The 63876-nt window shown below is 39.3% G+C and overlaps 2 protein-coding genes and 1 long non-coding RNA gene across 6 annotated transcripts; 1 reads left to right on the plus strand and 2 right to left on the minus strand.

The window, feature by feature from the left end:
- Window positions 1-5293: 5293 nt before the first annotated feature.
- On the plus strand, window positions 5294-23645 carry LOC308664566 (haloacid dehalogenase-like hydrolase domain-containing 5). 4 transcript variants are annotated; one of them, XM_081321933.1, is made up of 8 exons: window positions 5294-5545; window positions 11838-12047; window positions 13094-13206; window positions 13853-13946; window positions 16233-16266; window positions 17105-17276; window positions 20101-20289; window positions 22362-23645. In XM_081321933.1, exons 1-8 carry the CDS (start codon window positions 5414-5416, stop codon window positions 22771-22773), a joined length of 1356 nt encoding a protein of 451 aa, XP_081178059.1. In that variant the 5' UTR covers window positions 5294-5413; the 3' UTR covers window positions 22774-23645. The 4 variants fall into 4 exon arrangements, with proteins under 4 accessions (XP_081178059.1, XP_081178060.1, XP_081178061.1 ...); XM_081321934.1 differs by having other exon boundaries at window positions 17108-17276; XM_081321935.1 differs by having other exon boundaries at window positions 17129-17276.
- An 11708-nt stretch (window positions 23646-35353) lies between these two features.
- Window positions 35354-40853, minus strand: LOC308662357. Its single transcript, XR_014025173.1, has 2 exons — window positions 40136-40853; window positions 35354-39806 (listed from the first exon to the last, which is right to left on the minus strand). It is a non-coding gene; the product is annotated as an uncharacterized lncRNA (long non-coding RNA).
- Window positions 40854-40984: 131 nt separating this feature from the next.
- RAB43 (RAB43, member RAS oncogene family) lies at window positions 40985-47472 on the minus strand. Its single transcript, XM_081315526.1, has 3 exons — window positions 47114-47472; window positions 43370-43553; window positions 40985-42342 (listed from the first exon to the last, which is right to left on the minus strand). Exons 1-3 carry the CDS (start codon window positions 47321-47323, stop codon window positions 42092-42094), a joined length of 645 nt encoding a protein of 214 aa, XP_081171652.1. The 5' UTR covers window positions 47324-47472; the 3' UTR covers window positions 40985-42091.
- Between the last annotated feature and the right edge of the window lie 16404 nt (window positions 47473-63876).

Here is a 63876-nt window from a genome sequence, read left to right on the forward strand (position 1 = left end):
CCATAGGCACCATTGATGCGAACGATGTAGAGCTGGCCATGCCCACCCAGTAAGCCATACGCACTCTAGCCACGCCCACCCAGTAGGCCATACCCACCCGGCCCCCTGGGGGCAACTGCAATGCTGATGCGGCCCTCAATGAAATTGAGTTTGACACCTCTGGTTTAGAGGTTTATGAGTGTTTTTATCATAGGCTTTTTACAATGATATCCAAATACAGTACATTATTATATAATTAGTCCAAGTCATACAGCAATATGCAGTTTATATAATGTGACCCATTTTTCTACTATCAAACCAAGTATGGATGCTAATGTTTAGCAATTGTAAGACAAAACAAAACATTTTTAAATACCAGTCAAATCTGTCTTCACATACTTTATATTATGTTTACGTTTACGTTTACGTTTTATTTAATTTGTATACCGCCCTTCTCCCTAGGGACTCAGGGCGGTTCACGACAAGAATGGAATTTTAAAATACACTTTATACAGTCAGCATAGTATCCAGCTATATATAAACTTGAAGCAAAATTTCAATACTTGGAATAAGAGAAAAATAATATAAGATTATAGGTTTTATGCAAATGCACATATTACTGGCAAAGCAGACATTATTGGTAAAGCTAATTTTTTAAAGTTTAAACTCTTCACACCATAGTGAGATTGGTTCTAGAGAATTGGATATACCGTATTTTCCAGCGTATAAGACGACTGGGCGTATAAGACGACCCCCGACTTTTGAGAAGATTTTCAAGATTTTTCGTCTTATACGCTGGAAAATACTTACATGCCAGTTGCCAAGTGTCCGACACAAGCCCGATTCAGACCCCTCTGATGCAGATGGTGCAAAGCCCTGCCGGTTCCCGCCTGATGCCGGACGGCTCTGCCGATGCCGCCTCGAGAGGGAAGGGCATGAGGCGCCTGCTATGGCTCCCCGAGCACTCCTTAGCAGCCGGGGAGCGTGCGCATGCGCAGGACTGCCCTGCCGGCTCCTGCCCAACGCCGGACGGCTCCGCCGGTGCCGCCTCGAGAGGGAAGGGCGTGAGGCGCCTGCCACAGCTCCCCGAGGACTCCTTAGCAGCCGGGGAGCGCGCGCGTGCGCAGGACCGCCCTGCCGGCTCCCGCCCAACGCTGGCCTGCCCTGCTTCCTCCACAGTGAGAGGGGAGGACATGCCTTCCCGGGCTCGTCAACTTGCAGCCACGCCGGAGCCGAAAGGGGCTTTTCCTTCCACCCACCCTTTGGAATAAACGCAAGAGCTCCCGGGGTCTGGCATTTGCAAGGGGGAAGGGAAGGGGCTTAGAGGCTCTTGGGGGTGGGAAGGGAGAGTCACGTTGGAGGGGGGACTGGACTAAGGAGGCTTGAAGTTGCTTTGCAAGAACGGGGGCACTCGATTGATTTATGTACTATTTTCCGGCGTATAAGACGACTGGGCGTATAAGACAACCCCCCAACTTTTGAGAAGATTTTCATGGGTTAAAAAGTTGTCTTATACACCGTAAAATACGGTACTTGAGCAGACATGTCAAACTCAAGGCCTGTGGGCCAGATCTGGGCCAGGGGGACGGCGAAGGACCAGCTCCGGCCCACCCCGGCCAGGGTGGGCGCACGCACAAGAGGCGGTGAACATGCGATGCCCGGAAGCAGCAGCAGCCTGTCAGCCCCTCAGCCAGTGCACCCCGTGGCTGCGTAGCCCGTGCAGCACAGGTGGGTCTGAGTGCTGCGGCTGCTGGGCCAACCTTCCAAGCAACAGGCAAAGGCAGATGCGCAGGAGGGGAGGCCCACCATTTGGTCTGCTGGATGCGCTGGGCAGCCGCCCAGGGAAGCAGGGCTGAGCAGGGCCACAGGCTTTGGGAACTTGAGGGCCGGGCCAGGGGCCTGGGCCCCAAGGCCCCAGGCAGTCCGTGCCATTTGGGGGGCCCCTATGTGGCCCGAGAGGGACGGTGAAGCTTAGACCCGGCACCCACCTTGGTCTCACCCCCTCCTACATTGCAAGAATATTGGAAAAGCTCAGGAGGATCTTCAGCCAACACAACATATGTGCACACTTCAAACCCAAGAATACACTAAGACAGAACCTTGTCCACTCCAAGGATAAAGCATCCAGACACAAACTGAGCAACATGGTATATGCAGTACAATGCAGTGAGCCATGTGCAGATCTGTACATTGGGGAAAGAAAACAACAACTTCGTAAACATGGCACAACACAGGAAAACAAACCCATCAAGACAAGATTCAGCAGCCCATCTGCATTTAAAAGACACAAGGCCACTCTTTCGAAGACAGCAAAGTCCACTTTTTAGACAGAGAGGACCGTTGGTTTGAAAGAGGGGTCAAAAAGGCCATCTATGTCAAAATTGAACAGCCCTGTCTCAACAGGGGGAGGGATACAACATCGTCTATCTCCAGCAGTTTCAAGCAGGCTCCACACCCATTTGCACTACTTGGGTGACTCTGATGACACAGATAAAGCTCCAGGTGGTCTCAACCACTCTAAAAGTGTGCAAATGACCAGTTGTCTGCAAGGAATAAAAATCCTTCCATTCTCCACCATCCAGTGAGAGCTGAAGAAGCTTCTTGGATGAGAAGTGAAATGTCTTCAATGAAAAACAAAGTCCAGTTGCCGAATGAAAACAGCATCTTTGGATTTACTTTCTAGTGTGAATGGTGATAATGGGAGAACCCGATATGAGTTTTGGGGAAAACTGCAGTATTCTAAATAAATGCAATTCAGAGAAACATTATATTGCTAGTTGAAATGAATGGGTAGGTGTGGGTGAAACAGGTACAAAAGAAATTGATTATTTAGAGACTGAAAAATGAAAGAAAATGTAGTTATGTTGATTTTGCAGAGTTATGAGATGAGCGGAGTTTGTGATTATTTGCTAAATATAATAACAGTACATGATGGAAGTATGTCAGGAGTGGGGGGAAAAAACAGATCTACACATGAAGGTACAATTTATGCAGAAGAGTCTTCCCAACTAACAGTCAACACTTGGTGAGAGCTAGGTAAGGTTCAATAGCAATCAAGGTGGGGTGGGACTTAGTTCACTTATGAACTATAGAATTAATCTAAACGGATCCCTCTTTTTACCCCTCCCCCGGTCTGCCAATCCTACATCATATATGTAAATAAATAAAATGGTTAATGACTCGTTCAACACAAGGGAATAAGACCATGTGCACTTTGTATGCAGATAATGCCAGGTTGTTGACTGAGAAACTGAACATATATTAGTATTGTATGATATAATGAGCATAAATTTCAAAATTAATTAATACAATATAAAGAGAGATGAGAGAAAAACAGTGATTACCAGTTTTATATAAATGATAAAAATAGTAAATGAAATTGTATAACTTGGGAAGATGGGCAACAGACTAGCAAGGTGTCAAAAACTTGATGACCAAAAAAAGAAAAAGAAAAAAGTAATGAAGTACAAGTAGTCCTCGACTTACAACAGTTCACTTAGTGACTGTTCAAAGTTACAATGGCACTGGAAAAAGTGCCCCCCAAGCCACAGCCGAGCAAGACACCTTTCTGCCCGGCGGCACTCTTCCTCCTGTCCGAGGTTTTCATTGTTGTGAGCATTTCTGTTGAGGATTGGCAACGGGTGGGGTGGGGGGGTGTTTGGTTTTTATTTCCCCCCCCCTCTGCAGGGTGGTTGCAGCAGGTTTTGGTCACTTCACATGACCCTGGGACACTGACCATCATAAATATGAATCAGTTGCCAAGCATCTGAATGTAAATCATAAGACCCTGGAGATGCTGCAACATTCCAGCTGATCAGTGCTTCTGGGCTCAGAAGTGCCAGGATCAGCGCTGAGCTCCAACTGGAGCCTGGAGCTAATTCTGGAGCTTCCACTGAACCCTGACAGCCCCGAAGAAGTGCTGATCCTGGCACTTCCGCTGAGCCCTGACAGCCCTGCAGCTCCAGCCATCTCTCGCTCAGGCTTGTGCAGTGCTGCCACCGGTTCAGCTCAATCCCCTCCCCCACTACCTTTTCTAGGATGGTCAAGTACCACCTGCCAGGTGCCAATGTACCACAGGTGGTACCCGTAGCACTGGTTGAAAAGCCCTGCTTTAAAGGGTCGCTAAATGACTAGTTATAAGGTGAGGATAATCAGTATTACTAGGAAAAACAAAACTAAATTGAATTCTGTAAGATTAAGATGATTTTGAAGTGTGTGTGTGTGTGTGTGGGAAAGCAAGAAGAGATGGATATTGATATATGAGTGCTGAAGGAATGTGGCTTGAATACAAAAATGAGTGACCTCTGTACTAAAGAAATACACTGAGTTTGTTACATGCAGAGAATGAATGAAGATTAAGTCACAAAACAAATGTATGAAGGAAGAATGTGTGAACTGAGAGGAGGAAAAGACTGAGGAAGTTGGGGCTGGATGAAATTTATCAGAACTTCAGAAAAAAGTGCGAAGAACAAAAAGTGGTGGAACTCAGAATGCACTGCAAAAACAATGTTATGGAGGTATAGTAAATGGTATTCGTACAATCTAGACTTAGCTGAATTTCTATTTCATATTTATTTAGTTTATTGGGTTTAATATTTCTTCCAGGTATGTGTATAAAAACACCAGGCATTCAAAATTACGGTCCAATTTTTCCCAAGCCAGTGGTGATATATATATAAAATCAATTGGTGTTAATTAATTTGATTGAGGTTCTAAAATGGATTCAACACAAGTATTTATTTTTGTGAAGAATCTCTGATTGTTTCTGATATAAAAATCGTTTGGCCAATTGGAAATTAAGTTAGGAGCATCTTTCTTTTCTACTTTCAGGTAGTGAGTCAGATTTCAATTTACTTATTTTATTAATAATTTTATCTAATTTAGGTAAAATAAGTCTTGCGTGTATCTTACAGGCTCTCTACCTGTTTAGCCCAAATCCAGGATTCCTTCTTTTGCTTTTCCGACCAACGGGGGCAAAATTGCAAAGAGGAGAAAATGACGAGCCCCTATAGGGCAGGGGTAGGCAACCTCGGCTCTTTTATGACTCATGGACTTCAACTCCCAGAATTCCTGAGTCAGCGGGCTCAGGAATTCTGGGAGTTGAAGTCCATGAGTCATAAAAGAGCCGAGGTTGCCTAACCCTGCCCTATAGGCAATCTGTCCACCACCACCCCCTCCCGAAAAAGAAAGGCGACTAGTTGCCTAACCATCTGCAAAGCGAAGCGCTCTCTCTCTCGCTCTCTCTCTCTCTCTGGCAGGCTCCACCTCTTGGGTGACGTAGACAAAAGGGGCGGGCCCGGAGAAAAGCATTAGGTAGGAGAAGCCGGCGCCGGCTCTCTGGCCGCGATGCTGATCAGGCGGTCGTTGCTCTTCTGAGCCCTGGGCAAGGAGGGCTGCCTGGGTCCTCGGCGAGCCCGCGCCAGGAACGGGCGCTATGCGAGGCCTGCTGCCCCTCCTCTGCGGGCGTCTTCAGAAAGCCCTGGCTGCGGGAGCTCCGGGGAGGGTCAGGCTTTGCCACGAGGCTCCGGCTCCCGCAGCTTCCGGAAGGAGCAAAGGCAGCGCCCAGGTAAGAGGAGCTGCTCGCTTTTCTCGCCCCGGGATGCGGTGATGGGGAGCCTTGCGAAGCCCCTTCCCCTGTGGCTCTCTTGAGCCCCAGCATCCCCAACCCAAGCAAGCCCCGAGAGTTACTGTAACGTGTGCAGGGGTCTTCAAACTTGGCCCTTTTGTGACTTGTGGACTTCAACTCCCAGAATTCCTCAGCCAGCCATGGCTGGCTGAGGAATTCTGGGAGTTGAAGTCCACAAGTCACAAAAGGGCCAAGTTTGAAGACCCCTGGTGTAGCGGGAGCTCTTTCGCTCCGTGCTGGGGTTTCTTTCAAACCCGAGGGGGAGGGTGGCAGGAGAAAACCCTGGCGCCATCTGCTTTCAGAAGACCCCGCCGTGCGCGGGGAGTACTGCTTTGATGAGCGCTTGGCGCGCTTTCATCTAAATGCCGGGTATGGAGGGTGGGGGGGGGAAACACCGAAGGTCTTCCCGTTGGAGCACTTTTCTTGTCATGTTCATTTCCCCGCTTACTGCCACCCCACTTTGGAGGAAACGGGTCAGCGAGGGAAGGCCGAATTTGTTACTTTCCAGCTGTGGCTTTCTCAGAAAAGGGGCTTCACGCCTTTTACAAACAGCCAGCAATGGGTTTGGGGGACCCTGTTCTTTACCTTTTGGCTCAGGAGCAGCCACTGTGTTCCTGTCAAATGGGTTAGGGATGATTGTTTCTGCTGTCAGTTTTCGTAAACTGTTCGTTCAACATCAGCTGGCTTGACTTTTGCTGCAGAAAAAAAAAAGTCTTAACTTCCTGGCCGAATACATGAGGTTGTACTCGTGGGTAGTGTAAAACCTGTATTTAATAAGTTATTTAGAAGTTACACCTAACTGTTAACACACTTATTCAGATTTGAGTGATCAAGAATTTGCATTCCAAAATATTTGCTGTACATTGTCAAGTTCATTTTAAACCTGGTTATCTTGTTTTAAACAATTCATACAGAGAAGAGTTTGTTTTAAATGATAAAGATTGCTAATGTTTTCTTTCTAAACACTCTGGTTTTCAAACATGTGCTATCTTTTTAGTCATCACTGAGTTAACCAAACATAGGAATTATATGTTGTTTGTTAGCTGGAGAAAGCCTTTAGGCTAGGAGTTGTATATAAAGCTTCTTAACATTTCAAGTTGAAGCATAGTTTTTTGGGCTCAAGTAACCTGTCTGAACTAGTAGCACTCTTTATAATCATCACTACTGCTGTAGCTCCTTAAATGAGGAACTGTGTACTGGGTGCCACATAGGTGTGGGAAAGATTACATAAATTAGTATTATCTTTAAGTTTAGAGGAGAATCATATTCAGAGTCAGCTAAATATTAAGATTCACAAACTAGCATTAATCTTATCAATATCCATATACAAGAAGGAATAAGCTGAAAATGATCAGTTGATAAATATTTGCTGCAAAAGTAGGATAAAGACAAAATCAGAAGAATATGCAAAATGTGGAACTCATTTAAGCCCTTTTAGAGGCAAGGATCATTGGAAACATCTGTTTTAACCTCTAAGTAACAAACTAATAAATTGCACCTCTGTGTTTCTACTCTCCATGTATAGGAACATGGAAAGCTACATATGCTGCACTTTGAGTCACATGATATGGGGATTAGAAGGGAACAGCTGTCAACATTAGAAGCTACTGTCCTGCTTCTTTCATAGGGAAGCACTATTTGTTCTGCGGCCCTGATCCTGCCCATTTTTTAATTTTCTTTTCTTTTTGTTTTCCAACTGTACTATCACACCAAATTTGGTATCATTGTATCTTTATGGAAGTATCAAGCTGACAATCAGAGGATCCTGGTTCCTTTACATATTTTTTCCTAGATTATTTTAATCCCAGGGATGTTTATGTTTCTGTAGAGAAGGTCAGCATACATCAGGGGTCTTCAAACTTGGCCCTTTTATGACTTGTGGACTTCAACTCCCAGAATTCCTCAGACTTGGAGTTGAAGTCCACAAGTCATAAAAGAGCCAAGTTTGAAGACCCCTGGCATACTTGCAAAATACAGTAATGTTTGAAACTAGACACTCTTGTTGAAAAGGCAGGCACAAATAAGAGCAAATCAACTTGGGCTGCAAATTTGATATTAATGAAGATGATGGGTTGCAATATTGCAAAAGGCGTGAACTTTCAGTTTTTTTTCAGAAACATTGAATTATAAGTCATAATGAGCTATATCAGATGTCTAAATGGTTTCCTTTTGCAATGGGTTTATTTTACAATAGCTATTTATTCATTTAGTTTGTTTTCATGTACAAAGATAATCCCAAAGATAAAATTTGGGATTGTGTTTATACTTGCAGCCATTTACAAATTTGAGCCAACACTACTAGCACATTCAAGATGATCATTTAAAAAAATGATTGCTGGGATTTTTCTATTTTTTTTAGGTTCCTGTTTTTGGTTTTACTTATTTTAGCAATAGGTTTCTACCTTTCAAAAGATCAAAACTCTGCTGGAAGTTGGTTTTTTTTCTGATACACTGTACAGTAGTTGAAGCAGGATAGAAAGAGTACTGACTCTTTTCAAGTTTGGTGTTGGAGTAGATCTGAGAATACCAAGACAACAAACAAATAGGTCATCAAACAAATCAAAGCAGAGATCTAATGGCACAAATGACCAGACTGAAATTATCATACTATGGACACATGCTCAGACCTACTTATCTGGACAAGTCAGTAATGCTGGGAAAGGTGGAAGGTAATAGATTCATTGATAGCAGTAATAGGTGTGTCATTGAAAGCCTGAAGAACCAGGTTGGGGACATATTCTTCTGGAGATTATCTACAGTACATGGTTTTGTTAAAAATTGATACCATCTTGATACATAATCTATTCTACCTTTCAAACTGCTGTTGATTTTTTTCCATCAGTGCTATGGCAAATGGAATGCAGACATTATGCCAACAATTTATTTCTGATTTCTGGACAAAGATGAACTAAAATGACTAATATGTTATTATGATCTCCATACACCTTGTGGGCAAATGTATAGTGAAATTATACCGTAATTGGGCATATAAGTACCAGTATCTAACTTGGCATAAATAAACTTTTAAATCTCTAAGCTAACTACTTAAATATCTAATCATAAAAAATACGGTTGTGGGATCTCATAATACAGTGGGAAGATTTGGCCTTTATATGTAAACACAAATATTGTACACTTAAAATTATGATTTTAATGATCCTCTTGACCACGTGCATGCATGCATGGAGAGGTTTGTCCAGTAGAAGTTTCTAATTGTTTATGCTTGATCAATTTTGGTAATTGTACAAGTATATTATAAAACAATTACAGTAACATCTTCTAGTAAAAATGGCAAAATGAACAAGTGCTGTCCTTCCTAGAGGTGAAAGGGCACTTATAATAGGAAAACTACATTCCTTTAAATGGATTCATCATATATTTAATAGCAATGCTTATTCTATTGTCATGACTTAATTCCCACTTATGCTTTCCTAGCATCTAGTATTTGTGGATATAGTTAACACTTAAACAGATTAAAAAGCAATATAAGAAAACCTGCAAGCTGCTAACGGAATCCTCAATAAAAATGTGAAATATGTGCTTTATTGGATCCAGTTTTTGAACCAAAACAGAAGGCATTTACAGAGAACTACTGGAATTCTTTTATTTCATTTTTTGTTTCAACTAATTCAAACACTGAAAAACATAAACTGTTGTGTACTTTTACTTGTTTTATATGCTTAGTATAGGCTCAAATTAAATCAGTGTGTGAACTATTGTTATACACTGAAAAATCTGATTCTTCTCTTAGGTATACCGTTAGCTTCCAGTTGGAATATTTGATCCCTTTTTCTAATTCATTTATTTAGTTAATATCTCATAATTCATGTTCTCTGGAATATGTATTTTCAGATGTTTCAAATGTTTTTATTTTTCTCTGAGAGAGTATATTTCTTTTTAGTAAAATAAGAGTTTTGTAAATTAAAACAGGCCAAAATATTAATATAATCCACTCCCTAATAAGATTTACTGTATAGAAATAATGATTTATCAAGCATATCTGAGTCAAAAAAATGACACTACTTTTTCCAGTAGTTAAAATTTCTCTCTATCTGATCCCTTTTTCTAATTCAGTTATTTAGTTAATATCTTATGTCTCATAATGGACAAAGTCTTGGGACGGATAGTTGGAGATAACACTGTCATTATTTATCTTTTTTGCCAAGTTGTATTAAATAGATCAGGGGTGTCAAACTGCCGGCCCACAGGCCGGATGTATAACGACAAAACTGCACCCACCGCATTGCCGGCAATGGGAAAAAAGTCGCAATACACCATGCCACGTGACGTTGCGAGTTTGACACCCGTGAAATAGATCAATACAGGTAAAATTATGCTTTTCGAATTTGAAGAGCTTCGTCCCTATTGCTTTCTACAAGTCTGCTGTCTGGGGCTTACAACAAATTAATGACTTTGGCACCTTACATTTTTATAGCCTTGAGTTCATTGACATTGTATTACTAGATACCCAACAAAAGAATGTGGGAAATTTTCTGTCCAATACATTGTTCCTCTCTTTCCACAAGCATTTTCTTCACTTCAACTGACTTCTTTGTAGAGTTCATGTATTCGATTCATCAGTAATTTTTCCAAATAAGATGGTTCTTCCTTTTTCACTCTTGGTTTGACAAATAAGCTGCAGTTAGCTGGCTTTGCATACCACATTAAACCAAACAACCCACATTATTATCGAGCAATATGTGAAGCCAGTCATTAGAGTTCTTTGTACTTACAAACAAGAAACTACATATAGGGCAGTAATTTTTTGTAGGTTGTGTTTCCAACTGCTGGGCAAGAATCATTCTTCAAGTGACATCACACCTTTGAGCTGGTAGGTACATGTGGGATTGGAGAATAAGTTACCAACTTGCCTACCAAAGGCTGAATGTGGTCAGTCCCTAAACACACATATGCCTGAAAGCAAAGAAAGTGCTGAGCTGCAGCCACTCATTATTTTCTAAGGGTCCCTTTGGTGGGAAAGGGAGCTGGGAGATGCCACACTTAATTTGTAATAATAATTTGTAATATGCCAATGTGTTGGTGATCTTGCTTGAGTATAGAAGGTACAAGTGCCAAAAAGAGTTTCCTGGAATAGAACTAAAATCCCAGTTCTGTTATAAAGTTCACTATATAGCCTTGAGCTGAGCATACTCCTTGGTGTAAACACTTTCACAGGTCTCAAACCTCGTCCGGAGAGCAGGAAAAACAAGCAACCGAGACGAGTGCTGAGTTCTCAGGAATGGTTTATTGAGCAAAGCAAACAAACTCCAAAAGGAACAAAGCCAGCGTTGGCTGCTACCTGCACCCAACGCTGTTAAATACATGCTGCTTGTACACACCCACGGCCCACCCGGCCGCGCCCACATCCGCCCCTCCTCTACTTAAGACCCGTTCCTCCCAAGCACCTCCCTTTGTGATGCGTCCCGACACCCGGCACCCTCCACCCCCCAGGTGAGCTCCCTCGCGTTCATCCGCCCCGTCGCCGCCAGACGCCACCCCCACACCCGTCCCCAGAACCGGCATCCCTCTCCCTGACGCTTCTAGCGTTGCCCCACCCTGCTTCTCACCCTCCCCTTTGCAGGCCCAGCGAGCCCCGGCCGGGCTTCTCTTCCCTGACCTAACAGCTTCGCTCCCCTGTTCCGGCCCAGTTCGCTGTTTTAGGTCCGCCGGCGGCCCAGGAGTCGAAGGCACAGCTGTTGCGGGCCCAAGGCCCTGCGAGGCCACCGTAGCTGGCAGGGTGGGCATTCCTCTCCCCGACGCTTCCAGCGAAGGCACAGCTGTTGCGGGCCCAAGGCCCTGCGAGGCCACCGTAGCCGGCAGGGTGGAGTTGCGCCACAGAGCGCACGTGCGCACCGCCGAAGCTCCGGCCATGGGCCCAGCGCAGCGTCTAGCAGGCCGCCGTCGCCGCCGCAGCCGGGCCTCACCAAGGACGTTAGAACAGATGGTGAGCGGGAGCAGGCGGTGAGTGCTGGAGCAGGTGGTGGGCGCCGAAGACTGTCGAGCCCGCAGCGCCGGTGAGCGTTGGGCCCGCGGGGCTCGACAACAGGATTATTAAGATAATACTAGCCACTTCTAACAATTTCACATAATTGTTGTGAATAAGCAGTGAAAGAGAGGAGGAACCACGCATTTATATGAAGTTGCTTAAAACAAAGAATAACTGTACAAGGATGTTATGACTGAAAAGATGTCTGGTTGATAATAATTTTCTTGTTTCTCTCTTCCATTTCAGCTAGGTGTACAACCTACCTTTGGCATATTGTTTGATATTGATGGAGTATTGGTACGAGGAAGGACTCCAATTCCTGCTGCCCGAAAAGCCTTTCAAAAACTACTTAATTCTCAGGGACAACTTTTGGTGCCTGTAGTATTTGTTACTAATGCAGGAAACTGCCTTTGTCAGAAGAAAGCAGACCAGCTGTCCCATCTTCTTGAAGTTCCAGTAAGTAATGTTATCATCTATTGGAATGTTTGTCATTTTCTTTCTTCTCTGCAGTACATGAATTGGAATTGTCATGTTTATCTATAGCAGGGGTCTTCAACTTGGTCCTTTTATGACTTGTGGACTTCAACTCCCAGAATTCCTCAGCCAGTCATGTTGCCTGAGGAATTCTGGGAGTTGGAGTCCACAAGTCATAAAAGGGCCAAGTTTGAAGACCCCCTGATCTATAGTTTAGGATTTTTGCCTTCAACAGATAGAGGCAGCTTCTTAAGCTTCATTTCAAGCCTTGCCATTCTTATTAAAACTGTTTTACATTTCAAAATTGCTCTACATTTTCCATTTCTTTTGGAAGCCATTCGGGGGATGAGGTTTCCAAAGCACCACAAGAATGGCCTCCATTCTCTCAAACCTTCAGAAGCCTTATTCCCCAAATCATGCATTTTGTGGAATGAAGCTTCTGAAGCATCGTAATAATGAAATGCCAGCTTGGAGAATGGCACAAGGCAGCTTTGGTAAGAAGACATGGCATGGACAGCAGCTTTGCCACATATGCTGGATATGCCTGTCAGCAGCTGGAGAAAAATAGCAAAAGTAGGGTATGACAGTTCCTATAGACTAGAGCACAGGGTAGCAGGGGGAATTGGGGCTTTATGGAATGGTGCTGGCATAGTAGGGCAGCTTTGGGGCTTTAGGTGGCATCTGGTTGACATTGCTGAAGGCGTCAGGACTTACTTTCAGTCCCAGCACTGCTGCCACTATCAAGTACCCTTTGCAGGGTGGACAAAAGGGCATAGATCAGGAGGATAGAGGCAGGTGGGGGGGAATTGCAGCACCCCTGTGTTTGTAAGTGTGGACAGGCTGCCAAGTACCTGAATTTTGTTCATGTGGCTACAAGGGTGATGCAATGGCTATAACTTTGGGCATGGGTTGAAAGTCCATTTTTTCAGCACCATTGTAATTTCAAACACTCACTGAACGAATGGTTGTAATTCAAGTGCTATCTGTACAAGAATGAAAACAGATTATCCACTTTTTCTTTGTCCTAGATTTCCAAAGACCAAGTTTTGATGTCCCACAGTCCTTTGCGAATGTTCAAACGTTACCATGACAAATGTGTTCTTGTATCAGGACAAGGCCCGGTCCTTGATATCGCTAAGCAGTATCCTTGGAAAATATTGGGTTCATTCTGCATTGGACTGAAGGTGCACGATAGGGGAATGTCCTAGAGTGAAGGATGTGGTGTATGTCGTTTTTTCTCAAGATCCAAAGATACATTTTGTAGGGAAAGCAAAAAATGTCTCCCATGAACTCTGTGAATTTAGGAAATCTCAAATGGGATGATACAAAATGTAAAAAGATAGCCAAACTAAGAAACGGGAGTATCATCTCCTTTGCCTCTTGACTCCTTGAATCAATTCCACTGATTCAAAATTCTTTCTTTGAGCAGAGTTAAAGATTTTCAAAGCAAAGTTCCTAGAAATCAGTTTGAGGCCATTTATTAGGAACTCTCATAAATGTTTCAGATTGGAATGTACCGTAAATTATAATGAGTTAATAAGAAACTTGTTCTTGGACATTGTTGTACTTCTGAATAAAAATTAGCTTTTGTAAGAGTCCTAAATGTAAAGTTCTGAGTGAACAAAGATTGTCTTTATCTGTCCCCCTATATTGTATGTACTCTCCCAGAGGATATGGAAATATTTCCTTTACCATTTCAAATGTATTATTTGTTTGGGGAATGCAAAACAAATATGCCTTTCATTAAATCATAGATGCATTGCTATCCATAACCAATATGTCATTAGTCTTGGATTTTGTCAGCCTATTACAATTGACAGGTTGCGAGAAACTTATCCCTTATTGGACATGGTAGATCATGACAGAAGACCTAAAGCTTTGGTAAGTGTACTGTACTTTATTGCTATTTTTACTCTTTAATAATTCCTTCCACATTTTTTACATAGTCTGTAATTACAGTAGCCTGTTGGGCTGCTTGTCCTATAAATCAGGGCCCCCCAACCCCAGGGCCATGGAATAGATACTGGTCCATGGCTTGTAAGAAACTGGGCCATGCTGGCAGGCAAGCAAGTGAAGCTTCATCTGTGCATGTGCAGGATCTAGGTTGAAATTCTTAACCAGTTTTGAAGATGGGGCTTGAGTGTGACAGAGAAAAATGTGACCTTTCAAATTCTAAATACCTTCCTGAACAGATTTTAGAAAGTGGCAGTATCACTTACCTTTTCTAGACTCAGAAAGTAAACAGTGTCAGTTCAGATTACTAATTGGGTAAGAAATGACCAGGAATTACCAGTAATGTAGTCCAGACCAGGAATTTGAAAAACACCAGGAAGATTTAGCAACAACACTCTTTCCCTGTTAAGAAAACCAAATGGATACATCAATTGTCAATAGTTAAGCTTGACTAAAAGGAAACTTCACTCTACCTAGTCAGATGATCTTTCATACAGTGGTATGAAGTACAATAAAATAAGTACAAGTTAATATAAAACAATATTCGATAAAAACAAAACGTGCATTAAAATGTGCCGAGAGACATATTTCCAACATTCATACCAGGAACAGATGGGTGTTGATGTTCTATATTATAATTATATTAACTTTTTGACATCCTGTTGCCAGTTCACTTTTGTGCCAGTAGCAACATATGAAGGTGGGTTTTAATTTTGGTTCTAGTTCGGATTATAACAGAGTGGATAAATATTTCCCCACACGGACAAATTTAAAACAATAATGTAGTGGTGAAAGTCTGATTGCTCAAGTCTTATTGTTTCCTTGATGCAACATGTACTAGTAATTTGATTGTCAAAAATTATGCATTGTGTACACAAAGGATGCATTTAAAGTAACTTTCTTTACATCATTCATAGCATTTAAAAGATTGCACTTTTTTTCTTAGAGTTTCTCAATATGGACTGATCTTAGAACAGATTTGGTAGCAGCTTAGAGAGCAACTGAGGAAATGCTACTGATGACTAATAACACAAAGGCTCAAGTATTGTAGTAGGCAAGAGTGTAAAGAGGGCAGCAACATTGGACAGAACCAGCTTTGTTCAATTCAATCTCTCCTGACATCTGGAGTTCAGATCAATGTATGGTTAGCTCTCTAATTAGCTACATAGCTTGCTTGCCTTGCAGAACGGAGTAATTGTTAATTTGTAATGCAGGGGTTTTTTTGTTCCCTTTCTTTGCTCTTTTCCCTTACTATATACTGGTAAGCACACTATAATATAGATGTTGCTGATACACACGTACAGCTAAAGAAAAGCTGTGAATCAGAGAAAAATAATTTAATTCAGTAGGGTGTTGAAAGTAATTGATCTGGTCAGCCAGTTTTAGGATATACAGTAGTTTACTTCAGGTGTCCCCAGTCTTTCCCCATGATTATTTAAACTTGAAAGCATTGTCTTGAGGGAAGGCCAGTTAAATTTACTTGCCAGGTAAAACAACTGAAGTTATCCAGAGCCTTTCATATGATGTTCCATAGTCCTCAATCAGCCTGACCCTGAATTAGTCTTCTCATCCTTTTAGATTGTAAATTTTAACTGTGAAGCTGAAATTCAACATCATTTGTTAAGTCAATGAATGTGTATATTATAAAAACATATACAAGAATGCATGAATGTGGATTTCATCTTCACGTTTGTGATATTGTGCTGTTGAACATAATGCAACTTGTACAGACTAAAGTGAGCTGCAGTTGAATATGTGGAAATGACATGGGGTTAATAGTAAGAACTTTCAGATGATCAAAGGTGTACAGTCAGACAGTGGAAGAAAAAGCTCTGGTGGCAGGTTGAATTAGGCCTAAAAAATATAAGTGTATGTTAGAGGGGATTCTGTGTTATAAACCCAGGAGTGTCGTTTCCAAGACACATCAGCAAGATTATGAGATATAAATATTTATGGAGATTCTCAGTCATCCAGGTCATTTGTTTAAAAAGTGCTTTTTTAAAAGGCAATTCAGGATCTAAGAGGCAAGTATAAATGGGCAGTATCTCATCTCCTTACAGTTGCGATGATAATTTTTAATTTTTTAGAGGTGTAGGAAGTTTAATCAGAACATAGGGTGTGCCCATAATGTTCAGAGGCTTACTTACTGTGTTTCTTCTTTGTGCTAGTAAAGGATACTTTTCTTAGTAAATGTAACTTGTTTTTAATTTGTAGCACTTACCCACAATGGAATTTCCCAAAATTGAAGGTCAGTATGTCTAGATATTTATGTCTAATTCTGAAATTTACTCCAAGTAAAATGGATTGCTTTGTGATAGCTCTCAAAGCATTTTGCTAATTTTTCCTAGCTGCTGTGATATATCTGAATAAGAATGTGACAGTCATCATATACAATATACAGTGTATATCAGTTTATAATGATACTGACAGGTTGTCCATTTTTCTTTCTTTGATTTTTCTATCTGAACTCTTTATAAGTTTCTAGTTCTTTGCCAAACCTTATTGTTACAGTTTCTATTTCATAAGCAGTTTCAAAATTAATAAAAAAACTAGTAATGTGAATTTTAAAATAGTATTTTCATTATTATTCTATCCTAATTCATCTTACAGAAGTTCTGTTGAGGTTTGTAATTATATTCCACTGGCATTGAATCATCCAAGTTTATATAAAAATTTGGGTTTTGCACAGTTTATGATTTTTTCTTGTGTTTTTTTCTCTATTTCTAAAAGGAAAAAGGACTGAAGTACTTTTAAGTACAAAGTAATTATTTTCTTTTAGATATTAGTGGACAAAGCAATGTAATGCTACCTCAAGTGGTTTTTGTGGTACTTTAAAAAAGATTTCTGCATTTTAAAATGTGCTAAGCTCATTGGCTGATTTATTTATTTGCTGCTAAATTTTGATGCCATGGTCACAGCAGCCTTTATGGGTTGATTAAAAATGACTAAATGCAGCCTGAGCCCATAGTTTGCCTATTCTTGTTATAGTGTGCGTGAAAGACAGGTGGTGTGTTTGTTATTTTGCATTAGGAAATAGCTTACAATCATGCGCATGTAACACATTGATATTGTGCGTATCTTAACAGCAGTTATTTTGTTTGGTGAGCCAGTGAGGTGGGAAACCAACTTGCAATTGATAATAGATGTTCTTTTGACAAGTGGCTATCCTGGAAATCCTTATCAGAGAACTTATCCACATATTCCTGTATTGGCTTGTAATATGGATTTAATGTGGGCAGCTGAAGCTCAATCCCCAAGGTAAGGCAAAGATGCTAGTTGTTTTGAAGTTGGTTTTTTTTAGGTTCTAACATATATTCATGGCTGGTACCACAATCAAAGATGTGTGGTGTCATAATTGTTTGATTTGAGATAGAACTGATGAATGTTCAGTGAATATATCCAAAGCTTGAATTAATATTTGGGCCCGCGGCAACATCTTCCCTCCCATTTAAAATGCACTTATTGCTTTTCTCAGCCATTTGGAAGGATGTAGAAATACATTTATGTGCATAATGCCATTTTGGTATTTCAAATGATAACTGATGTTTGAGGTTATTATCCTTGTGAATTCTGGAAGAGGCAAAAAGGAGGTCTCTTACAAGAACAATCTTTCAGTGGGAAGAAGCTTGGCTGGAAATACTACTTCCAGATGCATTAGAAGCATTATTGGAAAAAAGATGAATGCTTGTTTTTGTGTGCAAGTATACACATAATAATTTTGTGTGCAAGTATACGGCATCAAGTTCCCTTCATCCTGTGTGCTCCCACAGGGAGGGCCTTCTCAGGGTGCCGCCGGCAAAGGATTGCCGGAGGGCGACACCCAGGGGGAGGGCCTTCTCTGTGGGCACGCCTGCCCTTTGGAACCAGTTACCCGTAGAGCTCAGGACTGCCCCAGAATTTTCGTTCGTTCTGCCGGGACCTGAAGACCTGGCTCTTTGAGCTTTCCAGCCAGGACTGAGAACTTTTAATTTTTAACCTATTGCAATTGGGTTTTTAATTAGAGTTAAGGGTTTTAGATTTTAATTAAGGATAATTTAATTTATTTTAATTTGTTATTAACTTTTGTATTGTTATATTGTTTTGATCGCCTTGTGAACCGCCCTGGGTCCTACGGGAGAAGGGCGGTATATAAGTAATAATAATAATAATAATAATAATAATAATAATAATAATAATAATAATAATAATAATAATAATAATAATAATATAATATAATAATAATAAAGTTAATTGTTTTATTTGTAGTAAATGAATAGCTCAGTTTGTCAAACCTAATTGAATTGCCAGACTACTATTGCAACTGTTGTAGTAGTTGTAGTAGTTGACTGCTACTACATAAAGTATATGAATAGAATAGAATAGAATAGAATAGAATAGAATAGAATAGAATAGAATAGAATAGAATAGAATAGAGCTGGAATGGGCCTTGGAGCTCTTCTAGTCCAGCCCCCTGCTCAAGCAGGAGAACCTATACCATCTCAGACAGGTGAATGTCCAGTCTCTTATTAAAAATCTCCAGTGATGGAGCACCCACAATTTCTGGGGATAGCTGTTCCACTGTTTGGTTGTCCTCACTGTCAATTTCTCAGTTCCAGGTTGCTTCTCTCTCAGTTTCCAACCATTGTTTCTCGTCCTTCCCTCTGGTGCTTTGATGAACAACCTGGCTCCCTCTGCCTTGTGGCAGCCCCTCAGATACTGGAAGACTGCTATCATGTCTCCCCTATTTCTTCTTTTCTTTAGACTATCCAAACCTGTAGCCGTTCTTTGTATGTTTTAGTCTCCAGGCCTTTGATCGTCTTAGTTGCTCTTCTCTGATTTTTTTTTCCAAACTCTCAACATCTTTTTTGTGATAAGGTGACCAAAATTGGCTGCAGTATTCCAGGTGTGGTCTTACTAGGGATTTATAAAGCGGTAATATTTCACGTGATCTTGATTCTATGCTTCTGTTTCTGCAACCCAGGATTATATTAACTTTTTTGGTTGCTGCTACACACTGCTGGCTCATAGTCAAGTGATCGTCCACTAGGACTCCAAGGTCCCTCTCACAGTTACTGTTTTTATGCCAGGTCTCACCCAATCTGTATTTGTACTGTTGGTTTTTCCTGCCTAAATGTAAGACTTTGCTTTTCTCCACATTGAAACTCATTTTGTTGGATAGGGCCCATTGTTCAAGTTTGTCAAGATCTTTTTGGATCCTGTGTTTATCTTCTGGGGTGTTGGCTACTCCTGTCAGTTTGGTGTCATCTGCAAATTTGATGAGTTCCCCTTCAATTCCCTCATCTAAGTTATTTATAAAGATATTGAAGAGAACTGGGCCTAAAACAGAACCTTGTGGTACCCCACTGCTAACTTCTCTCCGTGTGGATGTAGTGCCATTGAGGACTACTCATTGAGTACAGTTTGTTAGCCAGCTACAGATCCATCTGGTGATGATGTTGATATTTAATTTGAGTTAACGTCTTTCTCGAAATTAAGCTGCTATTTTTGTCTGATTCTGATCATAGCATTTTTTTGATGGTCCTGCCAAAAGCATCAAGATAATATTCTCACAGTAAACTTAAAGAGCCTTGGTGGAGCAGTGGGCTAATGCCTCCTTAAGTAACACCAGCTGCCTGCAATTAGTGCAGGTTCGCATCCCACCAGGCTCAAGGTTGACTCAGCCTTCCATCCTTCCGAGGTAGGTAAAATGAGGACCCAGATTGTTGGGGGCAATTAAGCTGACTTTGTAATAATGCCGCTTGGGGTGTGTGTGAAAGCCCTAATAAGCAGGCATATACATAGAATGAAGGCTACTGCTAAGCTTGTAAGCCGCCCTGAGTCTTCGGAGAAGGGCGGGATATAAATGGAATTAAAATAAAAATAAATAAATAAATAAATAAATTCAGCCTTATAAATGTTTTGTGGAGGCTATCTTGCCCAGATGGGCTATTTTCTACACAATTAAAAATGTTCCTTCAACTTTTAAGTGACTGTCAGGAATTATGTAGGCAGAAGAAAACATTTTTCCTTTTGGTGTCATACATTGTTTTTATCCTAGCCAATGATACAACTTTATTGACCAAACCTTATTTCTGTGTTTCAGATTTGGGCATGGAACATTTATGGTTTGTTTGGAAAACATTTATAAGAAAATCACTGGAAAAGAATTGAAATATGAAGCATTGATGGGAAAGCCTAGTGAAGTGACTTACCACTATGCAGAGTACCTCATTAGGACTCAGGCATCTGCAAAGCAGTGGAAGAGCCCTATTCAAACATTGTATGCCATTGGGTTGGTAGGAAATTTTTTTCTTCCCTCTCATTTCCTCTCCAGGAAAAAAAGTTACATTTCAGGCAACCTGTTGTTCCAAGTTAAATGGCAATAGACAATTGAAAAGAGTATTTGATAGGCCCCTGAGAATGTGTTGATCTCTAAACCAGGCATGTCAAACTGCCAGCCCACGGGCCGGATGCATCATACTGAAACCGCACCCACCCCATTGCCGGCAATGGGAGAAAAGTCATGATACGTTGCGCAATGCCACGTGACGTTGCGAGTTTGACATGCCTGCTCTAAACTAATTGTTTTGCAGGGTACCAATTCACTCTTGCTCTTTCTAACTTGGGAGGCAGGCTAGACAGCCAAATCAATAGCAAAATCTGTCCCGTATTTCTACCTAGCACTACTCAATCTGCCACTTAATTTGAAAACTTTTAAGATCTCACGCCACCTCTAACAAAGAAATTACTTGCTCTTGTGTGCTTAAGTGTTACAGTCTAGTCTTGTGCATGTTTTCTTAATAGAATTGATTGGTCCCCAACACCAGGTAAGGTTGTCTTGTAGTTCACGGATGTCATGCTTGAAATTTTGGTTCAAACGCTATAGATTTCACTTTGGAAGAGCTATGTGAGAGAACATTTGAATCATTGGTTATTCCTGTGATTGTACAGTTTCAACTAAGCTTCAAATTGATTTTGGAAGTAATTTCATTGCAGTATAATCATGCCTATTGTAAAATGAAACTAGCATGAAATGCCATTGCATGGCTGCCAATAAAATGGCAGCCTATTAAGTATACAAGGAGTGCTAAAATGATCCAGATTCCTTTATCATCTATTTCTCTATCCCAGCTTACTGGGAATTTGAAGAGCTGTGATAATCCCAGCATGCTACGTTAAAGAAGCTTGCCCTGTGCCGTACCCTGCTTGTGCATTTCAGATTTTATTTATGTTCATGAGAAACAGTTTTTTTAAACAAACCTTTCAATTGAAACTTACAATTCTGGGATGTCATTTTTTTAAAATTTAATTGTCATCTGAAAGCTTTGGGAGTATCAATTTGATATTGGGATATGCATGAAATGTTGCAACTTGAGAATGCTTGTGAGACTATAACATGCTCATCTTCAAAACAAGGTTTTCTGCTTGCATTGAACTAAAGTTTCTGTCATCCCCTACTGAGGAAATTGGAAGATGACTTCAAGATGGCATTCCACTGGCAATAGATTAGAAAAGATGGCTGTAATGTATTCACCCTTGCAACCTTAAAAAAATTACAGGTTTTTAAAATTTATTATTTTAAATACTTAAAATAATACAGGCATTTCTCAGTTAACTACCACTCGTTCAGCAGCCAGTCAAAGTTTTGACAGGAGCTTCTATACAGTCTTCAATGTTCCGGCCATCACAGCACCCCACAATCACGTGATTGCTATTACAATGCATGGCAAACAGCTCACGCTTATGACAGTTGCAGCATCACAATCATGTGACTGCGGTCACCTGATCACCATTTGCAACCTTCCCTATTAACTTCCCACAAGCAAAGTCAATGGGAAGCTGACACGGAAAGGCACAAATCACTCCTTCATGTCAATTCTGTCACTTTTTCTTCTAAGGAGCCTGCTACAGAGATTTCACAGCACCTGCCCACCTGCGACAAAACACATCCATACCCACATTCCCAATTATTTCCTCTGTCCACATTCCCAGTTACAGTCCCAATTACTATCATTATCCAAAGACTATCTGTAACTCTTCAAATATTCCATGAAAATAGGTTAAAATTTATTTCTTCAAAAGAATAAGAAGCCACGTGCAATGCCACGCAGTAGGATTTGAGTTTACAAAGCTGCTGGATCAAAAGTAAAATTCCCACAAAGAGAGCTCTGACACACATAGTTTCCCATGAAGAAGGGATGGCACATTATACAAAAGGTGGTCTATGTCTCATTCCAAAAAGCTCTCCAAATTCTAACAAATGACTGAAATTGCAAACTTTTAATAAAATGAACTCTGCTACTCTAATAATCATATATGTACCTCCTATATTTTGGTTCTGATGCAACTTTACTGGCTTTCTAGGGATAACCTGATGACAGATATTTATGGTGCTAATCTTTACAACCGCTACCTTGAAGAGAGGATCTCTAGGAGAAGTTCTAAGGCTCATGTCCAGGCCAAAGCACTGGGGGGCACGAGGTCTGCCACAGTTTCTCAGGAAGAGGAGATTGAGAATTCTTGGGAAAATGAACTTGCATCAGCTACTGCCACAAGATGTAACTCTGTTCTTGTTTGCACCGGAGTTTACAACCCTCATACAGAGGTGCCTTCTGATACAAGGGTCACTGAGACGGTCTTCCACGGGCACAGAGATTTCAGATTTGATCCTGCTTTAGTAGAACCAAACCACACAGTGTCAGATGTTGAAGCTGCTGTTGATCTTATCTTCCAACTGGAAAACTTTGCACCACATGAAAACTGCAGGACTTCCTAATGGCTTGGGGATGCTCTTAGGTTCTTTTTCCTTCTGAAAAATCTAGAGGGTTGCTTAATATCAAACAGTCTCTAACATACTAATGTTTTTATAAGTACCATTTCTACTACATTTCTAAAAATAACAGGACAGTACATCCCATATATCTCCTTTCTGTATCCTGATTTGTTTTAGTGAGCAACGCTGTTGCGAATTGTACTTTTCTATGAATTGTCTTCTACATAATGACTTGACTCCTAGTTCAGAGATTCCAGTTTACAGATTTGATTATTGATGTCAAACATTACATGTGTTTGGCAGTCAAGATTGTAAAACAACACACTATTAAACTCCTCTTCCAAGGAATTAAAATGTGCCTATCTGTACTATCCAACTTTTTTTCTTTATTCCATCTCCTTCCCTTGGATCAATGCTCTGTGTGAGCCACAAAAGCTGCATGTTGATGCTTTTCTTGTGTATTTGGTTTGAGATTGAAGGACAGAATTCATAAGTGAACAGAAAGGTTTTGCCAAGGCAGGTACACACATAATCCATTAAAATGAATGGGGTTTGCAGGACAGCATATAGAGTTTTGCTCAAATCCCACTTTGAACAAGCTTCCTAAAGTTCTTTACTGTCAGACTTTGCCCTTTGGGTTTTATTATTAATCATTCTGGTGTTTTTGCTGCACTGAACAGCAGAATTTAGCAGTTCCTTGATCTTTTAGTTTTAACTTGAAACTCCACAAAGGCAATCAGGTACTGATAATGTTTCCTCTTCTTTCTGCTACTAAATGTTACATTTTTAATTTTTAAGGATGATGTATCTCATAAATGTAAACTCTATAAATTTTATGTCCTATTCTATGAAACTTTGTTAACTGCAGCAGTCTGTCCAGTAAAATATGTTCTATTTTAAAAAGCACAAATTTTTATTCAGTGTTCTAATTCCCCTATAAAAAATTTTTTTAGTTGGCAGCTATCATCTTGTAGCAAAACCATTATCTATAATTTCTTTATTTTGTTCTTGAGGCAATTGAAGTCCCTATACATGTTTTCTTACCCTGTTTACTTTTGTTATGAATCTGCATCAAGGAACTTTATCAAACTTTGATAGCGCAAGCACGTCTTTTCACCCAAATATTTTTATATGTGTCACTCTTAAGTTTTAATAGGAAATCCTGCTAGTCCCTTTTGTGCATGTTTTTTTTTCTGCACATTTCCCATTGATTTATTTAGAGCATGACCTCCCTCCCTCTAATTTCTTGGCTTTCACATTTCAAATCCTGTTCATACATTGTTGTTAAAATGGCCTTTGTCCCCTTATTAACTATGAAGGGCAAACACAGAATTAAGTCAATATTTTTGTTACAGCAATCGTTTACTCTTTCATGCAAATCTTTACTTGCCCAGGAGGTTTTGAATATCATCAGTATTTAATTAATTTATACATTGGTTTGTATAGCAAGGGATAACTTTCAGGAACCCATTACTGAAGATTTGTGTTTTGCTAAGAACACAGATGCAAATAAATTCATTTGAACTTCTCCTTCACACATTCATCTAATCTATTTCAGACACTCCCCCAATTTTCTGTGATTTTAAGGCATACATGGAGCTGTATGTTTGTATGATTTTCATATTAGTTTCTTTTTATTTCTTTTTTCAAAGTTTCAGGTCCTTTTTGTTTCACCTGGGTAAGACTTAGTTGTTTTTTTTAAACTCCTTTCCATGCTGGCATAGTTATGGGCTTGGTGATAGTTTTCCTGACCTGCAGCACATATACTATCTGAATTTCAAACTTTACAGTATATAAAATGTTCAAGCATTCTGGAGAAATTTGGACTTTTCAATTTTTCTTTTAACTTTTCTTAACCCTTTTTTATTTTATTTTTTAAAAACTGGGAAATACTTATAGATGGCTAAACTTGCTAAAATCTTGTTAAAAAAGAAAAAGAAAATTCAGTGTTTTAATTGGCAATTGAAATTACTACTGCTTGACAGCCTCCTTATGAGTAACTGTATGAAAAGTATTGTGTTCTCCAAACAAACTACCAAGTCTCCTGCAGATTACTGCCACAAACTATTGCATTAAGCAGTAGCATGTTCACGTGACTGCAATGAAGAGATCATTTAATCATTTGGTCAATCATTACTATTCTGATGATTAATCTTTACAAAACTGAGTCTATGGAGTCCTAGACTAAATAAAGCAATGGGACAGAAATTCATCTGATTATACTTCGTTCCAGTTCAACACTCATCTCTTAAATGCAGTTTGTTTTACCTATCTCTATACTGTCAACTCCCAGAATTTTCAGAAATTGGCATGCTGATTTACAAGATCTGGGAGTTGGAAATAGTAGTATATAGAAGAGACAGGGATGGCATCTTGTGTGCAGGAGTATAGAACTAACCAAGTAGAGAACCTGATGGTATCAGATATCAAAGAAGTAAGACTGGTGGTTTCTGGGAATCAACAAAAGACAACCACAATTTTTTGAAGCTAGATGGGTGCAAACCTTGATGGACACAGGGCTAAGAAATAAAACCAGTGAGCAATCACAGACTATATACATAACATTACCTGTAGAGGGACTATAAAAGCTTTGGGCCTTCAGAAGTTCAGAGATCAAATAAGATTGATGAAGTTGAAAAAAGGAAGTCCAACCTGAATAAAGCTGAGTTTGCTACCTTCCTGTATTTGTTAGTTGGTACTTGTCTTCCGGGTGAGATTCAAGGTACTAGTAATGGTGTTTAAAGCCCTACATGGCAGGGGTCCGGAGTACCTTAGGGAACACCTGCTGCCGGCATCAACCTCCCTTCGCCCTGTGCGCTCCCACAGAGAGGGCCTCCTCAGGGTGCCACCGATCAGAGAATGTCGATTGGTGGCCCCCAGGGGGAGATCCTTCTCTGTGGGCGCCCCGGAGCTATGGAATCAGTTACCGGTTGAGCTCCGGATGGCGCCCGATCTTCACTCCTTTTGCCGCGATCTAAAAACATTCTTATTCGAACAAGCCGGCCTGGCCTGATGGGGGATTGGTGGGGTTTTTTACTGTTGTTTTATTGGGGTTTTAATATTGTATTGACTGTTTTTAGTGGGCATGTATTTAATCCTTTTTTAATTTTTGTAATTCTGTATTTTTATTCTTGCCCTGTTCACCGCCCTGAGTCCTTCGGGAGAAGGGCGGTATAGAAATATTATTAAATAAATAAATAAATAATAAATATAACTGGATAATCAAATGCCTAGAAATAATGAATCAGCAGGAACATCAGAAGCTTTGTGCAAAGATCAATAGAACAATGGAAGACACACTTGCTGGTCGATAGTCTGGAAGAAGTTAACATCAAGAGAGGAATCTTTCAAGAAGATTATCATTACAACTGTTTGTCAACAATGCTGAATAAGTCATCGGTCACAAACCCAGCTTTGTGAGCAGTGTATTTAGGATTAAATTTAGTGTGAAACACTGAAGAACACTAGAGAAAGAAGCCTACTTCCTATCATATATAGGACCAGGATTTTTATTCAACACTTTTCAAGGTGTTTGCCCTTCTTTTTGAATGAACAAGATAAATGGATCATTTTACTCATGAGTCAACAATGTAATTTAAGAAAGTGAGTAATTTTATCCCTGGGAAAAGCATTGAAGTACAGTAGATATCCTGACATAGTGCTAGATTGGATTGTATGATCTTACAGACTAAACAATTCCTGAATTGGTCTGTGATCTGAACTAAAAGCCAAAAATGAAGTGAAACCCAACTGATGCCCAGCTATAATAATAATGGTTATATAGTAATTTAGAATTTAATGCATTTAATGTGATTTAGCTTTTTAATCAGTGGCTATGAATAAAATGGATTTTTTTAATGGGAGTGTCCACATTTAACTTTTGAGTAGACAATGGTTATAGGAGTGGGAAAAATGACATAATGTTCTATTTTTTAAAATAGGGATTTTAACAGAATTAAGCATATTTTATAGACTTTATCACAGATAAACAGGAAGAAACAGGCTATTTCCAGTAGCCTTTTTCTTGTCTTGCAATCATATTTTCACACTTTTTAAAAATTAACCAAATTCAAAAAGAAACACACAAAATTGTAAAACACTTACAAAGGGTTTTCATCACTTGCATCCTTTCCAGGAAAATGGGGACAAGCATAGCAAAGCTTTGTACAGGTTGTTGAAGGCAAGTGTCTTATAGTCACGGTAGCAATATGGAATACACACAATTGTCATTAAATATTAAGGGCTCAGTGGCTGAAGAGTCCTACTGCCAGCAAGCTACTTTAGCAGGTGGGAGATCGGATTTATCATTTTAACCAGAAGCATTGGTTGAATGCTTTGACTTTTTGAAAACAATGCTTTTATATTAGAATCTTGCTTTTAGTGTGCATGAGTGTATTACATTGATTGACTGATTGATTAAGGGCTATCAGAATGGTGTTGATCATTAAAGTTCAATATTGGTAGATTCTTTATAGCAGGGGTGTCAAACTCAATTTAATTGAGGGCCGCATCAGCATTGCAGTTGCCCTCAGGGGGCCGGGTGGGTATGGCCAGGATGGGCGTGGCCTACTGGGTGGGCATGGCTAGAGTGCATATGGCCTAATGGGTGGGCATGGCCAGGTCTACATCGTTCTGCTTCGCCTATGGAGCTTGGGCAGGAGTGGGACAGATCTGTTGTGATTCAGGGTCAGCCTGTGGGTTCGGCAGTTGGGTCGGACGACTCAGAGGAGGAGGGGGGTGTTGAAGACCTTGCTGAGGGGGTTGAAGATCTTGCTGATGATAGCCCTCAGGCAGGCCCCTCCCACTTGGTCACCATGGAGACCCAGCTGTGTGAGCCTGACAGTGTGGATGAAGATGACCCACAGCTGGCCCTGTTCAAGGACGCCCGACGCAGGAGGCAGTCAAGTAGGAGTAAACAGAGGAAGGCTGTGGGGCTTCTCGGAAGGAGGCAGAGAGAGGCCACGCCCTGAACTCTTTATAAAGGGAATGTGTGGGGAGGGCTGGTTTGCTGAAAGCAACCGCTCAGATAGTGTTTCAAAGCTCCTGTATCTTGGTTCGTGTCTTGTTTGTTTTTTGTAGTAATAAATTTGGCAGACGTCATTCCAGCCTCTTGCCGTTTATAAAGGGGTTGCCTTTTCTGCAGGGCCGGTAGCAGGCTGGTACAGAACAAGATCTGAGGATCTCTGGCAGGAGAAGGGTCTCTGGGCCAGGGCCAAGGCAGTGGGAGCCATTCCCTCACTGTTTCCAGGATGGCTTCGCGGGCCACATGAAACCACTTCGCGGGCCGGATCCGGCCCCCGGCCTTTGTGTTTCACATATCTGCTTTATAGGATGATCTGTCTTCAACTCAGCATTTTAGGCTTCTCTGTGGTGTCATAATTGAATCGATCCTTCTTGATCTACTCCGCTTCATCCCATTCTTCCAAGCACTGTAGATTTCTTAAGAAACTGGGTTTCCACGTAGTGTAAGACAACCCAGCTGTAAATTGTTGTCAAGAACAGCACACAGCAATTGTCAGTCAGCTCCAATGTTCTAAGGCTTGAAATTCAGCTACAGCTATAAAAAGCAATTGACCCACAATTCATTAAGTACAAACACGTATATTTGGAGAGATGATTTGGAACTAAAGGTATTCTTAATATTATTAATGTCAATAAAACATGAACTATTCAAAAAAGCACATTCCAAATGAAACTGTCCAGGTGCCAGATAAGAGGTTCAGCAATTGTAGAGAAAGCAATTTCTCCGCTTTAATAGGGTTGTCTCTAAATGTACAAGTTCAGCTCCTGAATCCAAAAGAGTATTAGTTTCTGTTCCTATACAAAATTTCAGATTGAAAATTGTCCTGATATCAAGAACAATCATATTATATTTGGACGTGGCGAAGCAGAAATACCTTTTTCTCCCTCAGTTTTCCTGCAACTGCTATCTGAAAGCTTGTTATTCAATTGAGCAAGAGATCTGCCTTTTTCCTTAGCTACACAATTGTATAGCTTTATTCATTATCACCCAAATATCTGGTTTCATTCAATTTTTTTCAGATCGACTCATCTGAAAAATAGGATTAAAAAAGTAGATTCTAAAATTAGTCTGTGTGTCCCTTTCATTCTCATCCACTTTTATTGATACACAATCATCTTGGACAAACAGTTCACAGATGTGTTACTCTAGAAACTTCCCATTTTTATAAAGTGGCAGAATAAGTAGTATCACTTCAACTTTCAAATCAAGATGATGTCTTAGAAATCATGGTGGCTCATTTATTGATTGATTGCCCATCTCCTGTCAAGGTGACTCTGGGCATCTTACAACATTAAAAGCTATAAAACTGTAAAACAAATATTTCTAAAAACAGTAAAATAGAATTACAATAAAAAGTAAAATTGCAATTAAAAGATGAGGAGTGAGAGAGCAAGATACACAGGGGGAAGAAGGAACTTAAAGCTCTATCAAACAATATCTGAAATGCCCCAAACCTCTTTGATAAAACCTTTTATATCTTATTTTTCCTTCTTAGGTAAACTGAAGCCTGCAGAGTAAAATTTAATATTTGTAATGTACTTTAACAGCTATTTTTAAGAGCCAAAAGGAATGTTGGAAAACAAACAAAATTCTCCCCACCCCCAGCAGAATTAAAAGAAAACAAATATCAAACCATATGCTACTTAAAAATAAATAAAAACATTAAAATAAGTTGGCAATTGTGTTGGCTATTTAAATGGCATCAAACATGGGGCTTATCACAATGTATAATGCAACTGAATATGGAGATTGTCATTTTTTATCAGTATCCTGTGCCTCATGGGGAAGCACTGATACAAATCATAATGAGGGCAATTGATAGTATTATCTGAAATATTTACCTGAGGTGGATACGAAAAAGCAATCTACCAAGTTTTGTATTTACAAGTTCACACATACTCTATTCTTTAATAGCATCCCTGTTAAACAGCTTATTAGTATGTTCACATATCATGCTGCATCATGGTCAGGTTTAGTTTTGGCTTAATGTTTACAAGAACCATTAGGATTTATAGATTATTGACAAAGCATAGATCAAGGATATGCAAGCTACAGTCCCAAGACTTACAGTCTTTAATGCCTCCCCTCCCCCCACCTTTCTGAGGTCTTGCAAGCTCTCCTGGTTGCATTACTGAATTTAAAGTTGTGACTGCTGAAAATTGGCAGCAATTTTCCAGTATAAGAAAGGAAATGTAGAAAAACTGTATATCATAAATTATGTTTTGCTTTTATAAATTGTAGAATAGTTTTGATTATATGCCATCAAGTTGGTGTTGATTCTTAGTGACCATGTTAAATAGATTTTCTCCAGGGGGATCTCTCTCCGATCTGATTCTTCCAGTCTTCCAACTGTGCACTGATTGCTGTTATAATTGAGTCCAGCCACCTCTTGCTGCCATCCCTGTTCTCCGTGTTATAGACTCCTGCAGAAAGCTTCGTTTCTGCATATGTACAAAATGTGATTTGTGTCATTTGTGCCTCAAATAAATTCTCTGGGCTGATCTGTTGGATGAGCCATTTATTCTCTTGGCTATGCATGGGATTGTCAGGAATCTTTCCCAATTCTGAAGTTAAAAAATGTCAATATTCATTCTATCCTCTTTCTTCAAAGTCCTACTTTTGCATCCATAGAAACTCGCAAGGAAAACTACTGCCTGCTTCATTCTACACTTTGTAATATAGACAACTTATTTACAACTTTTCCAAGGCCTTCATTGCTATTCAACCAAGTACTAGTCCATGGTGTATTTCTTGACTGCTGAAAAACGCATTAGTACTGTTAAACACAAAACATAAAAATGCTGTACAAAATTCAGTCTGCCAACTGTGGCTTTTGTCTCCCTCCAAATTATTAAATATTAAGTGCAGATCTCAGTTGTGATCCTTGGCTGAGTATGTGTGGACATAGTAATTATTGCTACAACAGCTGAGAAGTGAAGATGGTATTTATCACTGTGGCCATGGCTTAATCCATCCTCTTTCCCAATGGACAGGTTTTTTGGGGTGGGGGGGGGAAGGGTGAAATTCTTGTAATTCTTTTGATTTCAATATTTATTTGCTTTGCTGACTGAACTCAATAACCCGAGGTGGTGGTGAATTAAGAAACACACAGTGTAATAGCCAAATGCTCAGTTTAATTATACACAGTACAATGTATTTGCTACAGATTTTGCTCTATTTTACCAAAAGTAATTTCATAGTTTTTAAAAATATTTTTTTAATAAATCCATAAATAGGTGCCAGTAAAATGTCAACATTGATACTCTGTTCCCTTGTTGTCTTATTTTCACCTCTTCTAGTAAACTTTAAGGGAAAACAAGATAGATGGCCCTCTATGTCTGTTCCCAGAAGCCTTATTACAAGCAATAAAACTGTTTTCAAAAAATGGAGAACAATTCAATAATATCAGAATTCTTCAAACCCTTTGGAAATGAAGTAGTGAATTCAATATGAATTGGTGCTTTATCTTACTAAGTGTATGAACCAGCTAGTAGAAAAGCTGCCTGTCCTTAAGACAAGAGATTTTAAAAGTCAGGCTATACCAGTTAGTTAGGCACAATTACTGCACAGAGCGTATGACGAACCTTTGTTAGCCCACATCATTAAAAGTTTTCTCTAAAAATCAGCCCTCACTTCAAAAATTGTGCAGGTGCTCTGTCAGACTTCAGACTTCGACACAAATCTCTACCATTAAAACCCACCCTAGCAATACTTGCACCTGTCCTATTATACCTTTCCACAGATTCTGCCATCAGGTTATAGCTAAACTTAAAAGCAATGAGGTGATAATACACACATCAGTGCTGAAATCGTATTCTTAGTATAACAGCGAACATCAACATGTTTCCAAATTGTCTTTTCAGAAGTAAGAAAGCAATTGAGAAAGGAAGAGCATTTCAGAGTAGAGAGACAGCAAGATAAGAGTAACCCAGTTACTTTCTTCCTTTCCTTTATCACTCATAGGTTCTGACAGTGTTAGAAGTCAGATTAGCCAGGATATGTAAACTTAACTAGGGATGCTACTAGGATTGCCCCAGTCACACCACCAGTACTGGCTCTTGTATTTAAACATGCATAATAACAAACTTAAGGAACTTGTTGCACCATATTGATTATGGCAGAAATCAGTCAACTGCAAATGTGTCCAATCTTTGTTAAACTCCGGCTATGTGTGTGGGTATGCAAAAAAAAATTGTATATTTTACACCTGGCCTTTCATTTTTAGGCAGAATTATTTCTAAGGCACAAACTCCCTATTTAAAGTAAAGCTCACTACATTTCTCCACAGAACATATTTTTTGCATTTTTGAGTTAGACACACTATGCTGGCCAGATAAAAAAATGCTGACAGCCTACATATCCTATCCTAATCCAGAGACAGATGTGTCCTCTGATGTCTGAGAGTGCATGGAGGTTTGTATGTTATTTGCACTGCAAAATCACTATCAGCTTTGAACATTCATCTCTATGAAGATGCACATTTGGTCATGAATTCTCCATGTAGCTTCTGATTCAACAAATAAATCTGTGAAAGAAGGTTTGATCCAGCACATACATGTAATTTATGGAATTTAGGGCAAGGGTTACCCTCAGGTGATGACTGTTTATTAACTGAGAAAGCAAACCTAACAATTTGAGAATTTGAGAAAATAGGCAGATCTTAAAAACCCAGGATCACTCAAACATATTTCTGGGAGAAGAAATAGGACAAGCTTCTCTACACTTTGTTCATCGTATTTCAGATACCTGAAGATCCTATGTTAATTTTTTAGTACAGCCACTCGCTATGATCGATATATTAAAAGCATGCCTGTGAATTATACATGACCTTTATTTCCCAAAATGCAATGGAAGAAGAGGTAAGTTATGATCTAATAAGCATTTTATGTAACCATAAATATTCCAGATTGCCTCAGTATTTATGACACTGTAAATGTCTATCCTTGCTATAAGATAAATTGGAATTTAGGATTTCAAGCACCATGAGGGAGGCAGATTATGATTTTATACTTTGTTATATTCACAAAAAATGTCAAATGATTTAAAAGGAACTGATCTTCAAGTCTGAAACTCAGAATAAAGGATGATGTCACCTCCATGATTATGTAAGCTAGAAATCAATGCACAGAACCAATGCCATTATCATAACTAGGTCAGAAAATCCAAGGAAGGTTGAAGGGAGGCAGACATAAATTCTGCTGGTTAGCTTTAAAGGACTTTAGAGAAACTGGTGCATAATCTGACTATATTTAGATTTTTAAATCTTTGTCAAAGATGTGAAAAGACATTGTACATGAGAAAAGGAGAAATAGGACAAAGTTCTTTCTTTTTCCTTTCTCTTTGAGAAGCATACGATTTCTCTCAACATTTTACAGGTGTGCAGGGAAGTGTGCAAAGTCTCTTCTGTTCTACATTCTTGTATGTAACATAAAAGCTGAGTGCATAATTGGTTGTATGTAGATTAGATCATCTGCTATGCCATCTGATACTCTCTTTTAATCTGTTGCAGTAGTGATGTTGTAGACATAACTAGACATGTGTGTACTTATGTACTTCTGACATTTCCAAATTCCAGATATTTTGTAAAGCCCAAAGGGAAAGGGCTATAGGAAATACATTTTTCAAGTTTTAACCTTTTTGCATAGACTATGCATTAAAGTAACTTTGTACAGTATTATAAATAAATACATAATGCAGCTGTCTTTTTTTTAAATTCAGGATTTTTTAAATTAATTGAGATTTTTAATATTTTTATAAATAAGTTATCTTCCATAGAGCAAAAAAACCCCAATACTTGTTGATTGTATTTTTTTTTCCTGCATTGCCAAGTTTAGATGTCATCCTATAAACAATTTAGTTAAGAGATAAGTGTACATTTTCTGTAATATACGTTTTCTCCTGATCTCGTGATGGTGGTAGCAGTGGTGTATTCTAAGGAGGGTGAGCGAAGAACACTAATTCAAGGCATGAAGGCCACCCAACTGTCTAGCTAATGAGAGAAGGCAACTATATCAAGCAACAGTGATAGAGCAAGAGGCTGGAGGTGGATGATCACTTTAGTGCCAAGAGCAAATCCACAGTTTCAGAGTGCACAAGAGAAAGCAATATAGTAAGCCAGTCTCATACTTTACCAAGGAAGCCATATGGATAGACAATATAAAGTGCTGAATGATGGTTGACCTCTCAGATTGGATGGCATTCAACATATTACTGAGAAAGAGCTCTTTAGCATTGCTAATGTTTAATGGGTATTTATGAAAGAATTAAAATTTTGGGGGTATCTATTTGTAGGTGCTTCCATTCAGAAAGAGAAAATATAAAACTGCAAAGACAGAATTACGATAGGAATGATGGAAATAATTACGAACCCAGGAAAGCTCAATGTAGTGAAAAATGAACTTAATCTTTACACTTTTAACATCTTAAGCATCAGCAGACTAAGATAGACAGTAACTGCACAGTTTTCCTATCAGTTACTTAGGTACAATGCAATTAATGACCAAATAATATCAGTCAGATTTGTAGACATTTAAAATGACATCCAAATTATACTCCAATCACTAACGCTAAACAGGAGGGAGTTGATGGATGTTATGGTCAAGTTCAATATGGAATTGATAGAACATGCAAACAAAATATGTCAGTTGTGGCTGGAAACTATGATGCCAAAGCTGGAAATAGTAAAGCAGAAAATGTAGTTGTACTATATGACCTAGGAAACTGAATGAAACAAAAGAATGACTTATCAGTCTTTGCTTCATAGCACTCAAAACACCAATAGCAGAAACCTACCATCAGAATGAGGGACGCAGTGGCTCAGTGGGTTAGGACACTGAGCTTGTCGATCAGAAGATCGGCAGTTTGGCGGGTCGAATCCCGAGTGCCGCGTAACGGAGTGAGCACCTGTTACTCGTCCCAGCTTCTGCCAACCTAGCAGTTCGAAAGCATGTAAAAATGCAAGTAGAAAAATAGGGACCACTACGGTGGGAAGGTAACAGCGTTCTGTGTGCCTTTGGCATCTATTCATGCCAGCCACATGACCACGGAGACGTCCTCGGACAAGCGCTGGCTCTTCGGCTTTGAAACGGAGATGAGCACCGGCCCCTAGAGTCGGAAACGACTAGCACGCATGTGCGGGGGAACCTTTACCTTTACCATCAGAATGCAGATTGGAAATTGCCAAAAAGGGAAGAGAAGCCCAAGTCAAGAAAGATAAATTTTCAGGAACAAACATAACAAAGATCTTTATGGAGATTCTCAGTCATCCAGGTCACGGTTGTCCCAGAGGTGCTTTTTCAAAAGGCAACTGGATTTTTTTTTTCGTTTTTCCTTGAAGACGTTTTACTTCTCATTCAGTGAACTGAAGCAACTTTTTGGATGAAAACATAAATGTCTTCAAGGAAAAACAAAGGAAGTCCAGTTGCCTTTTGAAAAAGCACCTCTGGGACAACTTAACAAAGAATTTCACAGAACCATTCAAAGAGATGAAGAATAGGTTTACAAAGATATTGGTAAAGATACTGAAGCTGGAAGTAGAAAAATCCAAGGAATACCACAATATAATAAACATGTGCTTTTATTTTGCATATAAAAAGGCTCTCACTTACGTCAACTATATTATGCTATGAACTGTGTTTAAAATAAATGGGAACCTCAGAATATCTCATTGCTCTCATAAAAAAACCTATATATAACACAGTCCAGACATAATATGATGAAACAAACTGTTTTTATGTTGGCAAAAAAGTAATACAAGGTTGTCTACTTTCTTTGTATTCATTCAGTCTAGTATGTTTCCCGTATAATGAGGTAGGTTGGAGTTAACAATGTGATTTTAAAACTGGAGAAAGAAATCTCCCAAACCTGCCCTACGCTGATGACATTACTGATAGGCGAAAATGTAAATGATCTGCAATGAAAGTCAACAAGTACACTGAAAGACATGGGAATAATAAAACTAATGAGAACAGCTACAGTAACTAGTGCTAAAACTGATAGTGAAGATAACGAAGTAGTAGCTTCTGCCTTTTAGGATTGACTATCAAGAGTACTGGAAGCAGCGGTTAAGAAATATTCCAAGATTAGCAATGGTAAGGTAGCAATGAAAACTTTGGAAAAGATATTCAGACATATATCTACAAACATATGTCATCAGAACTTTGCAAGAAATACTTTTTCGGGTGATGCTCTGTGGAAGTAAAAGTTGGATGGTGAGGAAGCAGGGTAGAAATGACCAGGCTCAATTTATCATTTTGGGCACATTATGAAAAGATTTTTGAAGTCCATAGTGGTGGTAAAGGTGAAAGGAACAAGAAGACAGATGACAAGGTAAATTGACCCAGCAAGACCTGCAGAGTTGGAAGTGCTGAAAGGCCAGATTGGAGACCTGGAGATCTACCCATTGGGTCACAAAGAGTCAACACCAATTGAATGAGGCACCTAATCTGCCAATCCATCATAGTATATTGAAAATAAAAACATTAATTAAAAATAACATATAAAGTCTGGAATAACCTGGATATGCACATTTCTATCATAAGACTTCAAAGGTATTATTTTGGAAAAGCTGGAACCAATTTTAGACATAATTTAGTATATTTTATTTTTCAAACTGTCACAAAAAGCAGTCTGTTCTAAATTGCATGATACATATGTATCAATTACAGTCGTATTTCTATAGCATATTCCCCTGTGTTTTATGCAAAAAAAATAGACCATAAAATTTGCTATCTGTGTAACAAAAGTAATCATCTGAAATGCTTAAAAATTTAAAAATGGTTTTCAGTAAAACTGAAATATTAGGCATTTAATATCTCAAACTGAATCTGGCATGTTTCATATGCTTCATTTGATGTACTTGAAACCTGCATATCATTTTATGCTAGAGTCTAGACGGTGCCAGATAAATATAAATCCATGGTATGTGTCTGTGTGCACATGTACGCCCCTGTGTATTTAGAATGTAAATATGTAGCATTTATATCCGAAGACAACTGTGCTTCTCTAATATGCGATTATTTTATAGTATTACATTAAAAACAGATTTAGGCAAAATAATGAATCTTTATAAACATAATTAATTCTACAGATCATCTACATTATGGTGAAAGGCCAATTTTCTTTGCCTTTCTGTATTATCTAATCACAGGACAAAACAAATGAGGTTTTTTTTAGCATTATTGGAATAGTCAAAAAGTGATCAACACTCCAGCACATAAAGAAAGGTGCTGTGAAGAGCCAAGTGTCATTAAAGAAACAGGCATGGAGTTTAAATTCATATTTTTGCTGCAAGTAAATAAATGTTTCCCACTCATTATGATATGCAGCTATTTTTATATTTTACTGGAAAAATCAATTCGAAATATGACTCTTTTCCAAACAGGTTTCTTCATGCAATACTTCCCTTCTACTCAAAAGACTAAAGAAAAACAATGTTGTTGATTGAATTCTTCCTGCTGATAATGGGGCCCCTAAATGTTTTGACAATTTCCTCCTTTAAAATTTACGCTCAAGCCTACACCTCAGGTTCATCCTCCAGCGTTTCCACTGAAGATTCCCCCAAGGCTGTCGCGCTTTACACCAGCTAAGTTCTTATTTGTTATTGCATGATGATGATTGTCTTTTTCCTTCTACCTTTCTCAGGAGAAGATTGTAATGAATCCATATGCATAGCCTTACCACCCGGAGAGGCATCCTATTCAACTCCTTATATACAGAGGAGACCAACAGATTAACTTTTAATTGGAATTTGCAATAGCAATATCATTGCCACCTTTTTCACAAAAATCTGCAAAATACAGCAAAGTTTGTAGTGGCCCAGACAATCTTGCACTATTCTGTAACCAATTTGTACTTTTACCAGAAATTCAACAAAAGTAATCCAGGAGAGATTTGTAACATTCTCTAACATCTGGTCTTTAATTTTCTGGTCCTTGCAATGAATAACTGAAGCAAGAAGTACAGTATGTATGGAGAAAGATCTAAACTGGTAGTAATGTCAGTGCTATGCAACCTCATCATAACAGCTCATAAGAATGAGCAAAGCTGTTGTTTTCCAATCTGGGAATAAATAAGCAGTATACATCACATTATAAAATACTAAAGAACCTTAGCTGCTAAAATGCATATTAGCAATATGACACAGCAAGTTAATTCTGAAACAACTGTGTGCTCTCAATTACTTTTGGGAATGTATACCGAACTATAGCCCTACGAAACAGTATGAAAGGAGTCTGCTCACATAAACACATTTATATAAATAATGTAACAAAACCCCCCAAAAGATATCCATTCACAGAATTCTCTTTAAAAAAATAAATAAAAAAAAATCATTATTGGCACCCCGTTATATCAGATTGGCTTGAAATACAGTAGCATCAATTCCTTAGATCAGGGGTGTCAAACTCAATTTCATTGAGGGCCGCATCAGCATTGTGGTTGCCCTCAGGGGGCCGGGTGGGCATGGCCTACTGGGTGGGCATGGCTAGAGTGCATATGGCCTACTGGGTGGGCGTGGCCAGCTCTACATCGTTCGCATCAATGGGGCCTATGGGGGCCTGGGCAGGAGTGGGACAGATCTGAGGGTCTCTGGCAGAAGGAGAGTCTCTGGGCCAGGGCCAAGGCAGTGGGGGCCGTTCCCTCACTGTTTCCAGGATGGCTTCGTGGGCCACATGAAACCACTTCGCGGGCCGGATCTGGCCCCTGGGCCTTGTGTTTGACATGTCTGCCTTAGATCACTGATAGGCCGAGATCTTTGCAGCCCTTGGCAAGCAAAGCTTTTCTCCCTTTCTGCCAAAGTGAGCTCCTGGACAACGAACTTGCCTAACCATTTCTAAACCAACACGTCCATTAAATCGTCCACCCAAGGCTGACTTCCTTCCCACTTGGAATCAGACTGATGCTGAAGTACTAAGTGCAGGATTCACCAAATGAACATATGGTTATATCATCACAGATATTGGTCAGTTTGCATTTCCCTCTTTGGTAATTGCTCAGCTTTTGTTAAAATATATATTTGTTTGGTGGATTGTTTTTTATACTTTCTGATGATCTTGCTACAGTGAAATATGCTATAGGCCTCCTTGTTCTGAAAAAAAGTATTCTTAAGAATGCAAATGATGAATGACTTATTTAAATTGAAACTTATTTCAATTTTTTAATGTTTTAATAATTGGAAATAGAGCTGATATAATTCTTTTGTCTTGAACTTTGTTTTATTTACTGAGTTGGTATATCTCATCTAATGCTCATGGAAATAAAAAGAACTGTTGGAAAATCAAATCTGTCCTTCTACATATGCGCAAGACATGGCAGGGACTATTCTTAAACCGCCTTCTCTCATATAAAAATGATTAAAAGGTACCACCCATCAAATTCCTAAAAGTTATCTCTGAAACCCAATTAAAAAAAAACTTGTCCAGGATTTTGCCAAAACCTCAGGATTTTGAAAAGGAGTTGCCTATGGCTTGATGATGCCTGACATAAAAGCTACTATATGAAGAGATGAATTTAGGATCTGTGTTTGGTTCAATTAATCATGCTGAGACTCTATTCGGTTTCATAAGTAATGCTTATAAGTATTGGATTCACAGTACACAAATCATTTCTATTTAATCCCAATGTTCTGTTAGTAATCATTGTTAGTTACTGCTTAGGAATTAAAGGCTGGATACCGTAAACCTGAAGAAATCTGGTATAAAATTCAGAAGCAGCATCTCTCAAGCATATCTCTTTTCTATGGAACCATAATTATAAAACTACATCTAACTGAATTTAAGGCCCCTTCCTTGTCTACACCTTATAAAACATTCACCTTTAAAGCTACTATTCTGAAATTACAATAAAAACATTCATCAGGATAATCATTGGAATCAAAATTTGAGTAGTAAGCTAAATTACACAGCCAGACACTTTATACTGGAAAAATTAAAACAGATAAAATGTTTTAACTTGTTCATATTGATATTCTACAAAAACAATCTCTGAAACTAATGGGTCAAAAGGTGACAGCCCACTAATATTGAATACCATTAAGAGCCTTGGTGGAGCAGTGGGCTAATGCCTCCTTAAGTAACACCAGCTGCCTGCAATTAGTGCAGGTTCGCATCCCACCAGGCTCAAGGTTGACTCAGCCTTCCATCCTTCCGAGGTAGGTAAAATGAGGACCCAGATTGTTGGGGGCAATTAAGCTGACTTTGTAATAATGCCGCTTGGGTGTGTATGTGAAAGCCCTAATAAGCAGGCATATACATAGAATGAAGGCTACTGCTAAGCTTGTAAGCCGCCCTGAGTCTTCGGAGAAGGGCGGCATATAAATGGAATTAAAATAAAAAAATAAATAACTGAACTGAAACTTGTGTCCAATCATAAAATGCTCAGTATTTTCCTAAAATAAGTTAGACAAATGCATTGGGCATATTCACAAGTTTGAGAGCATATTGTGTTAGTTTCATATTTGATGTTTTAAAAATAAGAAATCTTAAAAAAAAGGACAGATTTGTTAGAAAGCCTATGGCTACTCAGGGAGGTAATCATCATCATAATAGTACCATTGTATCAAACCCGTTTTAACAGAACTGACTGCAAGGATTTCATTCAAAAATCTTTGATTCTCAGACAGGTGCATGGGGCCCATTAGAAATAATGTTGGACACTGAAAAATTGACTTGGAAGATTTGCAGTCATTACAATTATTCCTTTCCCAGTTTAAGGTGCTTAAAAAAGGCAATTGTTATTAATATCTTACACTGGCCAATGTAAACAAGGATATTCATCTTAAATTAACAATGCAGAAATAGTTCAGCAGTTTTTGACTAATAGATTGCAGTGTGAAGCTAATTTGAAGATTGTGCTATAGCATAATGGAAGAAATCAGGGGCAGAAGGAATGGGTAAGGAAGGAACAATAGGAAACCCAGGGCCTATGGTATAAAAGAAGTATCTTATGAATTAGCAAATATGCCTTATAATGAGAATTCCTGAGCCATTTGTCTTACAAAGCAAAGCAACTGTTTGATGATTTTTAGAGCTCTGTACCATGAGTGGTCACTTTAGGACAGGGGTCTTCAAACTTGGCCCTTTTATGACTTGTGGACTTCAACTCCCATAATTCTGGGAGTTGAAGTCCACAAGTCATAAAAGGGCCAAGTTTGAAGAGCCCTGGTTTAGAAAAATGACCAATGATCTCCTACACATAAGTCAACATTTACCAACAACTTCTTAATACCACTGACCAGAGAAAGTTCAAAAAGAGCCAACTCGGTAATTGTTGAAAGTACCAAAAAATGGGGGGGGAATCCTCTAGCTGGAATAATTTATAATATGCTCAATGGTAATGAAACAAGAAAAGGCTAAGATTGAAGGGAAAGTTATTAAAATAATCTGCTTCTCTGAAGTATGCTAGCCATATTGAAATTAATGAAGATGAGAATCAGCAATCTATAGCATTAACTAGGGAATCTATATCAATTGTGCAAAATAAACTATTAAATCTATCTTAACTTATAATTTTCAGCCTATTTAAAATAAAGCCCTATACATATTCAAAGGCATTTACTTCCAAGAAAGTTCCACTGAAATCCATGGAACTATTATCCACTGAAATGTGTTTAGGATCAAGTCTTCTGAGGTGAATATGAAATGAAACCAAACCAAACCTCTATGTATTATACAATTGCTCAGTGTTGTACCTACTGCTTTCTCTATTTAAAAAAAAAACGAGAGAAAAATGCTTGTTTTGCACATCTTGTACCAGCAACATTAGTATCCAGAAAAACACACTTTCATAATTTAGGAGGTTCAGCTGTTATATCCTATGCAGAAAACCTAATATTTCATACTTAAAACATCACTACAAAGTTTACGTCACCCTGTGTAAGTTTATTTATTTTTTCCTGGAATGTGAAGAGTTTAAAAGCCTGCTGCCATAAAAGCATTAAATATCATCCAAGTTGATAAATCCCTAATGGAGATGTCAGTGAATAGCAAAATAGCAGTTTTGCACTCAGACCATTTTGTATGAAGGTATTTTAAGTAGCTTCATTCTGTGCAACTTCCTGCCAAATTGCACTAATTCCTCAAAAAAAAAATCTAGTAGAAATTGCTATGGAACGACAGCCACACAGTTTCAGATCTACACAAGAAAGTTCCTTCATATTAAAAAAAAACATGCTGAAAATGTTAACCCCTTAACTTACAAAACACAAAGTTTGTGCAAAGCGTCTAGGTATACAGGAGACCCAGAATGGAGGAGAAAGAAGGTATCCTCTAAATTCCAGTAACAATTAGAGAAATTGTGTGATCAGCAGCCACACCCCCACCCTTCCACCACATCCTTGCTGTCAAGTTTGATGCTGTCTGTATTTTTCTCACTGAACACAGGGCCTCCGTGTCTCATCATGAGCTCTGTGGCCATCTTCACAAAAGCTTCCTCCACATTACTGGAGTCCTTTGCAGAAGTCTCTATGGCACAGGTGATATCATAGCGTTCCGCCAGACTCTGAGCCTCTTCTAGCTGAACCTCCCGAAGGTCACTTAGGTCAGACTTGTTTCCTAGCAGAAAATATAATTGTTGATAAGATTATTATTTTTTTAAATATTATTCTGGAGATTAGGGGAAATGTTCAGTTGGGGAGGCCTAGGGAAAAAGATCATGGCAGGGATAGATCAAACTGCTGAAGGACCTCAAAAGTGATGCAAATAACCAGCCTAGAGATCAGATACTACAGTTAACTTGGAGATGACAAAAACAGGTAGCCGTCAAAGGTAACAAAATATCAGGATAAAGAGATGAAAATATAAAATAAATACATAAATAAATTTGAGCCACTGTAAAGTATAACATTAATTTTGGGGACACTGGATTTATAATTCTATCCCACTTTGATGCTGACAAACCCTGCATTTCAATATAATACTTCAAGCTCAAGAAATGAGCTTTATACCCCTTCTAATGTAGACATTCCTGCATTAACAGGATATTAGTTATTTTGTATTTAGTTATCTCTGGAACTAATGACAATGGATTTTTTATATTACGTTCTTTCACTTTCTAAGAGTCGTTACATCAGAAACCTGCTCAGAAGGGACAGAGATATCTAACAGATGAAAAAAATTCAAATTTTATTTAAAGAATCCGATATTGGTTGCATACTAGCCAAGAGGATCTCACTCTGAATAATCTGAATGCCAATATCATGCATTCTTTTCAACCTCTTAATACTCTGTGAGACAACGCAGCATAAGCGTGGAACGCATCCCAACAGATAGGAAAACACAGGCTCACAATGTGGCTTGACTTGTTCAAAATATACTGTTAAATAAGAATCCTTAAAGCATGGAATACTGAGACAACCATAAAAGGCTGAAAAAAACAAAGTAAACTGTAGAGGAGCTTGAAAGTAATTTTTCCTGCTTCATCAATTATTATGCGGTCATTTAATCTAATCCAAAATGAGGAAGACATGTTTTTATTTTTGGAAACGAAGAAATGCCTTTGCAGAAGTTGCTATTGTGTCCTACTGCATAGGCATAGTTCTTTTTATTTCTGGCTTACCAAAGTAGATCTTTTCAAACTCACCGATTAGCAACTGTACTATATTGGAGCCTGCATATTTCCTCACATCCTCGATCCAGCGAGGAATGGATTGGAAAGAGCCTCTCTTACTAATGTCATAGGCTAGAATAGCTCCATTGGCGCTCCGATAGTAACTCTGGGTTATAGTTCGAAACCTTTCTTGACCAGCCGTGTCCCAGATCTGTAACTAAAGGAAGTAAAAAAGAAGAAAGTCTGTAAGTTCTTCAATCACAAGTTGCTGATTGTACTTATCAGATGACTTTTTCTTATGTAGACTGATTGAAAAAAATCTAAACAGAGCACAAAATAATTTCACACCCAGTTGAATTACAATATATCACTGGGTAGCCACAACCAACATGCCCAATCCATTTGGCAAAGGAAAGTGTAGCAGCAAGTTTAAGAGGGCATAATGGTGGATAAGCAACCATGGCTCCCCAACATTACTGGCTACCACAATGCAGAAAGGTTAGGGCAATTATAGCTGTGATGTACAGAGAGCTGACGTCTGACACACAAGTGCAGTTGTATTTCTTTTTTTATATCACAGAGCTGCTCTTCACAGCTGCAGTACTATTAGAATACCTGAAAGATACATTTGGTTTCAAAGTTGGCCATGTTATGTTTGCAGCCCCACAAGGTACACAAGGTGCTCTGAAGCACCTCACACCCCTGAAATATACTTAACTTCAAGCCGTGAATAAAAAGGGCTTAAAAACACTTAAGCAAAGGTATTGCTTTAAATTTTTTGTAAGATTTACTTTAGGACTGGCATTAGAAAACACTGCCTTGGGTTTCTATGAACTGAGTGAAATATTTTGACAATGCGGATTGTGTTGAAATAGGACTCAAGATTAGCAGTAATATGTTTTCCACCAGAGATACCGGATTTGTTATAGGTTTATTTGTATTTTATTGGATTATTATTTGTATTATATTATTAACTTATCTGTATGCTATCTAGAGCCTCTGGAAGGAATAGTTTATAAAAATAATAAGGCAATAAATAAATGGAGACTGTACACATTGATAACCAATTACGTTTAAAGTCTTGCTTAACAGTCTTACTAACAACAGCCCATGTAATTATGAATGAGCACAGGTAGTCCTTGCTTATTGACTGCAATTTGGACAGTGAAGTTGGGTGTGAGGCATTTGAACTGCAATTATGTGAACACAGGATACTGTGATGATCATAAATGCCTACTATTTACGAAGTGCCCAAATGTCATTCACACGACTAGAAGGATGTTGTGACAACCATAAATGTGAGGATTGGTAGTAAAGTTACTTTTTAAGCACCTTTGGAACTTCAAATGGTCACTAAATGAAGTTGTTAAGCAAGATGTACCTGTATACAGACTTGGAAATACCTTAGTCATGCAGGGAAACAGAGTTCGTGAGGCTAAAAAGAGTTAGTCAGACCTTCCAACTTTGCAGGATCTTTTTTTTTTTCGTGAGAAGTTGGAAGGTCTGACCTGGGCAAAGGTGCACCAAGCTCTATAGCAGCGCCGGGAGGAGAAGCAGCAGGAAACGGGGCTGCCATTTCGAGAACAGTGAAGGGAGATGCGGGGCGATAATTAAAAAGCAGAATTCCAAAAGATGAACTTTCCTTCAAAATATGTATTCAAGCAGATGTCATAGATATTTCAGTTTGGATTCCTATTCAGAATAAGGATTGGATTCAATAGTTTAAGTGGACCTTTTTAACACTGAGCCTTTCAATATTTTGTTATTAAATCAGTATATTTAAAGGCTACTTCCTTTTAAATATATGTTTAATATCTATATATCTTATCACAACATTAGGATTGGAATCAAAGTGAGTTAAACAATAACTAATGGTAAGATATTGCACACATTGTCTTTGGAAAATTTCTTGATTACTTTCAAAAACAAGGTCTGGAAAAGCTTTCTATTTACTTTCCCGTACTGTGAACAGGTTTACAGCCCTCTTTGGTACGCTGTGTCATATAATAAAGGAATTGCACAACATGTCTGTTAAAAGTCAATTAAGATCCTAAAACTCTTTGACGCACTGCCAATAACTTTTCCAGGTCAAATTACAAAATCCTACTGGGATATTTTAGTTCCTCCCTTTTATTTATGTAAATGAGATGTTGTTGATCCAGATTACAAAGCACGACAATTATTTTAAATATAAGTGTACATTGAAGGCATTCACGTTCTTTGTAATAATACATGTTTATTCTACTGAGGGCAAATGCTAATACTTTCCTGAAGTGTACCATTTTAATAAAATCTACCCTTAATAGTGAAGGGGGCATATTTAGTGTATTCAGATCTAGATGTCTACAATTTATACATACCTAAAGGAATATTTTTTTAAAAAAATTCAAATTAGCCTGATTTAAGACATTACAAAGGGACGCGGTGGCTCAGTGGGTTAGGACGCTGAGCTTGTCGATCAGAAGGTCGGCAGTTTGGCAGGTCGAATCCCGAGCGCCGCGTAACAGAGTGAGCGCCTGTTACTCGTCCCAGCTTCTGCCAACCTAGCAGTTCAAAAGCACGTAAAAATGCAAGTAGAAAAATAGGGACCACTACGGTGGGAAGGTAACAGTGTTCCGTGCGCCTTTGGCGTCTAGTCATGCCGGCCACATGATCACGGACACGTCCTTGGACAAGCACTGGCTCTTCGGCTTTGAAACGGAGATGAGCACCGGCCCCTAGAGTTGGAAACGACTAGCATGCATGTGCGGGGGAACCTTTACCTTTACCTTTTTAAAGACATTACAAAAAAAACTGCCCAACCCCCCAGTTAATTTTATAGTGCTCCACAGAGCTGGAATGTATAGGGTTTCCTGTCTGAGCATGGGGTTGGATTAGAAGACCTCTGAGGTCCCTTCTAACTCTATTATTCTGTTCTGGAATCATTCTTAAACCAGACTGCCCACTTATGCTTCAACACACAAGCAGGACATTCACACGAGTTACAGGCCATGTCATGAAAAAACTACCCACAGAGGGATTACAACCCAATTTCTAGGTTGTAATGTGATGCCATCTCCTAAGTAAGTAAAGAAGTTTGTCTCAAAGTTTGTTGTAAGTTTTTGTACTTTAATATAATTCATCAGATAAGCAAAGTGGACTCTATCATACCCAAGCAGGCTCCAAACCAAGTTCATGAACCATGTATCAACACACTCAATTACAAAAGAACTCATCATGTCATATTAATTTCAAACATTACCAAAAAGTTCCTTGGGGAGTTTTATTTTAACAGGCCTGGAATATCACAACTGAGGTTCTCCAAGAAGCTAAGAGGCTTTTCAAACATTGTTCAGCACCTCCAGAAAGGCAAAGAATATTTCTTTAGGCTTTTTTTTAACGGGCTGGACCCGATGCTTTTACCTTCTGAACTTAGCAAAGGTGGGGAGGAGGGGACTGATGGAGGTGGGGGGGGGAAGGCAAATTCTACTTCTTTTCCTTTTTCAAAAAGGTATCTGAGCGGCAACCAGGTAAGAGCACAAACTCTTCGGCAAATTCTGGCTTGGCGATGACTTCTCGGCCCAGCCACGGGTGTCAGCAGATCGGCTGGTAAAGACGCTGGGCGCCCTTCGGTCTCCCGGGAAAGGGACGTTGCCACGCCAGCTTCTTCTTCTCCCCCGACCACAGCTGCTGTTCTGTCCGCGCACACACCTGTTACCTGCCCGGCCCGCGCCGCGAAGGGGAGATAAGACGGGACTTCCGCCCGGCGCCTCCCCTCCCTCGTCCCCCGCTGCCCACCTTGACCCGCTTGCCCTGGATCTCCAGGCTCTTCATGGTGAAGTCCACGCCGATGGTGTTGCCCTGGCGCTCAGAGAAGGCCCCGCTCTTGAAGCGCTGCACCAGGCACGTCTTGCCCACGCTGGCATCGCCGATCAGCACCAGCTTGAAGAGGAAGTCGTAGTGCTCCTCCGGGTCCGGCCCGGGCGGCGCCGACGGGGAGCTGGGCATGACCGCGGCGCTGCTCCCGCGGCTGCCCGCCGCAGGTCCCCTCGCTCCCGTTTGGCAGCCGCAGCGCCGGCCTCAGCATCCTTCCCCGCCTGCCTTCCCCTACCAGGCCGAGGCAGTGGGCATGCGCGGCGGGAGCCTGCCTGCCTCCTTCCTTCCTTCCTCCCACCCCACCCCACCCGCCCCCCAGGCGCGCCAGGCCTCGAGGGTGGGGCAAAGGAGCCGGGCAGGATTCCCCTCGCGTTTAGTGGGAGGGCTTAGCGGAGGAAAGAATTGCCCCCGGCTAGAGGCTGAGCTCGCCCATTACGATGGCCGGAAACTCGGCCCTTTTATGACTTATGGACTTCAACTCCCAGAATTCCTCAGCCAGCATGCCTGGCTGAGGAATTCTGGGAGTTGAAGTCCATGAGTCATAAAAGGGCCGAGTTTGAAGACCCGTCTGGTCGCTCGGAGCAGGAAGCGCGTCTAGAGAAGCTCCCTCACCTGTGTGGCGTAGGCAGTGCACCTTGACCCTCGAATTGCTAAATTCCCTAGAATTGGACGTAATGCTTGTTTTACATGCAATGGTTGACCTGTTGCCCTTTGAACGGTGACGGTGGCCAGAGGAAGAGCCGAAATAAGCAAAAACGTCGAGTTCCTTTGGAGGCAAAGATAAATGTTATTTGTCTTTAGGGTGCGGCAAAACGAACGGTGTGATCAGTCGTAGGGAGGGTGGCCAGTCCAACCTGTGTAAAAACTGGTGATAAAATAAGTTCTAATGATCTGGTTGAGCTCCCTGCAGCGCTTGCAGAAGTGAGGAAACGTGCAACCCTGCAACTAATTGTTAGATTCACTTAGTCGTTTACAATCTTTTTTTTAATTTAAAAAGTTTTACAGTACATTTTAACTTTAACAATCCCCCCTCCCCCACCCCTATCTAACCCTCCCTATCCCTCTCCCCCATTCCCCCCTCCCCCCCACTTCCCAGAGCTAAATACAGGGTATAAAAACGAAAAACAAACATAAGCATCCATATGCTATCAACAATAAACTATTAATTCTATCACCCTCTAGCTCATGTAAAATGATTACAAACAATATTAATATTACAGATAAAAAAAGAAGAAAACAGAAAAGGAGCTTTACTCAAATAAGTCACCATCCTTATTCATATTAATTTAAAAAAAAAAGACTTTCATCTACTCTTTACATTCTCCCACATTTCTCTAATTTCTAGACAAATTCTCAGTTACGTGCCAAGAGCGCCTATCTCTATTAACCTTATTAATCTCCAACCAAACTGAACTATAATCAAAAATAGTTCTTGCATGTATCACGCCAAATGTCTTGCAGTTCCAGATCATCCTTAAGTTCAAATAACAAAAAGATTTAGGCAATCTAACATAACTCAAAACACGCTTAAAAAAAAACCAGCTTTATCCATCTATACGTCTAGGACACCATTCCAATCTCCAAAAAAAAAATTTTTTTTAAAGAATTTATAATCCAATTAGGTAACCTTTATGTATAATAAGTTAAGAAAGGTCAACTTGTTGTTAATTAGAAGCTTGCGTACCCAATCTTAAATTCAGTAAATACTTTTGGTCCAAAACCCTAATATGCGTTTCTTGCAAACAAATAACCAGTCTTAAATTGTTTTAATTATTGAAAGACTTTCTTTCTCCTCTATAATGAATTTAATCCATTGACATTCTAAATTAAAAATTTAGTCACTAATCTTGACGCCCCAGAGCTTTTGGAGCATGTCTGAAATGGCCCCTGTAGCTTCTTTGGACCGCGCCCCTCCCACAGCTTCACTGTAAGTACGCTTTGGAGGTTCCATAACTTTCTGCTGATCTTGCTCTTGCTCTCGTCTCGCTCGTCTTAGGGCGGCATGCGTCATCCTCTGCTCTCCAACAGCAACAGATGAGACTGTAACTTGATCCCCTCCAGCACCATTCTCCTCTGTCACATCTTGAGGCTTTCCCTCGCCATGTCCCTTTGCAACTTCCAGAAGTGATAGGGGGGTTGCTTTTAACACATTGCTGTAAAAATCACGTGCCTGGGCCACAGTAACCAGACGATGTCTTTTACCTTCGTGCATCACCACCAGTCCGACTGGAATCTCCCATCTAAACTTGATATCACATTTCTTAAGTTCCTGTACAAGAAATGCAAAATCTTTCCTTCTCCTTAAAATCTTTGGAGGAATCTCTTTTAAAACCAGGACTTCTTGTTCAGCAACTACCAATTTAGTATCATAAGCAGCTTGAATGACTTCATCTCTAATTACTCTCTTTGTAAAATAGACCACCACATCTCTGGGTAACTTCCTCTGTCTTGCAATCCATGAATTTACACGAAAATTTTTGTCCATGCTTCCCTCAATTTCAGATGCTGGCTGGCCCAATACCGCTTCCAAAGCCTCAGAAATCAGCTGCTTTAAATCTTCTTTAGAATTCTCTTTTAAGCCCCTAATTCTAATAGCATACTGCATCTGATGGTACTGAACAAGGCTCAATTCTCCGTCCATTTTGTCCCTTATATTTTCATTCTCTAATACCTTTACTTCTAATATAGAGTTCTTTTGACTGAGATCCTCCACTTTTTCATCCAGCTATTGCACACATACAGCTACACTTTCAATTGTAGACAACATGTCTAACCTCATTGCTCTAAACTTCTCTTCCATCTTCTTCTCCAATTTCTCCTCCAGCTTTTTCAGCTTTTCATCCATCATATCAGACATTAATTGTGAATGCTTTTCAAAGGCATCTTGTAAATCCTTAAGCGTCAATGCCGGAGGAGGTGCAGGAGGAAGCAAAGCTTGCAACGAGGTCTGTTGCACCGGGGAAGACCCCGCACTCCGAAGAGCTTTAGAAGTTTTGGCCGCCATCTTTCCCCACTTTCACTTGTTGCGCACTTTCACTTTAAGGCTATAAAATCCATTGAGCTAGAGAGTAAAAATAAAAGTCCACATCACCTTGACCTCCTGTACCGCTCTGCCTGCATCTTGATACTCAGAGGTATTTCTTTCTGGCAGGGGTGGTTGCTAACGCCTGGCTCTGCTCCAAAAATCACGGAGCAGAGACGCTGCGCAGCTCGGAGCAACCCAGGCTTCGGGGGGGCTCAATCCTTCAGCCGCCCAAACTCTCAGCTCAGGTGGCCCCGGAGAGCTCAACCCCTACCTGGGGCCTCACCCCCTCCTCTTCTCCCGAGGAGGGGGCTTCAAATCCATCTAAACAGCTGATCGACGCTGTTTACGATGAAAAAAACACAGCTGCGGAGCGGACAGCCCGGAGACGGCTGTCTTCGGCGTCGCGTCACCACCGGAAGTCCAGTCGTTTACAATCTTATCTTTATTTGCAGTTTTGGAATAAATAAGGAGCACACGCTTTCTACAAGCTGTCCCTCGGTGTGCAGGAAATGCAATAATACCGAATGCATTTGCTTCTTAGTTTTCAGTCATTTTGAGCCAAGCCCTGATACAAAGGATAGCATTCCACAAGACAGGAGGAACAGGTGGCTGGCTGGTTTAGACCGTAAAACATTTTCCAGAGTCACTTGAGTCCTGAGCCAAAATTTGTACCAGAGGCCATAAATTTCACAGATTGGAAAAAATGTTACCGGGTAAATATCTGTGTTTCTCTATATGCCTCTCCGTCACTAAGGCGGATAGTTCAATAATGTTACCTTTCTTTACAAGTACCGGTATGTTTGTTTCCAAAGCTTTAATAAGGGAATTCGGGTCTAGTCCTCTGCAGGCTTGTTGACACTATCAAGGCCTGTGTCAGATTAGACTCTACCTTTGTAAAAGTCTAGTACAGGGGTGTCTAACCTTGGCAACTTTAAGACTTGTGGAGTTCAGCTCCCATAATTCTCCAATCAGCGTTCTGGGAGTTGGTTCGCAAAACCTTAAGTTGCCAAGGTTGGACAACCCTGGTCTAGTAGTTGTTTCTTCCAGCTTCTCACAGGAGATGCTTGCTTCAGGTTGCTCAGCTGTTCTTTCTGTCACAGAGAGGACCTTTGCCAGCGTCACAAGATCTGTACTCTATTTGTACTGTATGCTGCTATTGTTCATTAGAGTGCACCCTTCCTCCTCTCAGTATGGAAAACCAGATACGTGTGTCTGTGTATCTGCCTGTTTACATATATATGTGTGAGTGGCCATATTTGGACTACAAAACTGGATCACCACTAGAAAGCAGCCAGGACTTTTCTGTATCTCTTGCATAGCTCTAGTAATAGGTTGGATTTTGAGCACAAATACAGTATCCATGACCTTCGAATTTGATTAAAATTTGATTAAAACACTAATTTCAGAAACAGTGCCTAGCCAAGAAAGCAAATTTATCAATAAAAGGGAAAAATATTGATTCCACTACACAGTAAATTGTGCTGTAAATTATCTTACATTTTCCTTGTAAAATGACAATATCCAAATCTCGAAGCTACATTACTCAACAAGAAATACATCTATGGCTGCCAATCTTTGTTGAGTGGATAGCTAGGTGTATTTTTTTCTTGTCAGTTTTTATAGAATTATTCTTCAAATTAATCATTATTAATTAAAACATCTGGTGTGAACGTTTGCTACTATTGTTTATTACAAATGTTTTGCAGTTAACTCTAAAAGTAAACCTGAAGTATAACTGTAGACTTTAATAAATACGTTCACACATTCCATTCAGTGCATGTACCATTCATATGGTCATATAATTATGCCGGTTCTATGCACAGTGTTCATTTTATGCATACTGTCAATAAACTATTGACTTGTATAGATTAGTGACTTGTAAGATTAGTGATTATAAATGTATAAACTCTCTTCAAGCTTTGTAAAATGGACATAAGAAAAACAATGGGCTTTGGCCTGGCTTCTTAATCCTTGAGAGTTTGGTTAGTATGATTTGTAATAATAAGAATGTGATCATACAGTATACTGTAGTTGAATGGAATGAAAACCCTCCAAGGAATTGTGATCTTAACAATATATGAACATCTCCAAAGGAAAGTCAGAAATGTGTGTGTGTAAAAAATATAGATCATCTGCTCTATATATTTAAAATATGGATTAGGGACTATTTCACATTCTAAAATGATAAGAATTGAATGAAAATAGGAATGGGTACAGTATGTATATTTGTACTGGAATTTTGAGGTAATAGCCAATATCCTTTTGATTACTGAAGACATACCTGTGTTTGACAGCATATTGTGATTTTTGTATTGCAGCTACAGTTCCCAAAGGGCTGATAAATGTTGCCTTTTAGACTTCATATTTTATATACACAGAATTTGTCATTCTCTGGGGAATATGCAGAAAAATGCCCATATTTCCTGAAGTATTTCATTTTCAAATATTAAGTGCTTTGAGCCTATATTTTAAAAAGGGCTTAAAATACAAAAGAAAATGAAGCACAGTTAAATGGATTTTAGTTGGATTGGAAAAAAAATCTATTGAAAACTAGTATATCATTAGTTTTATCTGTTTAAGTAAAGCAGACGTATCCCCCCCACCTCATCATAACATTTAATAGGGTTGTATTGTACTAATAAGTGTAGTATTCTATAATTTAACTAACAAGTTTTTTCTCCCAGGCAGTGCAGTCTGTTATCCTTCTTTATTTCCCTGAAGCCTTGCCAAGCATATTAATTTTTCCTCATCCATTATCTGCCTGTATCACATACCCCAAAGATGTGAATTTCTGATTGCTGATTGTTGTCCCAAGGGAGCAGTCAGTTTTATTTAGTTTAGGGCTGATTGATTTTTTTCCTTTCTATATATTAGTATTAGCATTCTATCTATTAACTATTAGCATTCCTAATGGCCGTCCCCAAATTTATAATTTGAACACATCTATCTTCTGTCTCTCACTCTTACTCAATATCCAAGTTTTACAGCCATTGCTTTAACTGGAAAGTCCATTGTTTTAATTCTTCCTTTTTTTTGATCATTGAAATGCCATTCTACTTAAACTCTGTCTAAATTGATCACAGGCATTTTTCATCTTTCTCAACTCCAGCAGTTATTTTCACCCAGTGAAAGGAAATAATATACTCCTCTTTTACCTTATATTGCATAGCCCCTGTCAAGAGCACAGTTGAGGTCTGATAGCATGACTATGCAGTTAAGTGAAAACAGAAGTGTTTTTCAGTTCTGGTGATTTAAGGCACTGTTTCCTGAACTATATTTTCTAAATATGATTGGCATGTATTATTTTTCCTGATGCATTGCCATATGGCATTGTTTTAATTTGCATTATATTATGAGGTTTATATTATATGCTGTCCAGAGTCAAGAAGGAGTTGGGCAGCCAATAAATTTAACTTATAATTATAGTCAAAGAAGGCCTGAAACTGTTTTGGTTACTTGATTAGGGAGTTCTGTTTTGCATATGTTAATCCAGCTTTGTTTTATTTCACACACTCCAGGATTAAGTCCTGGTTTTGACAGTACATCGAAAAATTTATTCTTGGCACAAATTAAACTGCAGTTGGCCTAGCAGTATAATTTGCTAAACTAAGGAATCTGTCTCAGGTAAAACACTGAACTATTAAGCAATTAATTTAATATTGTATTTCATTGCAGCAAGAAGTACTAATAGGATTGTTAGATTCTGAAGCAAAAAAAAAACAAAAACAAAAAACTACCATACTATTGCAGGACTGGGTGACTGCCACTCTAATTGTGTAGAAGCGTTTAATGAAAAAGTTGAGTTTTAGTACAGAGAGTTGATTCATCATTGATTTGTTATGAAGGTAAAGGTAAAGGTAAAGGTTCCCCCGCACATGCGTGCTAGTCGTTTCCGACTCTAGGGGCCGGTGCTCATCTCCGTTTCAAAGCCGAAGAGCCAGCGTTTGTCCGAGGACATCTCCGTGGTCATGTGGCCGGCATGACTAGACGCCAAAGGCGCACGGAACGCTGTTACCTTCCCACCGGAGTGGTCCCTATTTTTCTACTTGCATTTTTACGTGCTTTCGAACTGCTAGGTTGGCAGAAGCTGGGACGAGTAACAGGCGCTCACTCTGTTACGCGGCACTCGGGATTCGACCCACCAAACTGCCGACCTTCTGATCGACAAGCTCAGCGTCCTAACCCACTGAGCCACCACGTCCCTGAGCCACCACGTCCCTAATGTTATGAAAGTATACCATAAATAATAACATGTATCTCCTATCTGGAATATATTGTTCATCAAAGTTCTTACCCAAACATCTTATATTGTTGCTACAGTTTTTCAATAAGATAAGTGTCAGATACTAATAACAGATTTCCTGAAAATGATGTTCTCATTTATTTTTATGCTTTCTGTTTCACAAAATGAGGCAACGAGATTCTTTTAGTTCTAAAAGCACACAGTGTATTTCTATAATATACATTTTGTGAGCAGCTTTTTTAAAATGTATGAATGCTAAACAGTTTTCATATTTTTATGTAAAGTGATGTTGCCAGCTGGGAGACAGAAACAAAACTTTTGACGTAAGCTCTGCTGTGGATTTGTTTATCTGTTTTTGCATTTATATAGTTCTCTGGGTTAATATAGCTCTCCTTTGCAGGTGCAAAAAGCTACATGAGTAACTATATAAGAAGCTATGCAATTTGAGCACAATACTATAATTTGCATGTATAATAAAATAGAGCTGAAGCAAAGAAAAATGCTGCCTTCTCTAAGCCATTAGTTACCCTGTATTACTGTGTATGTTAACAGTGTCCACTGTGGCTTTTTAAAAGTTCCTTTTAGATTAACTTTAGAAAATGTTTAAAATACTTAATAAAAAAGAACATAATTTAAGCATGGTTTAATGTCCAATCACAACACAATTAGGCCACATTTTTTAGTATTTCCTGTGAAGAAAGAAAGAAACATATCATTACAACCTAGTAGCTAGAAGGTATGTGCAATGCACTGACAGATGCAGGATACCAGCCACTGGTAGATACTAAAATATGATTCAGTTAATACATTGCATGGAATATTGTGAATCTAGACATTGCAATGTGTAATCTACCATTTGTGCACTGTTGAAACTAAGCCAAGTAGTCAATAAACAATCATTAAAAGAAACCACGGGTTATTGAAGTTTGTAAAATCATTCATACCAACCTGATGCTTGTGACATTTGTTCTGAGTATGTGAGAAGACAAGGAAAAAAGCATGCATGCTTGCTAATTCTGAAAGTATAAATTGATAGCTTTTAAGACTTTGCCTATAACTGGAATAGTTGATGCTACAACCTGGGGATCCACAGGCATTCAGAAGACAAAGGAAAATTTATACTGGTGGATTTTTGAAAAGAAATGCATTAAAGCAGGGCTGTCAAACTCGCGTCACGTGATGTGTTGCGACATATCGCAACTTTCTTGCCGTTGCTGGCAAAGGGGTGGGTGCGGTTTTGCTATGATGCATCTAGCCCGTAAGCTGGCAGTTTGACACCCCTGCATTAAAGTAAGATATTTCAGATACTTTACAGAATAGAAATATATGAGATTTCACCTCAGACTTTGTGAATGGGTGGCATATAGTACACCACATTTTTCTGGTTGGAGAAGTACAAAACTAATATAGATTAATTAATCTGGGAGACTCATTTCTCCTGCCTAATTCAACATTTGCATATTTTGCCAATTTATGGACTACCATCTTAATAGTTGCTGAATGATAGCTCCCATATGTCTTCACAATTGGCCGTGCTTATTGGGGTTCAAATTGTCACATTGTCACAATTTGGATTTTATTTACTTCCCCAAACTGAAATCGCTCACCATAGAATCGGAAACTTCAGACAGGAATTTTAAGTCAAATCTTTTTCCTGTATTTTTACTGTTCAGTTATAACCCTTAATAAAATTATTATTAAGGAAAAGGAAGATTTGAGGCATTCAACTGATAAAGGTAGATCTTCAAAATCCTCTTTGTTCTGCCCGTTTATGTAGTAAAAGCTGTTGAGTCTCTCCAAAGGGGTGAAACATTTCTTTTGATCTTTCATACATTCCAAGGAGAGATGTTTGCCTCCTTTTGTCCTTCAAAATGCTGATGAAAAGACACCACTGATCAGAATCTCATCCAGACTTTTTAAAAAATGCTTGTTAATCACCTTTCCAATTTTTCCCAGTCTGTGTACCCATGACTAAATGTTAACTAACTAGCTTTATCTTTTATCCATGGCACAGCTATGTAATATCAATGCTGGTTAAATAAATAAATTATCAAAATTTTGAAATGAGCTGTCCACAAAGATAAAAGGAAAAAGCCCTGTGATCTGCTATATATATATATATATATATATATATATATATATATATATATATATATATATATATATATATATATATATATATATATATATATATATATATATATATTCGGGGGTGAGCAGTGGCTCTGCATATTTTCCCCGATCAGAGTACTTAAATGGCCACTAGGTGACAATGTTGATCTAGTTTAAGAACCATCATTCCTTGACAGAATTTGAGCAAAAGTGAAGCAAATGTGTTTAAGGTCTCCATATTTAATTATCAATATTTTGTCTTTCTTGAGAAATCCCAGCTGTCCTTTCCCATTTGTTTTTAAAGAGTGCTATTTCTTTCTTGTTAATCAGCATTTTGTACATTTACAATTGCAGAGAATTTGTTCCAAACATTTTTGGAAGGGTAAAGTCCAAGGGAAGATAGTACTACAAGTGGAAAGGAGTCAAAAGGCTCTTTTTTTATACAACTTTCCCACAACAGACAAAACATCAAATTTTTGGAGTGCAGGGACAGCGCTAGGAAATGGCAAAGGAAATGGCTATGGAGATGACAGTGCAAGGCAAGGAGTTAAAGATGACAATTCCTTCCCTTTTCTCTCTTTAACGAGGAGTTTAGCTTGAACAGCTATTATTATTTCCCTCCTTTGGGGGCAATGCCTGGTGTGATTCTGCTAGCCACTTCCTTTTTAAGAACAGCTTGAAGAAAAATACCTTAGCAATGAATAGTAGCCAAACAATGAAAGTTAGACTCGGTGATTTTTTTATTGTATCATATTACATAGAATCACAAACTGAAAAAGGGTAATGTGGCCATTGAACCCAATATTCTGCTCACTGCAGGAATGTGAATAACAGCATCCTTCCAACAAGTTTCCTCTTGAAGCTGCCCAGTGAAAGAGAGCCTATTACCAATATAATGGATAGTCTTTGTCATCGTTGAACTGATCTTACTGTTAGAAGGATATTTTTCTAACAATCAAACAAAACATATTTTCCTGTAAGTGAAATCTTTTATTTCATATCTTGCACTCTGGAATAATATAGAAGAGACTGGCCATCTTTTGTGTAACATCTCAGGTTTTTGGAAGTTGTTATAATAACCTTCCTTGACCTTCTCTTGTCAAAGTCAAATAAATTAATATGAGTGAAATATCAGTTCTTGCCATACTGGTGAAATCCAGTCAATGTGTCAGGACCCACCTCAATCCACATCTTAGGAAATAAGAACTCTTGGATGCAAGTTTAGTCCAAAAGGAAAATGTTTACTAGGATGGAATCGATTGTGGGAATACAAGACGGAATCTGACAAAAGTTACATTTCAATCCTATATAAACCATTCCCATTTCAGCCCCTCCCCTCATCCATTTGGTCAGGCTGTCATCAGTTGCTAGGTGTCAGGTCCTTCCATGGGAAAGGGAACTCTCCTTGGTTTTATGGTTATTGCTTTCCTTTTCAGTTGTAAATGAAGATACAATCCAGACCTGTCTGTCCCCCTCCCTTCCCCAGTTAAAACATCCCCTGTTGTTTGAAAATCGCTTTAGTAACCATCCTCTCCCCCCCCCTCGGAGAGATGGCAGAATCCCCAGAAATAGCACGTTGTTCTACCTATACAATTATGAAATGTGATATAAATGGATTCTGACACAATGGTTTATTAAAGCTCTGTCCACAGCTGAGTATACATGCTTAGGAGTAAGTGCCATTAAATATGCTAAGAATGCATTGCAAATTATACTGACTGGGATTCTGTTAGTTGAAGAGATGCATTAAAAGAAACAAAGCATTGTTGATGTAGAATATCCTTCTATAGGATAGGGGTTCAACCTGTTTTTCAAAGCACCAGAAGGCAAGACAAGAAATAATGGATGGAAACTAATCAAGCAGAGAACCAACCTAAAATTAAAGGGAAATTTCCTGACAGTGAGAACAATTAACCAGTGGAAAGGCTTCCCTCAGAAGTTTTGGGTGCTCCATCCCTGGAGGCCTTTAAGAAGAGACTGGATAGCCATTTGTCCAGAATGGTATAGGGTCTCTTGCTTGAGCAGAGGGTTGGACTAGAAAACCTCCAAAGTCCCTTACAACTCTTATTCTGTTATTTTTTAATCTCTTTCTGAATCCATCATAGGAATTTTGGCTCGGATTTTATTCATGAGTGCCAATTCGTCAGTGATTCACAGGAGATGTATTTTCTAAAGAGTTGAAATTAATTAATTTCATTTGTTGGCCACTTGGAATCCTATCAACAGTATATAATGGTCCCTGGGTGGACTGATTAACAATAAGGGGAGCAATATCTTCAAAAATACATTTCACTGGTAACACATTGTTACTTATTATATGTTATATGCTATGAATATATTACAAAATATGATACATACAGTATAGTATATTAGAATAATCAGAATGAGTATAGTAGGCTTATCTTCATCTTCATCTAGCCTTTTCATGAACCCTCTGGGAAACCCTAACCCTAACTTCTGGAGGTAGGTTGGTTCTGTCAGGAAATTTCTCCTTAGTTCTAGGTTGCTTCTCTCCTTGATTAATTCTTGTCCTCCCTTCAGGTGCTTTGGAGAATAGCTTGACTCCCTCTTCTTTGTGAGAACCCCTGAGATATTGGAACATTGCTATCATATCTCTCCTAGTCTTTCTCTTCATTAAACTAGACATGCCCAATTCCAGCAACCATTCTTTATAGGTTTTAGCCAGTGATGGGATTCAGCCAGTTTGCACCAGTTTGGCAGAACTGGTAGTTAATTTTTTGTTGCCCAGGCCTAGAATGGACTTTTGGAAGCGGCATCCACAAAGAGAACTGGTTGTTCACATATTTGAATCCCACCACTGGTTTTAGCCTCCAGTCCCCTAATCATCTTTGTTGCTCTTTCTGTACTATTTCTAGTGTCTCAACATCTTTTTTACATTGTGGTGACCAAAACTGGATGCAGTATTCCAGGTGTGGCCTTAAAAAGGTGTTATAAAGTGGCATTAGCACTTCATGTGATCCTATCCCTCTGTTAATGCAGTCTAGCACCATGTTGGCTTTTTTGGCAGCTGCAGCACACTGCTGGCTCATATGGAAGTGATTGTCCACTAGGACTCTGAGATCCCTATCACAGTTACTACTATTGAGCAAGGTACCACCTCTACTGTACCTGTGCATTTGGATTTTCTTACCTAAATGTAGAACCTTACTTTTTTCACTATTGAATTTTATTTTGCTAGATAGCGCCCAATATTCAAGTCTATCAAGATCCTCCTGTATCTTAAGCTTGTCTTCTGGAGTGTTGGCTATTCCTGCCAACTTGGTGTTCTCTGCAAATTTGATGAGTTCCCCATGTATCCCCTCATCCAAATAATTGATGAAGATGTTGAAGAGTATTGGACCCAGAACAGAGCCCTGGGGCACCCCACTACACATGTCCCTCCACATAGATGCAGTTCCATTGAGGACCACACACTGAGTATGGCCAGTCAGCCAGCTACAAATCCATCTGGTGGTGATGCTGTCTAACCCACATTTTTCTATCTTATCAAGTAGTAGGTTGTGATCTACTTTATCAAATGCCTTACTCAAGTCCAAGTAAATTATATCCACAGCATTCCTCTGGTCCACTAATTTTGTCATCATAACAAGCTTGATTCTCAGGATAAAATCTGTTTAACTACTGGAACTTTCTTTCCATAATAAAAGGAAGCATATTTTCAAATTCTCAGTAAACATAGAAAAATATTCTTAATGTTATAATTTTTCACAAATATGAAGTCTAATGAATTTTGACCTATCTAATTTATAGAAACTGAAGAGTCTCGGTTGGGGTAGACAATGCTTTTTCTGTTGAGGGCTGCACCCTACAGGAATAATCTTTCAGGAACCATTTGCCAATTATAGATGGAACTTAAGTACATCTTGGTTAAATAAAATTTCCTTTTCCAGTATCCCATTTCATTTTCTTATTGGCACACTCATCTTTCTCTGTGCAGCAGATCACTGGAAATAGGATGATCTTACTTGCCACAAATCTGAATTGATTGCTTCCAGAAAGCATCTGAAATTAGGCCAAAGGCCAGAAATTACTTATAATTCTTTACACAGATTGGCAGCAATTGTCCATAATTTTAGAGAGGAGTTGGCAAAAATCAAACTTAGGAATTTCTGTTTCAAATCACGTACTCTATGCTGAGCTAAAATATTTTTCCCCGATCAATCCAACTCATAGCCCAAAGGATATGTGTGATTTCCAAGCTGTACCTTTTCACAACCCCACCCTCCCCATTGGGGTATACTTACAATGATATTAAAGGTAGAAACTTAAGTTTGATTCCTGCTGACTTCATGATTGGTTATTTGATAGTGGCTTCTCTGGGGATGTTTTTTCAACTTTTTTGTTTAGCCTATACCTGGTTGTTTCCCATCAAATACTAACTGAGTCTTATTAATCCTACTTAGTTTTCCTGAGATCAACTAAAGTCAGCTGGTTTTACAAACAACTTAACTTTACCTAATATTTTAAAAAATGTACAGTTGGCACTCAGAATGAAAAAGTGGGACTGAACAGCACTAGTGGTATACTCAATTCTACAGTAAAGCCTTGCTAACCTGTTTATTTTATAACATATGAACCAGTTGTAGATATAGCTATATCAGGGGTGTCAAACCGTTGGCCCACAGGCCAGATGTGTCATATGCAGCCCATGCCCACCCTGGCTCAGCAAAGGCAAAAACATTGCAATACGTCACAATATGTCATGTGATGCGATCGAGTTTGACACCTGTGAGCTATACCATACAAAGGAACCAGGAATGAATTGGAGAAGGAAGATAAACTGAAGCTCAGCCCAAAACAATGATATGCAGTCTACTTTATACAGGATTATGTTTTTCCTTAACTATCAATATGATAGGGAGGCTGTAGGTTCTAGCTCCACCTTTGGCATAAAACCAGCTAGGTGACTGTGGGCCAGTCAGTTTACCTTTGCCCTAGGAAGGAGGCAAGGGCAAACCATTTCTGAAAAACTTTGCCAAGAAAACTACAGGGAGTTGTCTAGGCCAAGGATCCCCAACTAGTACCGGGCTGCAGCATGCCAGCAACTGGTCCGCACAAACAAGCAAAGCCCCATCCGTGGGATGCAGGCAGCACACAAAACCACACACTCTCCGGTCCACAGGAAAACCTCTCTCCATGGAACCGGTCTCTCGTGCCCAAAAGGTTGAGGACCTCTGGTCTAGGCAATCTCTGAGAATTGGACATAATTGAAAGGAAGAAAAAAAAACCCCAAAGGACTATTCAATTTAGTGGGGACTATATTTCATGGAATACAGTTTGATGTTCGCTCATCCTTGGCCTCTCTCTGGGTCTTCCATTCAGCATGGGATATGATCAGGCCAAGGCTCTTATTAAACATCACAGGGCAGACACATAGCCCCAAGTGGGGCTACCAGGTCCCCAACCTTTATTGCCTCTCCCATGACATACTTAACCAAACTCAAAATATTTAACTAGTGGAGGACCTTTACACTGGCAAGATATCATGTCTTCCCCACAGCTGTCCTGAAAGCCAATACAGGAAAAATTTCCTAGAGAGACAGTGTGACTCTGAACAGACAGAAACAACAGAGCATGTGGGTTTTTTCCAGTGCCTGTGTTAAAGAAACATTTGTGCTAGCCTCATATCACCATTACTGTATAAATGCACAGACAGTTTTTATATTTCTCTTCTGCTTGTAATTATATTACAACATATAGTGTTGTCAGGTTCTGCTCAGCAGTGTTTAAAACCTATCAGACGATGACCTGTGCTTCAAACTAATTTTAATGAGTACAGTATTTAAATTGTTAGTTAAGAGTGTTTTGTATTGTACTGTATAACTTAGTTAGCCACATATTATTTTTTGTATTTATCTAATGTTTTTATCCCTCCCTATAGAATTTATTAGAAGGGACGTGGTGGCTCAGTGGGTTAGGAGACTGAGCTTGTCGATCAGAAGGTCAGCAGTTTGGCGGGTCGAATCCCGAGTGCTGCGTAACAGAGTGAGCGCCTGTTACTCGTCCCAGCTTCTGCCAACCTAGCAGTTTGAAAGCACGTAAAAATGCAAGTAGAAAAATAGGGACCACTACGGTGGGAAGGTAACAGCATTCTGTGCACCTTTGGCATCTAGTCATGCCGGCCACATGACCACGGAGATGTCCTCGGACAAGCACTGGCTCTTTGGCTTTGAAATGGAGATGAGCACCGGCCCCTAGAGTTGGAAACGACTAGCACGCATGTGTGGGGGAAGCTTTACCTTTACCTTTATAGAATTTTAGATTTGTTCACACACACACACACATGTAGTTTTGTTTTTTTTTAAATTTTGTGTAATCTTTGTTTTAATATTGTTTAGTTTTTTTAAAAAAATATTATTTTTTTGTATCCAACATTGCTTATGTAGGTCTATAAAAGTAACAAAGATTTGACTTGTGACTTTTTTTTACCACCCCCACCATGTCATTTCAGCCCTGCTCAGTTGACAGGCACTCTTGATAAAGACACAATTGGTTTAAGAATAGGTAGGCAGTGCATACTTGTAAGCATCTAATTTGCATGAAATCTAATGTCCAGTATAGTACTGGGGTGTGTGTGTGTGTGTGGTGTGCACATACAGTACATCTGTGTCTCGGTGTGTCTGTTAAATTTGAATAGACTGATGGTTTAGCATAGCTGAAGTTTTGGATCTTATACTGTATTCTTCAGTTTTGTTGTCTTTCACTTCATTTTCAAATGTTTATTTCATTTGTGCTTCAGATGGTTGTGGGGAGTCTTAAACATCAGGATGTCTAACAAATGAATTTTAATGCTAGCCATGTGTGCAGTTTGCCTGTGAGCCTTAAGAAGTCCTGGCTACTTAGCATTCTGTGTTATTTGTCAAGTTGGCACAACACAGAGCTAATTAAGACAGATTTCAAGACATGTTGATTCAGGGAGCCCTGAGAAAAATAGTAATAGGGTGCAGGATGCTGCCTAGCTTACTCTACAGAAATATCTGGAACAGATTTCGCAGTGATTACCGTTACCATTTTAAGATAATCAATCTTTGTTTGATAAGGAGCTTTTTGGTGATCTGTGCATGTGTGATTTAGCTAATGGTGTATGATTTGGCAAGTTCTGGGAATAACTTTATATTGCGCAAAACAGATGGCCTTCCCTCAGCATTTAGGCTATAATTATATCATGTGGCTTTTGAACCATGTGGCATTCACTGATGCAGATCCCGCCTTGAAAAGCTGCCTATTCCATTGCTTTGATATCAGGAGCCTGCAAGTAGTTGCCCAAACAATACATGTGCTACT

Source organism: Vipera berus, assembly GCF_964194415.1.
Source record: "Vipera berus genome assembly, chromosome: 2".
NCBI classification, from domain to species: domain Eukaryota; kingdom Metazoa; phylum Chordata; class Lepidosauria; order Squamata; family Viperidae; genus Vipera; species Vipera berus.

Excerpts from the sequence above, each read along its gene's own strand:
- LOC308664566 (XM_081321933.1), top strand. The coding sequence starts at position 5,414 with ATGCGAGGCCTGCTGCCCCTCCTCTGCGGGCGTCTTCAGAAAGCCCTG. Across the intron at positions 13,947-16,232 it reads ACAGAAGACCTAAAGCTTTG|CACTTACCCACAATGGAATT; the intron begins GTAAGTGTACTG and ends TTTAATTTGTAG. Across the intron at positions 16,267-17,104 it reads GGAATTTCCCAAAATTGAAG|CAGTTATTTTGTTTGGTGAG; the intron begins GTCAGTATGTCT and ends GTATCTTAACAG.
- RAB43 (XM_081315526.1), bottom strand. The coding sequence starts at position 47,323 with ATGCCCAGCTCCCCGTCGGCGCCGCCCGGGCCGGACCCGGAGGAGCAC. Across the intron at positions 43,554-47,113 it reads TCCAGGGCAAGCGGGTCAAG|TTACAGATCTGGGACACGGC; the intron begins GTGGGCAGCGGG and ends TACTTCCTTTAG. Across the intron at positions 42,343-43,369 it reads TATAGTACAGTTGCTAATCG|GAAACAAGTCTGACCTAAGT; the intron begins GTGAGTTTGAAA and ends ATTTTCTGCTAG.